The sequence below is a fragment of the Dipodomys merriami genome, unplaced genomic scaffold, assembly GCF_024711535.1.
Source record: "Dipodomys merriami isolate MVZ:Mamm:240054 unplaced genomic scaffold, mDipMer1.0.p SCAF_29, whole genome shotgun sequence".
NCBI lineage: Eukaryota > Metazoa > Chordata > Mammalia > Rodentia > Heteromyidae > Dipodomys > Dipodomys merriami.
In genome coordinates this window covers 14,313,792-14,385,880 of record NW_027204381.1, presented here as the reverse complement: position 1 = coordinate 14,385,880, position 72,089 = coordinate 14,313,792, and the positions used below count along the sequence as shown (strand labels likewise).

Here is a 72,089-nt window from a genome sequence, read left to right as displayed (position 1 = left end):
CCCACAGTGTGCCCCATGACTCCAGTACTCATTTTTATTCTTTTAGTCTGTCAGTGTGACTACAACAAAATACCAGAGGCTATACCATTTATTAATAAGAGACACTTGTGTTCCTGTCTCCCTGAAAATGGAGATGAATTCATGGCTGAGTGGTCAGAGGCTCAGTCATCAGATGATGCTACAGTTGGCGTCCAACATGGTGCAAGGAACACAGCACCTTCTGGAAGGGGAGAGACACAAGGGGTCAGACTCCCCTTATATCACTTTATGATAGCATTAATCTCTCCACAAGGACAGAGTCCTCCTGGCCTAAACACGTCTCTAAGTCACCACATTCCAACACAGAGAGAATGGGGATTAAGTGTATAGCATGTGAATGTGTGTGTGTGTGTGTGTGTGTGTGTGTATGCATGCATGCATACATGACCACAGCGATCTCACTTTCTGTATCTCTGATACTAAACATTCTGAGTGCTAAACAAGTAGATTAAGGACTATCCTGTGAAATCATATGAGGACCGTGAAACAGGCCAGGGACTTTAGATAGAGGGAGAAGAGATGATAGTAATTTTTTTAGGATTTTATTACATTTTCCTGAATAGAATTAAACACACTGTGAACAAAAGTATCAGCTTGTCCATTATTCAAGTCCTCTATATCTTGGCTATATTTGGTGATGTCCATTCAAACACCATAAGCTCATTCATATTTTCCTCAGGAATCACATGGAATCAACACCAGACAAAGGTGAGATATATGGAAATGAAATGGACAGAACTTGGCTCTTCAAAAGTCTGTTGGTCAGCTGGGCCCTGGTGGATCAGGCCTGTAATCCTAGCTACTCAGGGGGTTGAGATCTGAAGATTACAGTTCAAAGCCAGCCCATGAGACTCTTACCTCCAGTGAACCACCAGAAAACCAGAAGTGGTGCTCTGGCACAAAATGGTAGAGCACTAGCCTTGAGCAAAAAGAGCTCAGAGACAGCACCTAGGCCCTAGTTCAAGCCCCATGATCGAACAAATAGCAAATATAAAACAAAACCATGGATAGTAGCCAGGCCCTGAGTTCAAGCCTCAGGACAAGCACAAAATAATAATAAAATAAATGGATCAAGAAAATGTGGTATATATACACAATGGAATTCTATGCCTCCATCAGAAAGAATGGCATTGCCCCATTTGTTAGGAAATGGAAAGACTTGGAAAAAAATTATATTAAATGAAGTAAGCCAAGCCCAAAGAAACATAGGTCCCATGGTTTTCCTTATTTTCAATATCTAGTATATGTCTGAGTCAAGCAGAAAAGGTCAGATAAGGTGAAGTTAGGAAAATGAACCCTAAGATATGTATTTAAATTTTTTTTTCTTTCACACATTTGTTTCTAACGCATTTATAAGATTATTTCTTTGTTGCTTTGTATGTCCCACCACCACAATATAACCCCTGCTTTCACTGTATTTGATGTAGGTATAATTTGTGGGGGGGAGGGGAAAAACAAGTCATTTAAGGATAACTGTGGACCCGTTACAACAATGAGAAGTACAAGTTGTCAAGTAGAAAACGAACTTTACAACTTTGGTGGGGGTGGGGGGAGGATTGGGTGAGGGGGCAGGGGGAAGCTGGGAAGGGATGGGAAGGGGAAACAAAGGAGGAGGCTACAATGCTTGATAAGAAATGTACTCGTTATCTTTCCCATGTAATTGTAACCCCTCTGTACAGTATTTTCACAATAAAAAATAAAAAAATAATAAAATAGATGCAATTGAGGTTCTAATCTCTGATTTAGCTCTTACTTGTTGGAATTCTCTTTATGAAGGGATACTGAGAAGAGGAGAGGAGCACAAAAGTCAGGCCATTCTCAACCCAACACTCATAACCTTGATGGCTGAGCTGTGGGGTGGATTTTATAGTTCTTGCCTTCCCTCCCAAAGGTACAAAGCATTCACTGAGTTTTTCAGGTAAAGGTGTAGTGTGCGTGTTCTTAGGAGCTCTCCTTTTCTGTATCATCATGTGAAGTAGAAATGGGGTTTCCAAAGCCCTGCAAAACTACCTCCTTCAGCACACGACCCTATGGGAGGATAAAATATGGGCAGTAATAACACTCAGGCTGAGTCTGAAGCCACGAGTCAGAGGGCCTGCACCATGCACAGTTCCCCCAGGGTGGAAATCTAATTTCAATCTCCATCAGCAGAAGACATGATCCCCTACAGGGTCTTCTCATGAGGCAGACAGGGGGCGCTCCTGGCAGACTGTGGGGTCACAGATCAGCCCCACAATACTGATAGTTGTTTTACAGTGGATCTAGTAAAGGAAAGGAAACAAGGCACTCTCCTCCCTTTCTTCCCTTCCTCCCTCCCCCTTCATTGTTCCTTCCCTTCTTCTCTTGCTTTCTTCCTTTCCTCCCTCCTTCCCTTCCTTGCCTCTCTTCCTTCCTTCCTTTCCTCCTTTCTCTCTTCCTTCCTTCCTTATTTTCTTCCTTCTGTTTTTGCTCTTCCTCATTTTCTCTTCCTCCTCCACCTTCCTCTTCCTCTGTTTCCTTCCTCACTCTTCTTCTCTTCCTTCTCCTTCCTCCTCCCTCTTCCTCCTTCTTTCTCCTCCTTCTTCCTTCTGATGCCTCCTTCTCCTTCCTCTTCCCTCCTCCTCTCTCCTCCTCCTCCTCCTTTTCCTCCTTTTTCTTATTGTCCTTCTCTTCCTCCTCCTCTTTCTTTCTGTGTGCCAGTCCTGGGGTTTGAACTCAAAACCTGGGCACTGTCACTTCATTTTTTTTTTTCACTCAAGGCTAGTTTATGCCACAGCTCCACTTCTGGCCTTTTTGGTTGTTAATTGGAGATAAGCGAGTCTCACAAACTTTTCTGCCTGAACCAGCTTGGAACCGTGATTCTCAGATCTCAGTCTCCTGAGTAGCTAGGATTACAGGTGTGAGCCACCAGTGCCTAGCTCTGACACTAACTTTTAACCCACTTAAAAAAATCTGAATAAAGAATTTGGAATTCTCTCACATCTATTTTACCCCCTCTGTTTTTTCCCAATGAGAGACCAAAAATAAGTTTAGCAGTAATTTCAGACAAAACTAAAACATTTGTCATCTGTTACTGGAAAGTAAGTGTTAGATCCTGCACCAAGACAAGATAACAGAAGAATTATAAAGGGTCTGGCTGCCCTGACCAGTCCAGGAATTTGGGCAGTCTCTCCCTCAACTGTGTCAGGAAAACATTTAGGATGAGACATAATTCAGCATTCCTGTGGTTAGCCCCACTTATCCAACCAGTGATGTGTGATTTAACCTATCCTGTAACCGCTAAGCTAGAAAGTCCCTGCCCTTATTGGAAATGATCATACCCTTAACCAATAAGCTTGAGACATTCTTCTCCCTGATACATACTCAATTAAAAACCCTGCTGGAAAAAGGGTCGGGTCTCACAATTTCCAACCTGCTGCATCAGGGAAGATTTGTGAGTCCAGCTCGAGCTGTAATAAATGACTCTCGTGGATTTACATTAGCGACGGCTCCCTGGTGGTTTTGGGGGGATCTGCAGCTTGGCACATCACCAGCAGAGGCAGCAATGTGCTTCCTTAAATCAATGCCTTGTTACAGAGTCCTGGGAGAGGAAATGCAGCAGCCTCCTGCCTGCTTCCTTGCCTTCAGTCTCTGTTCACCTTCCAGTCATAAGCAGCAGTATGGTTGCCAGACTCCAGTTCCTACAGCTCCCTCCCTCCCTTCCTTCCTCCCTCTATCCCTGCCAAGTATTCAATCACTATTGTCAGAATGAAGAGTGAACTGCAAAGGAAGTATGTGCCTTTGACAGTCAGGTTCCAATGTCTATCTCTAATTTTCAATTTCTTTCTATCTATCTATCTATCTATCTATCTATCTATCTATCTATCTATCTATCTATCTATCTATCCATCTCTATCATCTTGTCTATGTATGTATGTATGTATGTATGTATGTATGTATGTATCTATCTATCTATCTATCTATCTATCTATCTATCTATCTATCTATCTATCTATCTATCTATCTATTTGTTCTGGTACTAGGAATTGAACTCAGGGCCTAGATACTATCCCTGAGTTTTCTTACTCAAGGTTAGCATTCTACCCCTCAAGCCACAGTTCAACTTCTGGCTCTTTTGGTGGTTCACTGGAGGTAAGAGTCTCACAGACTTTCCTGTCTGGTCTGGCTTTGAACTAGGATACTCAGATCTCATCTTTCTGAATAGCTAGGACAACAGGCATAAGCCATGATCCCCAACAGATAGTATTCATTTCTAGTCTTATCTAGAAATAGACTTATGGACCATAAGATGGGACATAGAACATTGTCTTTGGAGTGATGGCTTTGCTGAGATCTAAGAAATGATGGGAGCATGGCCTCTGCTAGTCAGACTCTGAAGAAAGCCCTTTCCCTGGCTTGCTTACACTAGAGATGAGAATAGAGGAGCTAGAAATGCTACTCCAGAAAAGGCTCCATCATGTTCCTCTGTGTAGGGAGAGATGTGGTCCTCCATTGGCTTGTGTCTTTCAGGGAGGTGAAGACTGTCTGGCCCAGAGATGGTCCCAAAGCCCAGGTGAACACCTACTTCTCCCATCGTGTAGCATTCTTTTTTTTTTATTGTGAAAATACCATACACAGGGGTTATAATTACATGAGCAAGATAATGAGTACATTTTTTATCAAAGATTGTTGCCTCCTCCTTTGTTTCCCCTTCCCATACCTTCCCATCTCTCCCCCCTCCCTCAATTCCCCTCCCCATCTCCTCACCTCCACCAAAGTTGTAAAGTTCATTTTTTCAACATAATGTCTTGTTTCAATATGTCCACCTGTATCCCTATTTAAACAATTAGTTTTTTCCCTTCCCTTCCACAAAGTATACTCAACATCAAATACAGTGAAAACAGGGGTTATACAGTGAAGAAGAGACATACAAAGCAACAAAGAAATATCTTATAAATATGTTAAAAACCATAGCAAGAAATAAAAAAATTGAGTATCTTAGGGTTCATTTTGCCTAACTTCAACTTATCTGACCATTTCTGCTTGTCTCAGACATATATACTAGTTATTGCAAATAAGAGAAACCACGGGACCTATGTTTCTTTGGACCTGGCTTATCTCACTTAATATAAATTTTTCCAAGTTTTTCCATTTCCTAACAAATGGGGCAATGTCATTCTTTCTGATGGAGGCATAGAATTCCATTGTGTATATATACCACATTTTCTTGGTCCATTCATCTACTGAGGGGCATCTGGGTTGGTTCCATATCTTAGCTATGGTAAATAATACTGCAGTAAACATAGCTGTGCTGGTAGCTGTAGTATGGTCTTGTTTGTGGTCATTTGGGTAAATGCCCAAAAGTGGGACTGCTGGGTCATAGGGGAGCTCTATGTGGAGTCTTTTGAGGAACCTCCATACTACTTTCCAAAGTGGTTAAATAAATTTATACTCCTTTCTGTGCACATCCCCTCCAGCATCTATTGTTATCAGTGTTCTTGATTATATCCATTCTAACTGTGATGGGGTGGTAACTCAGTGTTTTTTTGATTTTCAAGTGAGGACCTTTGGCCTTGTCTAGTCTAACCCCCATCCCCTTCTGATAGGGAAACTGAGTTCCTGAGAGGTGCCTTTGTTCTCTCATCTTCTCCTTTCTTAATCTGAGGCACTGAGGGGTTGAGATGACCTTGAAAAAGCAGAAGGCTGTGTTGACATTCTCAGCCAGGAGCAGAGATCACTCCAGAAGTACTCCTAAATCCAAGGAGAGCAGAGGCAGGGAATAGACATGTCTCTGGTTCAGAGAAATGAAATACAATAACAGAGCAATACAAGAACAGAAGAGACTCCAGAACTTATATAGAATCTTCTTTTCTTTCTTTTCCCCTTTTTTCCTTTCTCTCTTTTTCTTTCTTTCTTTTTTCCTTCCTTCCTTCCTTCCTGCCTTCCTGCCTTCCTTTCTCCTTCCTTCCTGCCTTCCTGCCTTCCTGCCTTCCTTCCTTCCTTCTTTCCCCCCTCTCTCTCTTTCTTCCTATCTTTTCCTTCTTTTTTTGGGTCAGTCATGGGGGTTGAACTCAAGGCCTGGGCTCTGTCCCTAAACTCTTTTGCTCAAGGCTAGCACTCTACCTCTTAGAGCCACAGCACCACTCCAGTTTTCTGGTGGTTCATTGGAGATAAGAGTCTCAAGACCTTTCTTACTGGCTTTGAACTGTGATCCTCAGATCTTAGCCTCCAGAGTAGCTAGAATGACAGGCATGAGCCAATAGCCAGCTTAGAATTTCTTATTATAAGAACAGAGTCAGGGGGCTGGGAAGGTGGCTCAGTGATAGAGCGCTTGCCTTGCATGCCTGAGGCCCTGGGTTCGATTCCTCAGCACCACATAAGCAAAAACAAAAAAGCCGGAAGTGGTGCTGTGGCTCAAGTGGTAGAGCGCTAGCCTTGAGCTGAAGAGCTGAGGGACAGCACCCAGGCCCAGAGTTCAGGCCCCAAGACCAACCCCCCCAAAAAAAAGAAGAGTCAGGCACCAGTAGCTCACACCTGTAATTCTAGCTATTCAGGAGTCTTGAGATTTGATGATCACAGTTCGAAGATATCACAAGCAAAAAAGTCTATGAGACTCTTTTCTCTAATGAACCAGCAAAAATCTGGATGTGGAGCTTTGGCTCAAGTGGCAGCATGCCAGCCTTGAGCAAAAAAAAGCTCAGGGACAGTGCTCAAGTCCCAAGTTTAAGCCTCAGTAGTGGCACACAAAAATTAAAAAGAAAAGCAATAAATTAAGAAGTGCTCATTGCTCTCTACCAAAAATCTGAAAGGGATGAAGAGGTAAACCTGTTAGGTCTGTGTACCAAAGCTGGAGGTGTGGCTCAAGTGATAGAACACCTGCCTGTCAAATGCAAGACCCTGAGATCAAATCTCAGTACTGCCAAAAAACACCTAAGCAATGCTCTGGGCAGTATTAAGTTGATCAGAGTATATCAAGGGGAGTGTTTGTCTGTGCCTTGAATCACAATTGGGAAAGGCAGTCTCAGTCATTAAAATTTGAAGGTAGATAAACAGCAAATATTGCTGGGGATAATTAGTGCAGTGTGGAAAGACATGGAAGTTCCAGCTTTGGCTGGTCTAGAGCCATAGTGCCAGGGGTATTTCTTTTGTGTGTGTGTGTGTGTGTGTGTGTGTGTGTGTGTGTGTGTGTGTGTGTGTGTCGTTCATGGGGCTTAAACTCTGGGTCTGAGTACTGTCCCTCAGCTTTTCAGCTCAAGGCTAGTGCTCTACCACTTGAGCTACAGCGCCACTTCCAGTTTTCTGGTCGTTTATTGGAGATAAGAGTTTCACGGACTTTCTTGTCCAGGCTGGCTTTGAACCGCGATCCTCAGATCTCAGCCTCCTGAATAGCTAGGATTACAGGTGTGAGCCACTGGTGCCCGGCTCTGTCAGGGGTATTTATCTAAAGCTTAGTCAAACCATCTGAGCTGCAGCGGTGAGGTACAGTTTGGCAGGAACTCTTTTTACACAGTCATGTTTGAGAGGTGTAATAATAACAGTTTGGCTGGATGCTGGTGGCTCATGTCTGTCATCCTAGTTACTCAGGAGGCTGAGATCTGATTATCACAGTTTGAAGCCAGCCCAGACAGGAAACTTCTTGAGACTCTTATCTCCAATGAACCGTCAGCAAAAGGAAGTGTATTTGTGGCTTAAAATGGTAGAGTGGGGGCTGGGGGTTTAACCCAGCAGAAGGGCGCCCTCCTGGCGCGCACAAGGCCCTGGGTTCGGTTCTCAGCCATGGAAAAAAAATGGTAGAGTGTTAGCCTTCAGCAAAAGAGCTCAGGAACAGCACATAGGGCCTTAGTTAAAGCCCCAGAACTTACAAAAGAAAAAGAGAAAAGAAAATGGGGGGAGGGAGAGAGAGAGGAAGGAAGGATGGAAGGAAAGAAGGAAGGGAGGAAGGAAGGAAGGAAGGAAGGAAGGAAGGAAGGAAGGAAGGAAGGAAGGAAGGAAGGAAGGAAGGAAGGAAGGAAGGAAAGAAGGAAGGAAGGAAACTATATGAAGGATCCTTTTAATTCATGGAGGAAAGCAGCTTGAATGGCAGAAGGATCATGTGATGCGGGCTCAGCCTATTGACTGGGAAGTTTACTTAATGTCTCTGACCTTGAACATCAGCACTATGGAGTTTGAATGAGACTGCTGCATAGTCATGATCACTGTGTAGATGGTCAGCACACAGCAGGCCTTCGATAGATGGCTATCCCTCCTCTCCAACTATCTGTTGTCCATAACCTTCCACTGGCACCTCTGTTTGAGATATCTGTCAGTCTGTCTGTGAGCTGGCAGAGAGGCTTCTCTGCCAATTTCAACTATGCTACATTATGTGATGGAGAAACTGCTTTAAGCCATTAAACCTCTGAGGAGTGAAGGCTTGCTCATTAGAACTGCTCAGTGTGACTTATCCAAAGGTCATCTCAGTCATTTCAGTTCTGCAACCCAATTTGGTAGGATCTTGACATCCACTTCCTTGTGCCTCTTGATGTATAGAAACAAAAACCTGCTACAAACATCTAAATCCAAATCTAAGCTGCAGGAGCAATTTTCCTTTCTAGATGGATGGAATAGTGCTAGCTCTCTTGCAGTTGCAAGAATGAATGGGAAGCAACAAGATTAATCAAGAATGGGGAACTTTTAAACCCACAGAAGTTAAAACCAGGGGATGGGAAACTGATTGATATATGTAACGATAAAATCTAACCACTGCTTGGTGCTGGTGACTCATACCTGTAATCCTAGCTACTCAGGAGGCTGAGATCTGAGGATAGTGGTTCAAAGCCAGCCCAGGGAAGGAAACTCCATAAGACTCTTATCTCCAATAAACCACTAGAAAACTAGAAGTGGCGTTGTGACTCAAGCAGTAGAGTGCTCGCCTTGAGCTGAAGAGCTGAGGGATAGTGCCCAAGCCAAGTCCAAGCCCCATGACTGACAAATGAATAAATAAATAAATAAAATCTAGACTATCTCGGCTTCAGGTATGGCTTGATCCAAGTGTCCAATGATATCAGGATTTCTTAGTATTAAATGTCTTATTGTACTTTTGATCACACAAGGTAAATACAAATACTGGAGTTGACCTGCGAGTTATTAGGCTGTTGAGATTCTTCTGTGACCACTTGCCTAGATGACCATTGTCTTCCTAATTGATGGCTTTGATGGGACAGCCTCCAAGTCTCATTAGAATTTTGGAGGAATCACACCATATAGAACCATAAAAGACTATGATACTAGGGTAGAAAAATGGCAGTGTACTAAACTCTCCTTCCCCAAACTCCAATGGTTTTGTAGAGGATTAAATCAAGACCTAAAGAAGTAGTGATTCCCTCTCACAACCCAAATATACAGAAATTCTATGACATATCTGATGTTGTAATGTAGATTTCTCAATCCCAATGGAATACACTTTTCTTCTATATTTTTTCTGCACCTGGGGTAGAAATAGGGTTGATAATAACAGCCTCTGGCTGATGAATCTAGTTGTCTTTTTTTTGCCAGTCCTGGGGCTTGAACTCAGGGCCTGGGAACTGTCCTTGAACCTGTTTGTGCTCAAGGCTAGTGCTCTACCACTTGAGCCACAGCTCTACTTTTTTTTCTGGAGTAGTTTATTGGAGTTAATCTCATGGGCTTTCCTTCCCGGAATTGGCTTCAAACTGAGATCTTCAGATCTCAGCTTCCATCTTGTTTTTTTTTTTTAGCATCAGGATTGAACCTCTTTTAGGGATCACTTGGTCCTTTAAAGGGATCATTTATTCAAGATCACCAAGCAAGAGAGACAGACTTTCCTGCCTGGGCTGGTTTTGAACTGTGATCTTCAGATCTAAGCCTTCTGAGTAGCTAGGATTACAGATGTGAGCCACTAGCACCTTGGCTTAACTAATTCTGAGGGGGATTGCTGGGAGAATGACTTCTCTTTGGCTCCATTGAGCCTCCTTGGGTCTGTCATCTTAGCTACTCAGGAGGCTGAGATGTGAGGATTGTGGTTCAAAGCCAACTCAGGGCAAGAAAGTCTGAGAGAATTTTTTTTAAATCTCTAATGAATGACTCAAAAAGCCAGAAGTAGAGTTGTGTGGCTAGTTGGGCACCAGCCTTGAGTGAAAAAGCTAAGATACAACATCCAGGTCCTGAGTTCAAGCCTCAGTACAGACACCAAAAAATAAAAAAAGGTGATTTTATCCTGATTTTTTTCCTCTTATTTTCCTCAAATGGAAGCATCTCTCTGAACACCTGTTTCCTTTTCTCCAGTGTCTCAGGGGAGGGGCTCTGCTGATGATTTACTTTTCCCAGATTGTCCCATTGTGATGATGCCACAAAGGCAGCCTTGGTGCCAGCCATCTTCTCAAGCATCTCACATCGAATAATTCACTTGTGGTATCTCAGGCCCAACTTCTAGCAAACAGGAGGTGGAGGAGCAGAGGCAGGAAGTTCCAGGGCTCTCCACTTCTGTGCATCAGTGTCATTGGTCGACAATAGACTGATTTGAGAGATCTCAAACATTTGAAGCAGGGGAAAATTTCAGCTTCATATATGACTGATAGCAGGGGCTCATTGAAATTTCTTATTCCTTCTAGGACTGGCCATGTGGATTCACTGGAAGGCATTGCCAGCGGTTCTGTCAAGAGTTCTAGAATAGACACTGTAGAACATCCAAAGTCTTCTAATTAAATATGGAAGCATGCCTTCCTTGGGGGAAAGGATTCTGGGTGCAAAAGTAGAGTATGCAGAGAGTTCATGGAAATGGTTTGAGTGACTGATGCTTAGGCTTCAAGCCACAGCACACAGGTGGCAAGGAGTCTAGAAAGCAAGCAGGAACTAGCAGGTGGGCAGCCTTCAGTGTAGAGGTGTAGCTGATTCCTGCATGCCTGAGGGGGCTCTGGCTGGTTCCATAATGAGGTCATTTTCTCCTCCCAGTTCCCTGCATCTCTTCTTTTTCTGTTCCTGGGATGCAAAGGCTAACAAGCTGTTCATAGCATGCGCGCACGCGCATGCACGCACGCACACACACACACACACACACACACACACACACACACACACACACAGACTAGTCTACAGTCAGGATTTTCAGTATTACAATCATCGTCATGAGGGAGCCCAATGTGGCTTGCAGCCCTGTCAAAAATGAAGAACGAGCCTAATTGTCATGGTTGGCTGAAGGAGGGGTGTGTGGCTTTTAAATTGAAGGTTGGAGTGGGGGAAATCACTTGAAAAGAAGTTCAGGATATTGGTATGGGGACCAAAAGGAGGTACCCATTGCCTGGACAGGGGGAATGGGAAAAGAAAGCTACCTGTCCACATCTGCTTTGTTTCAAAGAATTATCTTCTAAGGAGGGAAGGTTCTGTCCTTTCTGCTCCCTAAGGTAACACAAAGGCTCTAGCTGCCTTCCCTCTTCCTCCTTTGTGTGCACCAGTATTGGGGTGTGAATTCAGGGACTAGGTGCTGTCATTTAGCTATTCCTGTGCTCCAGGCTGCTGATGCTCTACCATTTGAGCCAAAGCTCCACTTTCAGATGTGTGTGTGTATGCATATATATTTAGCTGGCTAATTGGAGATAAGAGTACCATAGCAGGCTTTTTTCCTCTTTATGAAAGCTTTACTTTTTATTTTTAATATATATTTTTATTATAAAGGTACTGTACAGAGGGGTTACAGTTACATGAGTAAGGTAATAAGTACATTTCTTATCAAGCATTGATACCCCCTCCTTTGATTTTCCCCTATCATCCCTGCCCTCCCCACCTCCCCAACTCCTCCCTCCCCCACCCAAGTTGTAAAGTTTGTTTTCAACATAGTGTCTCCTATACCTCATTGTTACAATGGGCCAGCCTGTATCTTTATTTCAGCATTTTGTTATTTCCCTTCCCTCCCCAAATTAGAAAAATGTATATACAAGATGCTGGGCACAGGAATCATATTATAGTGAAAACAGGGGATATACCATGGGGGAAGAACATACAAAAGAAACAAAAAAAATCACGTAGTACCTTATAAGTACATTAAAAACAGTAACAAGAAAGATAAAACCTCTCATGTCCCTATCTTGGGGGAGGGGTTCATTTCACTTAGCATTATCTTTTTTTATTAATAAGTTTTTTATTGTGAAAATAACCATACAGAGTAGTTACAATTACATGAGCAAGGTAATGAGTATATTTCTTATCAAGCATTGTTGCCTCCTCCTCCTTTGTTTCCTCTTACCATCCCTGCCTTCCCTTCCCCCTGCCAAAGTTGTAAAGTTTGTTTTTCCACATAGCATCTTGTACATTTCAGTGTTGCAATGGGTCCACCTGTATCCCTATTTAAACAATTTGTTTCTTCCATTCCCCAACACAAATTATACCAACATCAAATACAGTGAAAACAAGCAGGCACTCTGAATACATTACAAGATGGAATAGGAGAAACCCTAGGTCTCCTTGGCACAGGCTGAAATTTTCTTAATAGAGACCCAGAAAAACAACAAATCAAAGAAATGTTGGACAAATGGTATTGCATGAAATTGCAGAGCTTCTGCATGGCAAAGGACATAGCTAGCAAGATCAATAGAAAGCCCACAGATTGGGAGAAGATCTTCACTAGCCATACAACGGACAACGGTCTCATATCTAATATATACCTGGAACTCAAAAAATTAAATCCCCCAACAACAAATCCTTAGGATCATCTTATATGGCCATATGACAGACCTTTTTTTTTAAACCTGGGCTGGCTTTGAAATATGATCCTCAGAACTCAGTCTCCTGAGTAACTTGGTTTACAGGTATGAGCCTGTAATCAGTGCCCAGCTTACAATGATTTTTTAGCTAAGTTTTTTCTGCCCGGGATGGCTTTGAAACATGATCCTCAGATCTCAGTCTCCTGAGTACCTAAGATTTCAGGCATGAGCCACTGGTGCCTGGCCTTAAAATGAGATTTTTTCACATAAAGTTCACATGTGTTTCTGGCTTCTCTGGGAAAACAGATTATTTGATAGTATTGGTCTTTTATGCCAGTCCTGGGGCTTGAACTCAGGGCCTACCTAGGCCCTGAGGTACTGTCCCTGAATTTCTTTTGTTCAAGGCTAATGCTCTACCACTTGGCCCACAGTGCCACTTCTGGTTTTTTCTGTTTATGTGGTATTGAGGAATTGAAACCAGGGCTTCATGCATGCCAGGCAAACACTCTTATCACTAAACCACATTCCCAGCCAACACTGGTCTTCACAGGTCCTCAATAGTATACTATGAGAAACTGGTGTGTGCATGCATGCATGTGTATGCATGTGTGTGTATACACATGTGTGGGTGTGTACACCTTACTTTCCACATGCCCAAAGATCTCTAGTTCCAGACCTCCTGATCTACCTAACCATTTTATGACACATGATCCAGGCAATCATTTTACCCTAGAAGTAAGTATGTAAAGCCGCCCAGTGAAGGTTTGTGAATTTGTCAGAGTCACACAGACTCCACCACAGAGAGATCAGATGTTGTTTACATAATATGATTTTTGAAAGATCCCCTGGAAGTGACACTGTGGCTCAAGTGGTAAGAGTGCCAGCTTTGAGCAAAAGAAACAAGCCAAGAGCAAGCGCTAGGTCCTGAGTTCAAATCCCAGTATTGGAACAAAGGACAAGGCTTTGTCTGTGTCTCTACATCACTGTGATCTCATTCACCCCAGAGATGGTGGCTGTTAAGATTCCTGAGTGCTTACTCAGACATTTTATTTGGATGAATTTCATAAAGATTTTTGCCCCTTGTATTTTAACACAAAAGTAATCAGGCCACTCATACTATTTGCAGGCCTCCATTTTTGATTAACATGCAGTTGATGATCTCCCTTCAATTCAGCACACAGGACTCTTTTATTTATTTTTTTGTTGGTCATGGGGCTTGAACTCTGGGCCTGGATGCTGTCCCTCAACTCTTCAGCTCAAGGCAAGGGCTCTATCACTTGAGCCACAGTGCCACTTCAGTTTTCTGGTGGTTTATTGGAGAAAAGAGTCTCATGGACCTTCCTGCCTAGACTGGTTTGAACCGTGATCCTCAGATCTCAAACTCCTGAGTAGCTAGGATTACAGGTGTGAGACACTGGCACCCGGCTTTATTTATCTTTGATGGCTGCTTATGACAGACAAACTTTAGGCTCTTACTCAGGACCAACAAAGTTATTCTGCCAAAAAGCCCAGACAGGAAACATCTTTGACTTTGTGGATCCTAGGATCTCTGTACCCACTCTTCTTCCTTCCTCTTCTTTTTACAATGGCTTTAACAATGCAAGGATTATCACTTGCTCACACCAACAGACTGATGGGGCTACGACCTCTGGCCTCAAATCACAGCTTATTTACTTAGGCCTAAACTAGACAAAACAAAATTTATCTGCCAGATAAATTTTGAGATACATTTCAAGCAAAAAATCTTGACCAGTCTTGCCTCAATCTTCGCATCTCTGAGTAAGAGAAGAAATCATGTGGAGAGAGTGATTCAGAGCCTCTGGGCAATTCAGTGAGTACAGTGGAGCTGCTGAAGTTCTTCAGGAATTCCTTCAGTGGAGCTCTGTCTGTTATCCTGAAGACTCATCCCCTGGTAGAGGCTTACGTGGAACTTGTCTTGGAATGCAGAATTGGAAAGACTCAGCTTTTTCTCAATTCAAGAGGGAGGCTCAGAGAATAGCTCCAGGCCCCAGACCCTCAAGGCTGCTTTATCTCTTTCCTATTTTTTATTATTTTTTTGGTCTCACTTCTGTTGTTCACAGTTTTTGGTGATAGCCCTGCTGCCCACAGTTTTAGGGCCGGTGTGTGGATCTGCGTGGTCAGGCGGGGAAAGGAGCTGTGTCATCACCATAGAGGCTTCTGGCTGCCATGAACAAAAACCCCTGGCACAAATGAATTTAAAGAAATAACATATATCACATCAGGTATATACCACAGACAGGTACAGAAGGAGGTACGTGTCAAGGTAACACACAGAGAGTAGCTGGGTGGGGATGCGTCATGGTTGACTTTGGCATATCTATCCACCATATTAGCTCCATCTTTAGAAATAAGATGGGTGGCCTGGCTCTAGCAGACATTGTCTGATTCTTTTTCACAGAGACAGGAAACTTCCCCCCTTGCCCGCCATGCCCTCAGCATGCATTCCCTCATTGGCCAGAACTGGGTCACATGGCAATTTGCTACGCCAATCACTGATAAGCAGGATTTAGAAAACCAGCACTGGCTGAGAAAAATTCTTTGGGGTTTAACAGATAGCTGTTGGGGCCACCACTGCCCTTTTTTTATTTGTGTATTTGTTTGTCCAGCAGATCACATCTGGGACATTGACAGAGAGGAAAGTGGGAAAGTGGGCAGAAGAACTTTTCTTCAGGGGAGAGATAGGGAGGGTTCTTCCTCTGCAAATCCTTTATCTGTACAAACCTAGGTTCTGGGGCAGGAATGGACTTGGAGGAGGGCATTGAGTGACAGGAGGAAAGAGGAAGAGGTGAAACTTCAGAGTGAAGCCTGCCTCCTACTTCCTTTTCCATCTTTCTTTGCTTTTCCCAAGCATCCAGAATAGAAGTTCCCAAATAGGCTTACCTACTCATCCTTCTTTGGGAACAATTGCTTTGTTATCATTGAAAAGATTCATTCACCCCATCTTGGCTTTCATCCCTGTGGGCTTTCTGCTTATTACTGGTTGGTTTTTGTTCGTTTGTTTTCTTGCTCTTTCTTTTTGTGCCAATCCTGGGGCTGGAATTCATAGTCTGGGCACTGTCCCTGAAGTATTTTTTGCTCAAGGCTGGCCCTTTACTACTTGAGCCACACCTCCACTTCTGGTGATTTCTTTTGGTAGTTAATTGAAGAGTCTCACAGGCTTTCCCACCCAGGCTAGCTTCGAACTGCTATCCTCAGATCTCAGCCTCCTGAGGTAGATAGGATAACAGGTGTGAGCTTCAGGCACCTGTCTCTGCTTAAAATGGAAAAGTTCTTTTAAATCTTTGCTTATGTGTTTTGAATGTCACTAGAGAGTTGGAACAAATTCACCACATATTTATCTCATTTCACTCATTCCCTAATGCATTTATTCACCATGAATTTCCTGATACTGTGCTGGTCTCTCAGCATGAGAGAGCAGACAGACATGGCCGCTAGCATGTGGAACTTGTAATCTGTACTATTGTGAGTACAAGCCCACGGCTGGCTGTTCTTACTTGCCATAGGGGGATTTGGGTATGCCCTTGAGGTCAGACTCCCAGGAGAGCCAAATGAAGAAATATTAAGGACTAAGGGAAGTACTGAGAAATGTAGTCCCCAAATTCCTTTCTTGGCATTTTGATCTAGGACCCATGCTGCCTGAATCCTGGAGTAGAGCACCTGCCTAATCTTGGTTCACAAAGTTGGCACAGGTCAGCAGATGCTTTCTGTTGATCTCTCATCCACATCTGCAGGAAGGAGGCCACCTGATAATATGACCACAAGATCATGTGACCATGTGACCACACGTCCAATTGGCTGCTCCAAAGATGGTGGACACATGGGATGAGGAACCACATTCATTTCTGTATTGGGCTGCTGCATTCCTTCTGTCTGTACTTCATTCTAGCATCACAACCCTTGAGATGTTTATTTGCCCATTCTTTAGTTTTCTGGCCTACCTAATGGGAATAAGGATAATGTTACCTCACAGGGAGATTGCAAGGATAACTCATGGAAAGTCTCTGGTCTAGGCCTGGCCTCTAACAGTGCTCAACACAATGTATTCATTGTGAAGATGTAATTTAGTCCCAAACAGGACTATTTTCATAGGCAAAGAAGCATGACCACATGCTGTTGCTATTTAGAAAGAGGTCATCAGCAGAATCTGAGTCTCTGTTCTGCCTGCAGGCTGGTGTTGTGCAGTTACCGCATGCCTGTCACTCCCTGGACTTGTAAGAATCGAGCTGAGTGTCTCACCTTGAACTATGATTACTGCCAGTAAAGACTCCGCAGAATGGGGCTAGGATGGTGGCTCAGTGGTAGAATGCTTGCATTGCATGCATGAGGCCCTGGGTTCGATTCCTCAGCACCACATGAGGAAAAAGAAAAAAGCCGGAAGTGGTGCTATGACTCAAGTGGTAGAGCACTAGCCTTGAGCTGAAGAGCTGAGGGACAGCGCCCAGGCCCAGAGTTCAAGCCCCATGATCGGACCCCACCCCCCCCAAAAAAAGACTCAATAGAAGACCCCATTGGAAATGGTTCTCTACGAGGTCAGCAGGACAGAAAATACACAAATGCAGAGAATAGGCAATTAGACTAGGAACCTTGACCATTGCCAAATGTATGGTAGCAAAGAGATCAGGGAGAAAACTCCATGATTATTTCAGCCTCAGAAGTACCAACTGGTTGTAGAACTTTAGGTACATGGCTTACCCTCTCTGCTCTTGCCTCTGTGTGTGTGTTTAAAAGAGACAATATTGAGCAGATTTTTTTTGTTGGTCATGGGGCTTGAACTTCTGGGCCTGGGCACTGTCCCTCAGCTCTTCAGCTCAAAGCTAGCACTCTACCACTTGAGCCACAACGCCACTTCCTAAAAGAGACAATATTATGATGGTATTATATTGTGTTAGAGATCCCCCAGATTGACCCACAGAGTATTTTGGCCTTTCAAATTAGTTTGTCAGGTCTGGTGCCTGTGGCTCATACCTGTCATCCCAGCTACTCACAAAGCTGAGATCTGAGGATCAAGGTTCGAAGCCAGCCTGAACAGACCAATCTGAGAGACTCTTATCTCCAATTAACTAGCAAAAAATGCCAGAGGAAGAGGTGTGGCTCAAGTTGGTAAAATACCAATCTTGATTTTTATAAAAGCTAAATCATAGCATGAAACCCTGAGTTCAAGTTCCATTGCCAACCACCACACACAGATTAGTTGACCACATTTAAAGCCCAGAAGGTTTCATTCTGCTGCTTTTGGAAAGTCAGAGCATCTGGAGGAACAGATAGCTGGAGTAGAAAATTACAACCATTAAAAATGTCATTATTAAGGGTAAACAAAGGAGGAGGCTGCAATGCTTGGTAAGAAATGTATGCATTATCCTGCCCATGTAATTGTAACCCCTCTGTACAGTATGTTCACAAATAAAATAAAATATAAAAAATGTCATTATTATAAAGATGATGTACAGAAGGGTTACAGTTACGTAAGTCAAGTAATGAGGACATTTCTTCTTGGCCAATGATCACCCCTTCTGTTGCTCTCTCACAGTGTTCCCCTTCCATCCCCATTAGTAAGTTGAATAGTTCATTTAAAAGTGTCCATGAGTACCACTGCAGCATTGGTTCACCCTTTGTCCCTCCATTTCTGTGCCTCCAACTTCCTACCATTTGAAAGGCAAGAAAGGTGATAGTTTTGGTGACAGTGGGGAGGGGGTGTTCCACTGCCCGGAACTTCATCTCCACTCACCCAGATGGCTCAATGGAGTTGGCTGCCTGCATCCCTGAGCAGATCATCTGCTTAGCATGATCCAGATCCTCCTGAGGGTTCTAACTATAGCAAGGCTAGCTACAATCTTTTAGCCAAAAGGAGAAATAAAGAGAGATCGATATTTTCCTGTCTGACATTTCACCCCCTCTCCCAGACAGAATGTGTGTCATTGACTTTATTGATCGTAACAGCCATTATTTAGGGAGCATTTAAGATGCCTTCTCTCTGTGGATTATTTTGAGTGATAGGTATTAATATCTCCCACTTGGTGGAAGAGGAGACAGAGATTCAGAGAAGCTATGGAATCTGCTGCAGATCTTCTGCTGCAGATCAGCTGACAAAACACAAGCTCCCTGCTCTGAACAGTTAGAATCATCCAACTGCAGAGAAAGGGCCAACTGCTTGTCCAATTAAATAACACCAATAAGGTGAGGTTTCAAAGCAGGAAGTTTCCATCTGGGATTGATTTCTCATTTCACATGTCATAGGCAGGAATCCTCAGAGCCCTCTGAATATACAAATCATTGGACATGATGCTCTTAGCCATTCGTGGACTTGCATGCAAACATTGCAGTTACAAAACTAGAAGACATTATAAAGGTCATCTGGACCCATAGCTATAGGGAAAGTTTGCTTATAAAAGCCCAGCAGTGTGAAGAGAAACTCAGCATAGCCGGATGCTAGCTATTCAGAAGGTTGTAATCTGAGGATAGAAGTTCAAAGCCAACCTGGGAAAGAAGGCCCATACACTGTTAACTTTAATCAACCTGCAAAAAAAACTCCACCTGTAGCCTGGCACTGGTGACTTGCACCTGTCATCCTAGATACTCAAGAGACAGAGATCTGAGGATCATGTTTGAAGCCAGCCTGGCAGGAAAGTCCATCATGAGACCATTATCTCCAACTAATCATTCCAGAAAACAGGAAGTGGAGCTGTGGCTCAAGTGTAAGAGTGGTAGCCCTGAGCAAAACAAATGAACAAACAAAAAAGATTCACAGACAATGCCCAGGCCATGAATTCAAGTCCCAGTACCAGCACACAAAGAACACAACAAAAAAATAAAGCAGTATACTAAAACACACATTTCTGCAAATTTGGTAGAGATGTGCTTGTCCTTAATTCAAATGAAGAGAATCCTTTAATTCTCTCTGCTTCGTGCTGTTCAGTGGGGCAGTGGGGAGCCTCTCCTTTCTCTGTAGGTGTCAGCCATTCATGTTGTACGGTGATGAATCTATTCCCACTAGGTTACCATTCCTCCGCCAAAAGCTCTCCTATATGATTGAGTTTTCAGCTCTCTCTAAATCCACTTTGATGCTCTTCTGACCAATTTCCTCCCCTGGGAGATTGGTCACTCTAGGACACTTCACCTGATGATTTTTGCTGGTTGGTGACACATGGAACAGGGCCAGTGAACTATTACACGTGGTTGTATTTTGTTGGCTGGGTCAGTGGGAGGTAGGAAGGAAGCCTAGGCCCTTCTCCAGTGCTTCTTGATTCAGTGTGACATTGGTGGTCATCATGTCTTCCATCTGTGTGGCCTCTGATGGACGGCCCCTAGTGCATAAATCTGACTCTCTGTGGACTCCGAAAACACTTCTGGGCTTTCATCTCCTTTGGCCTTGGGGTGTCCACAGCTCTTTTTCCTGCCAATCTCCTTGTGCCTCAGTGTCCTTTGTTTATCCTTTAACCTTATACCCCTCACTTCTTTCAGTTGATTCACTTGTATCACATGCTGAATTTGTGTGTGTGTGTGTGTGTGTGTGTGTGTGTGTGTGTGTGTATGTGTGTGTGAGTGTGCATGTATTGGGACTCTGGGCCTCACACTCTTGCTTGTTTCTTTTTTCCTCTCAAGACTGGTGCTCTACCGCTTGAGCCACAGCTCCACTTGCTGCTTTTTTCTTGTCAATTGGAGATAAGAGTCTCACAGACTTTTTTGCCCAGACTGGCTTCAAATCTTGATCTTCAAACCTCAGCCTCCTGAGTAGCTAGGATAACATGTGAGAGCTACAAGCACTGGGCTTTCCATGGTACATTTATTGCCTGCAAGGCATGGAGCAGATGCTACTGCTGAATGCGCTCCTATGTGTTACAAGATGTTTTTTGGTTATTTCTCAAATGATTAGGTCCAGCCCATCACCAAGATAATCACATTGGCTGCCAGCCCCTGGCACGCATCGTTGCCCCCCCCCCGGGTTCTTGGTCAGCTAGAATTGTGAGGTCATTATCATGAGGTCATTCTTTTTGGAACTTCATTTCAGAACTAGGTTACCCAGGCTACCAGCCTGCCACCATCTTGAGGACTGTTGATGAGTGAGCTACTGCATTCCTTCATTCTCAACTTTCTTCTCTGTCAAATGAGAGCATCACAGCATTCCTTTCAACATAGTTACTGCCAGGATGAAGTGAATTGACATATATGGCCAACTTCAGACATGACAGTGCTTAGTGCTTCATACAGGTGGCCTTTGTCTTCAAGGTAACTGTAGTTTACATACAAGAGCAAACATTTGATCTAAACACATCATTTGTCCTTTATAGGATGCCGATCGTCTCATGTTCAAGGCCACTGCAAACAGTGATGCTGTGGTGCTTTCTGGAGCCAGATATCTTGGGAAGGAAATGGTGACCCATTGTGTGTGTGTGTGTGTGTGTGTGTGTGTGTGTGTGTGTGTGTGTGCGTGCGCGCGTGCGCACACACGCGTGCACATGTCCTGGTCCAGGGGCTTAAACTCAGGGCCTGGGCATTGTTCCTGAATTTTTCTATTCAAGGCTAGCATTCTACCACTTGTGTCACAACTCTGCTTCTGGCTTTTTGTTGGTTCATTGAGATAAGAGTCTTATGGACATTCCTGCCTGGGCTGGCTTTGAACCGTGATCTTCAAATCTTAGTCTCCTGAGTAGCTAGGGTTACTGTTGTGAGTAATCAGTGCCTGGATTGTAATGGTCTTTTTTTCTTTTTTCTCCCAGCCTTGTTTGAGTTTTCTCAGGTATTCCCTAATGTGTGATGGGGTTATATGTGAGATGATTATAATTTTAAAAAATATTGTGTGTTGTAAAATGTGCTTAATTCGCCCTGGCTACTGAATATCTTTGCCTAGCAACAGCATGTTAGAGCAGTTGGTTATTAATCCTCAGGATTGCCAGGATGATCTGAAGCTGTAGATACCATCTCTATTCAACCTTGCAGGAGAAAATCCCACTCACCAGCCTGAGAAAAGATTCACATTCAAAATTCAAGGTATGAACCAAGTACTGGTGGCTCATGCCTGTCATCGTAGCTACTCAGGAGGTTGAGATGTAAGGATTGTGGTGCAAAGCCAGCCTGAGCAGAAAAGCCCATGAGACTCATCTCCAATGAACCACCAAAATGCCAGAAGTAAAGCTGTGACTCAAGTGGTAAAGTGCTAGCCTTGAGCAAAACATCAAGGGAGGACTGGGAAGGTGGCTCAGTGGTAGAGTGCTTGCCTCGCATACATGGGGCCCTAGGTTTGATTCCTCAGCACAACATAAGCAGAAAAAAGCTGGAAGTGGTGCCGTGGCTCAAGTGGCAGGGCACTAGCCTTAAGATGAAGCACTAAGGGACAGTGCCCAGGCCCAGAGCTCAGCCCCCATGACTGATCAAAAAATAAAATTAAAAAATAGTTAAAAACTAAATAAACACAAAACATCAAGGGATAGCACTCAGGTCTTGAGTTCAAGCCCCAGGACTGGCACACATGCTTGCCTCCAAACCCCCACCCACAAATTCAAGATATGATTTCTACTAAATGTTTGTCATTTTCTGCCATCTATTACAATTAAAAAGAAACCATAGTTAGGACAACATTGGCCAGGTAAGACAATAGGGAAATTAGAAAATATATTCCAAAAAATTAAGCTAGAGTTAAGAGTTAACGTATAACTGAGCTAAAAAATAATCAGGCTGCAATAAACATAGTTGTGCTGGTAGATTTAGTGTGGTCTTGTTTGTGATCATTTGGGTAAATGCCCAAAAGTGGGACTGCTGGGTCATAGGGGAGCTCTATGTGGAGTCTTTTGAGGAACCTCCATGCTACTTTCCAAAGTGGTTGAACAAGTTTACACTCCCACCAACAATGAAGTAAGGTTCCCTTCTGTCCACATCCCCTCCAACATCTGTTGTTTAATTAGAGTTCTTGATTAGAGCCATTCTAACTGAAGTAAGGTGGTAACTCTTTCTCCTCCTCCTTTTTAGGTAGGTTCTTACTAGATTTTGTCTTGGCTAGCCTTCAACTGTGGTTCTCCTATCTCTACCTCTAGAGGAGTGAGTCACCATAGCTGGAAAGGAAACAGAACTTTTTCCTGACTCACTGGGGTGACAATATCAGAAGGAATTCCTATAGTCTCAACCTTCTCTCAACCTTTTCTAATTCATTTCATCCTCCCTATAAACTTTGTGAATATATATGTATATATATATATGTATGCATGTATATATATACTTATATATATTTATATTTATATTGTACATTTATATTTGTGCTAGTACTAGGGCTTGAACTCAGGGCCTGGAACTCTCATTTGGCTTTTATTGCATGACTGGTATTTTACCACATCAGCAACAGCTCCATTTCCAACTCTTTTTTTGCCAATCCTGGGGCTTGAACTCAGGGCCTAGGCATTGCCTCTGAGTTTTTGTCATTGTTGTTCAAGGCTAATGCTCTACCACTTGAGCCACAGCACCACTTCTGGATTTTTCTGTGTATGTGGCACTGAGGAATTGAACCTAGGGCTTCATGCATGCTAGGCAAGCACTCTTCCCCTAAACAGCATTCCCAGCCCCTATGTCCAACTCTTTGCTGTTTAACTGGACATAAGGCTCTCACAGGGCTGGGAAGGTGGCTCAGTGGTAGAGCGCTTGCCTTGTTGCTGAAGAGCTGAGGGACAGCACCCAGGGCCAGAGTTCAGGCCTCATGACCGGACCTCTCCCCCCAAAAAAAAACAACCAAGACTCTCACAGACTTTCCTGCCTGGACTGGCTTCAAACCGAGATACTTAGATCTCAGCCTTCTGCCTAGCTAGGATTATAGGCATGAGCCACTGGCATCCAGATTCACCTCATGTACTTTTTTTTCTTCTGATCTAGATTGTAAACATGTTTTGGATGGATTTCTATCCTGTTTATGGCCATTGGCCCACACAGTACAAGGTAGAGTTTACATTCATATAAGGCAAATCCTCATGGGCATTTAGTGGTGAGGATTACGTAGTGAGGGCTATTATAGAACCCAGGCAGTATGTGATAAAATGGGAAAGTACACAGCAGAGACTGTGGTGTCTCTTTGATGGCCACAAAGGGAGAGTCTGGGTTTCCTCCTTCTTGACATAAGTTCCTTTTTGGATTCTCCGCATGTGAACTTCCTCTGAAGTGATCCTTCTTTGATCTCCAACAGAACGTGCTTCTTTGTGGATCTATCCCCATCCCTGACCCCCTGTGCCTATCCTTCCCACAATAGCCGGGGTGTTCTGCAGAGACAATTCTGTCTGCACAGTAGCTTTGTGTCTCCTTAGTGTCCCACAGAAAAGGGGAGCTTCAAACTTACAGGTGTACAGTGTCACTGAAGGGTCTTTCTCTCTTGTTTTTTCTTCAGATAAATGGGTGCCTGTGTCTCTGGGCAAAGGGGATCTAACCATGAACAGTGATCCTCAGATCTCAGGCTCCTGAGTAGGATTATAGGTATGCTTCACTAGCACCTGGCTGCATTCTTTAATTTTTGCCAGACCTGGGGCCTGAATTCAGGGCCTGGGCACTGTCCCTGGGCTTCTTTTGCTCAATGATAGCACTCTACCACTTGAGCCACAGCCCCATGTCCCACTTTTTCAGTTTAAGTGGTACTGAGGAATTGAACCCAGGGCTCCATGCATACTAGGCAAGCACTCTACCACTAAGCCACATTCCCAGCCCTGTATTCTTTTTTTTTTCTTTTTGGTCATCATGGGCTTGAATTCTGAGCCTGGATGCTGTCTCTCAACTCCTCAGCTCAAAGCTAGTGCTCTACTACAGCACCACATCTGGCTTCTGTTTATATGGTGCTGAGGAATTGAACCCAGGGCCTCATGCATGCAAAGCAAGCACTCTATCACTGAGCCACCTTCCCAGCCCTCCTGCATTCATTTTTGAGGAAGTTTTCTTTTCCCTTGTCACCCCTCTTTCCTTCTTGTGGTTTCCTTTCTCCTAAACACCACCAGTTTCTCCTCCAGGTGCAAAAGAGATGAAAAGGATTCAGAGTTTCGTGATGCTTTGTGTTGGTTGCATTTTTCTTCTATTATTTTTTTAATGAAAAAGGCCAGTAGGTCATAGAAATGTGAGAGAAATGGTAGATTACTTAAAGTTTGACACCTGACCAAGCCAATGATTCCCCCTTGAGAAAGACAGAAGTGATCCTAATAGACGAGGTGGATGGAATATAGTGAACAATGGTGAAAGTGTGTGGTTGTAGGGAACATGGGCGGACTGAAGAGCCAGACAGAGTGACACTAATCTTAAGGTAGTCCTTAAGTCTCAGAAAAGCGTGGAGCTTGCTGATAGCCACAGTATGAGTCAGCCGATCAGCAGGGAAATGGGAATAGCTGGAAAGAACCTGAGATAAACAGAACAAAGACCCCTTGCATTTCAAACCTGAAGCAAGACCAGCCAGATTGCACCAACAAAATGCTGTATCTGCAGTTGCTATGTCTGCAGTATCGAGTATCAACCAATCATGCGTAGGCCTAAATGAAATTTCCAAGCTTGCTGACTTTTTATTATAAAAGCTGTGAAAAACCAGGGGTCATTGCCTTCCTGCGTAACCAGCAGTAACTGTGTACAGAGGTCCAGGCTGGAGCTTGCAATAACGCGTGACTCTCGTGTGCTTGCACTGGAATTGGCTCCTTGTGGTCTTTGGGGGTCCCTATCTGGGCACTTCACTGACAATCATTTGTTCACGCTGAGTTTGGGGGTATGGGGATCCCAAAGCACCAGTGGGGAGGGGGCTTGAGTGGCCTGTGGAATTTTTGTGGGCAGGGCTCTCAGCAAACAGTGCCCCAGGTGGGCAAATCCAGTGTAGCAGCAATGTTACTTTGGGAGGCAAAGAATTGTCTGGCCTTGGGCTCCCCACTCACCATGCAGAGACAGGAGAAATGAATACACCCAGGGACATTTTTTAAGAAGCATCCACAGAATTCTTACGTCTCTCTAGAGAAGCAGCCTCTGTGGGCAGTTTGTGGTTTAGCTCAGAAGTGCAGGGTTGGAGGAGAAAGGAGGGAGAATCTTGGTTGGTGAGTTCTTGTTTTTAGCTCTGTTAGCATCTTCTGTTCCCTTTGCTAAGCAAGCTGTTGACAAGTGACTCCTTCAAAAGTGCCTGGTACTCAGAGACTCACAGACAAGCATCTTCTTCAGTCTTCTCTTCAATAGTTTTCCTGCTGACACATAAAACTACACATCATCTCTGGGCATACTTTTATTATTATTATTACTTGGTGCCACTTCTGGGGCTTGAACTTATGGCCTGAGTGTTGTCTCAGAGTGCTATCACTTGAGTCACAGCTCTACTTCTGGGATTGTGTGTTTGTGTGTGTGTGTGTGTGTGTGTGTGTGTGTGTGTGTGTGTGTGTGTGTGTGTGTTTGGTGCTTAATTGGCTATAAGAGTCTCATGCACTTTAATGCCCAGGCTGACCTCGAATGAATGATCTTCAGATCTCAGCCTCCTGAATAGCTAGGATTACAGGCATGTGCCTCTGGTGCCTGACACTATACATTTACCTCTTCTTCCTTCCTTCCTATTTCTGTGGTTCCTTTCCATCTCCCCTGGCTGCCTCCATCTGAAGAATCTTTTGTCCATCGTCTTCTGAATCCCCCACCCTTTCAAGAAGCCATGTGTGATATGATCACCAGATGCAATCTTTTATCATAAACAGGATCCCCATTTTACTTCCTGAACAGCCTGCTACACGTTATGAAATCTTCAACAAATGGCTTATCTCTCTCCATTTTTACAACCAAGCCTATGATTGAACCATTTGTCTTTCATAAAAATTTCCAAACTGTAGGCCAGTGGTTTATACTTATAATTCTATCTGAGATCTGATGATCATGGTTTGAAGCCAGCTTGGGTAAACAAATCTGAGAGCCTCTTATCTCTAATTAACCATCAAAAGAAAAGCTTTAAGTACACCACCAACCTTGAGCTTCAAAAAAAGCTCAGGGTATTTGCCTAGGCCCTGAGTTCAAGTTCTAAGACTGTCTCACACACACATACACACACACACACACACACACACACACACTTACTTGCTATTTTATAGTCAAGAAATGGAGACACAGGTTAAGCAGCTTGTCCAAGATTAACTCATTGACAGGCAGCAAAACCATGAGACTGATGTCTCATGGACTCTTATTAGTCATACTTGTGCATTGTTCTACCTGGGCCACCATATCAGCCACAGTGACCTGCCTGATTGTTGGGGACATGAATTATGGCATCTTCAGATGGGTGGCAAATCCCTGCATGTCACTGTCAAGGCTGGACCTGGTGAAGCTATCTGGGTCACCCATGTGGACATTGCAACAACAGCGTTATATTCATGTCCCATGAGAGAGAGAGAGATACCAGGGCCTCTTCCTTCTGCTTTGGTGCAGGAAGAGCTGCAGCTTCAAAGAGAGTGAGAATTTTATTTTATTTTTTATGTTTATTTTATTTTATTTTTTGTTGGTTGTGGGGCTTGAACTCTGGGCCTGGGCACTTCCCTCAGCTCTCCAGCTCAAGGTGAGTACTCTACCAATTGAGCTACTTCTGGTTTTCTGGTGTTTTATTGGATAAGAGTCTCACAGACTTTCCTGCCCAGTCGGGCTTTGAACAGTCATCCTCAGATCTCAGCCTCCTGAGTAGTGAGGATTACAGGCATGAGCCACTGGTGGCCAGCCTGAGAGAAAATTTAGTGCTGATCTCTGGGCTACTGCAGAACTAGCCTTGTAGAGGCCGCTTCTGCTTAGGAATGTCATACATTGCTGGGCTCCGCACCTGACAGCCATCCAGCCACACGGTATGGTCAGAAAGCCAATAGAAGCCACTGCAGAAGCCTTCCATTTATGTTATGATCCTCCTCTTCCATCATGCCAGACAAAGGAGTCAGTGCGAGAGTCACCTTCTTCCTAAATGAGGATTCAGGGGTAAGGGATCATGTCTCAGGGGGACAAAGAGCCTTAGCTCCCTTGGAGGAGGGGCATCACCTCCTCCTGGAACATTTAGCTGCATGACCTCACTCAACTCCCATTCGTTGCTGCATGTGTTCAGCAAGTTTTTGGTTCTGAGCTACTAGTAGCAGTCATTAGGCCCTGGCATCTTCTTAAAGATAAGAAAAAAATGCTCCCATTTCTCCTGCTGAGAAGCTCCTCCAGGGAAGTCAGCAAGAGTCTGAAAAGTTTAGTTCTGAGATTGCTGCTAACCTTGTGTGTGAGCACACAAATTACCAGCTCCTCTGGGACACAGGAAAGGCAGTACTCAGAGGCAAGTTTATAGCTCTGAGCTCCTACATCAAGAAATTGGAGAGATCTGAAACCAACAATTTAATGACACATCTAACCTCCTTGAAAAAGAGCAGCAAGATAAACCCCAATACAGTAGATGGAAAGAAATAATTAAAATTAAATCAGAATTAAATGAATTAGAATCCAAAAAACTATAGAAAGAATCAACAAAACAAAGAGTTGGTTTTTCAAAAAAATTAACAAAATTGACAGACCCTTAGCAAATCTTATCAGAAAAAGAAGAGAACACACCCAAATAAATAAACTTAGAGATGAGAATGGAAACATTACCATGGAAACAACCAAGATTCAGAACATTATAAGGGAATACTTCTCAAAACTTTATGCTAATAAGTTTGAGAACTTGGCAGAAATGGACCTTTTCCTAGCAAACATTGACATGCTAAAACTAAACCAAGATGAGTTAAACCAGCTTAACAGGCCCATATCAAGCATTGAAATAGAAACAGCAATAAGAGACCTCCCACCTAAGAAAAGTCCAGGACCAGATGGTTTTACAGCGGAATTCTACAAGGCCTTCAAAGCAGAGCTGACAGCAATACTCCTCAAACTCTTCATTGAAATTGAAAGGGAAAGTTCACTATCGAACACATTCTATGAAGCCATCATAACCCTCATCCCAAAATCAGGCAGGGACTCATCAAAGAAAGAGAACCACAGACCCAATTCTTTAATGAACATTGATTCAAAACTTCTCAACAAAGTTTTGGCCAATCGACTTCAACAATTCATCCAAAAAATCATACACCACGATCAAACAGGATTCATTTCAGGGATGCAAAGCTGGCTCAATATATGCAAATCAATTAATATTATTCATCACATCAACAGGAACAAGGATAAGAACCACATGGTTATCTCAATAGATGCAGAAAAAGCATTCGACAAGATCCAACACCCCTTCATGATGAAGATTTTGGAAAAATTAGGAATCCATGGAACATTCTTCAATACAACAAAGGCTGTATATGAGAAACCTACAGCCAGCATTATACTTAATGGTGAAAAACTAAAGCCATTTCCTCTTAACTCAGGAACAAGACAAGGATGCCCACTCTCTCCACTTCTCTTCAATCTAGTATTAGAATGCCTAGCTACAGCAATAAGACAAGATGCAGACATAAAGGGGATCCAAATAGGGAAAGAAGAAATAAAACTCTCCCTCTTTGCAGATGACATGATCTTGTATTTAAAGAATCCTATAGACTCCACTCTCAAATTACTCAAGCTGATTCAAAATTTTGGCAAAGTAGCAGGTTATAAAATTAACCCCCAAAAATCAATGGCTTTTCTGTATGTCAACAATGAGAAAAGTGTGGCTAAAATTAGGAAAGCAACTCCATTTGTAATAGCCCCAGAAAAAAATAAAATACCTAGGAATTAACTTAACCAAAGAAGTGAAGGACCTCTATGATGAAAACTTTAAAAACTTGAAAAAGGAAATCAAAACAGAACTTAGAAAATGGCAAAACCTCCCATGCTCCTGGATTGGCAAGATTAACATCGTGAAAATGGCAATACTTCCCAAGGCTATCTACAAATTCAATGCGATACCTAGCTTAGCTGCATCAATGTCAATAACTTCTATATCTTCATCAATTTCCTTTTCTTTTCATTGCTTTTACTCTGATTTCTTGGAGTCACACAGCATGACTATGAAAGGGTCGAGCTAAGCTGAGAGTTTGTGTAGAGGCTGCAGGTGCCTGGGAGCACTGTGCTCACAGCACAGAAGCAAGTGGCAGAGTCTGTGCTCTGGGCAGAGGAGGTGCACAGCAAACTGCAGAATTCCTTGATGAGTTTCCTGGCAGTAAGTCTTCCATTGTTCTTTGTTCCTAAAAGAAAGTAAAATAGTTTGGTGAGACATCTGCTGGATTTTGACAAAACCACTGCACACTGGTTCCAGTGCTGCTAAAAAAGAAAAAAGAAAGGAAGAAACGAAAGAACAAGGAAGAAAAGAAAGTGAAAGAAAGAGAGGGAGGGAGGGAGGGAGGGAGGGAGAAGGGAAAGAAGGGAGGGAGGGAGGGAGGGAGGGAGGGAGGGAGGGAGGGAGGGAGGGAAGAATTGTACTGCAGTATGGAGTTCTCTCCCACCTGAAAAGCAAGACTGGAGGACTCTGCTCCACCTAAATCCTCTCCTACCTGAGTAAAAGAGAAATGATCACATGTGTCGTACCCACTACCACACCTGCGAAGCTAAAAGTCTTCCCATAGATTATGAGAAGAATAGAAATTTGGAGCCTTCTGAGCATGTCTTTGACCGTCGCCTCCATGGGCTACAGCTGAGAAACATGCTGTGGTGCCTGAATGTGGGACAGCCCAATTCATATAAAACCTTTGTGCATAGAAGTCCCAGCAGAGAGCCCAGCAGCCCCTCCTGGCTGCCTATCTGGCTATTTGAGATAAGTGTATGTAATTAAACCCTTGACTCTGGAATGTTCCTGCTACTGACTCCAGGGAGGGGGTTGAAGGTGGAAGGGAGAGGGTGATTCAGATGTCTTCTTCTTAGGACACTGAAAGCACTGTTAGGAAAAGACAATATCTTGAAAAATCTGTGTATTTCTGACATCTGAGATTATTTATGAAACTGAATTTTTTTTATAAAGTTCAGTGAGAACTCAAACTATAAAGAAGGAATGTTCATTTTAATCTAGAAAAAAAATTATTTTGTAGTCAACAGTGCCCTCTCATGGCCAATAAATAAATCATATAGATACATTTCAATGAATTTATAATACCCTGTTCTCCCAGAGTTAATCATTAGGTTTCATAATCTAAAGAGGAAGGTTTAAGCCAGGTGCCGATGGCTCACGCCTGTAAACCTAGCTAATCAGGAGGCTGAGATCTGAGGATCTCGGTTCAAAGTCAACCCAGGCAGGAAAGTCTGTGAGACTCTTATCTCCAATAAACCACTAGGAAACTGGAAGTGGCACTGTGGCTCAAGCAGTAGAGCGCTCGCCTTGAGCTGAAGAGTGCAGGAACAGTTCCCAAGCCCAGAGTTCAAGCCCCACAACCGACAAAAAAAAGAGGAAGATTTATGTTTTGTGGACAAAAGTTATCACTTTTTATTAAACAATGAAACAATATTATGAATAGAATGAACACAATATCAGGTCCAGCTTGGCTTTGAACCGTGACCCTCAGCTTCATGGTTATTCTATACTTAGGTTTCTGATCCAAGTTAATTTATTGGGTTCACTTCATTCTTGTGTGGATATGCAAGACAATCAATTTATTATCAACCTAATGAATACGTGAAGCCACATATTTATGCACTTGGGAGAAGGCTTGAACTCAGTGCCTAGAGTTTGTTAGGCAAGCATTCTTTCACTTAAATCATTTCTCCTGCTCTTTTTACTTTAGATTGTTGTCAGATATTTAGGGCATATGAAATTTACTCATGCAAGCTTCAGATTATGATCCGTCTTACGCTTCTAGCATAATTGATGACAGAACTAAACCACCACATCTGGATCATTTTATGAGATGAAGGCTCACTAATTTTGTCCATGCTAGTTTCAATCCATGATCCTTCCAATATATACCTGCCAAGTAGCAGGAATTACAAGTCTAACTCTAGGTACCAGACTCTCAAACACATTTAGGCCCTCATATGCCTTCTGTTCTTTGGACAAAACAAAGATGAGAAGGAACTACAGAATTTTGACACTAAAATGAAGGCAAGAGATTTTCTTTCAATCTATGTTCTTACTTTACTAAACATGGGATTTGGCAAAAAAGCATATATGAGAAATATTGTTAATGAATGATTTCAGAACATGCCTCCTGACCTAAAAATCTTTCATGTGTGTGTCATGTCTAGCAAGAGCACTGGAGAAAAACATTCATGTTTGTGTTTGACATGACATGTGCAAAAGTTCAGAAGGTTCTGCATAGTGCCTGGTACAGGTTTCTCAGTTAAGATCCAACTCATATATCAAGAAAAGTCTCCTGGCACTTTCAGAATACCCACACAAACTATGGTGGACTTTAGGAAAGTAAGAAAGCCAAAACAAATCATTTGTAACCAGAGCACTAGCAAAGACAATATAAACCCTATTAAACTACCAGTAGAAGCCAAGCATAGCAAACACTTATTATCCCCACACTCAGATAGAAGCAGAAAGGCCAGAAGTTTTAGAGCAGCCTCGACTACATCCTGAAACCCTGTCCAAGAAAAATATAGCAGTAAGATTTAAGCTCTATTGAAATGTCTCTGTAAACATAAATCTTTGTAATCTTAATAAAATTTGAATAACCCTTCCATATACACATCCACAAGGGATTTTGCATTCACACTAAAACCAGGTGCTTCCACGTTTTGAAATATTGTTCCTCATAAAATCAATATTTAAGACAAGGAACAGATATGTCCTGACATTTATTTTTCTGTGGATTATATGTTTTAGAGCAACATTAGTCTCCTAGTGAGTGATTCTGCAGAGGTTATAGAATTTTCCCTCAAATTCCCTTCCTCACACATGCTTGGCCTCCCCTATTATCAAGTTGCTGCGCCAGGGATGTACTTGTGATTACTGGTGAATCCATATGGACATGCCATTGTTAGAACCCATAGGCCACATTAAGGTGCAATCTTGGTGTTGTACCCTCTTTGCTTTTTTTTAAATTTAAATTTATTTTATTTGTGAACATATTGTACAGAGGAGTTACAATTACATGGGCAGGATAATGCGTACATACCCTCTTTGGGTGTAGAAAAATCTCTGTGAGAAGCATTTACCCTTACAGTATCACAAAGCAGTTTTATTCTCCTGATGTTCTGGAATTAGATAATAATGATGATTATACGTTTAAATAGGGATACAGGCGGACCCATTGCAACAATGAGATGTACAAGTCATTATGTCGAAAACGAACTTTACAACTTTGGTGAGGGGGGGAGGAGGATTGGGAGGATGGGAAGGGATGGGAAGGGGAAACAAAGGAGGAGGCTACAATGCTTGATAAGAAATGTACTCATCTTGTCCATGTAATTGTAACCCCTCTGTACAGTATTTTCACAATAAAAAAAGTGATGATGATTGTACCCTTCTGTCATTATATATAGGAGTGAATTTTATGTTTGTAAATTGTGTCTCTGTAAAACTATTAAAATTAAAATGATGAAAATACTCATAAATGATAGCTGAAGTGGTTTGAGGGCTGAAGGAACTAGGATGTAGGAAACCTACTAATATCTGAGAAAACCGAGGCTCTAACAATCTGTTTGTCAGTCAAAAAAGGCAGTTGGTTCCTATGGGGCCCTAGACAGCGTTACCAGAAAGGTATACCAAGCATTTATTTCAGGACCTCTTGAGATTCTAGACCCCAGTGACTTTGGAGGTTAGCTTCCTTCCTCTTAAGGAGAACTTCAGGAATTAGAGCAGAGTCCAGCTGGCAAAATCTATTTCAGCATATTCCAAGAGAGAACGAAGGCTCCCAGACCTCCAGAAAGTATAGGAAGCTTCTTGGGTGAGCTGCATCCCTGGGGCTTCAGTGAGATCATGTAGCACTGTGTGGGTGCCATGTGTGGAGAAACACAGCAGAATTTCACCCATCTGGAGCCAGGGCACTGGAGTCTATGGGCCCCCTTCCCCTTACATCAGAGTTATTCCTTTGATACTGGATTGGACACACTGTAAAAGAGTCATGGATATAATACAAGGTAAGAAAACCATATTAGGCTCCATTGTTGTAGTATGTCTACAATTCAGAACTTCTGACAGCTTTGATCCTCAGAATCATGTGCAGGTCATTCTTTTCCATTATTGTAATGACCTGTGAGACCAAGTGCAAGGACAGAAGGAGGTGTATGTCAGTGTGAACAAGATATACCATGTTATCAGCCTGTACTGACTGAGCTGTAGTCCACATGCAGTTCCCTGAACAACTGGGGAACGTGTTGTCTGTAGACAAGATAAGGAGAATGGCAGAGAATACCAATCATTTTAGCAGACCTCAAAGAAGTGCCTGAGGCCCAAACAATGGGGTTTTTCTCTTTCATTTTCTTCAATTACTGGACAATATGGCTTTCTGAATTCACCACAGGCCTGCATCTAATGTACAATTATACCAAGGATTAAAATAATTTGAGGCACTGTACAGTATACTGTGAGTATAACAGCAAGTTCTGCATACTTTTCCTGAGGTATTCAAGAATAGATGATCTTCTGGAACCAGGAGATGACTTCTCTGCTTAGAGATTCCCTATTCTCTCCTCTGCCTTGTCCCTGGATAATTCTTAGTCACTGTTAAATCACCAATGGGTGATTCTCTCATCCTGATGGGAGTACTCATTGATTTCTTGTCTGAGTATCATCTCTTTTCCCAACACACATGTGTGCATCTGTTCCTATTCTTACAACACCCTACCCAGATTCTGTGTGCTCTGTTCTTGAGCTCTGCTTGGTTCTCTTGGGTTCATAAACTTAATCCCAGGTCCATTTCCCTGAATATGTAAGCTGTTCTCTCATAAATATTGCTCAGAAATACATGGCTAGTGACTATAAACCTATGAGTGATAATGATTCCTTTGTCATAGGGACAATGTAGATGAGATGACATTCTCAGGCCTTAGGGTGACCAGCCTCTTCCAGAGCAGACTTTGTTCAGACCTGGATAACAGGTGAATCAATGTTTCTCAAAACTGACAAAGGTTTAAAAAACAGAAAAAGGAAAAAAAGGAAAAGTGAGTGAAAGGGGACGAAAATATTGAAGGAGTGATACAGATCAAGATGCATTGTATTCATATATTGCTTTGTTAAAGACAAAACTTAAATATCCTACAAAACTAAGAAAAGTGAGGGAAAAGGGTGGGTTGGGAGGGATAGGTGAGAATGTTGAAAGGGGTGATATTGATCAACATACACTGTATTCATAAACTGCTTTGTTGAATGGCAACTCCTTTGTACAACTACTTAAAAACAATAAAAAAAATTTTTTAATTTAGAAAAAACTAACAAAGATGTAAATCCTCTTGGAATACTCCTCAAATGGATCATTTTATAGATTGTGTATGCTCAACAACACGCTGATTACTAAATTCAAATGGCAAAATATAATAAATTTCAGTGTGAAGTCTTAGCATGAAGGACGTTTTGTGAAGAGGCAGGACATTTATAAGAAGAGAGCTATGGATGCAGAAGTGAATGACTGACCAAGTATTTTGGAGTTTTGTTGATATATTATTATCTCAGTCCATCAATTCCTCTACAATGAAAGGTTCACATTTTAGCTTAGCTGTTTATGAGAAATTCAAAGAGAATGGCAGTATGAAGGGCAATGTTTATGTTTATATAATTAATTTTGCTTTTGTTTTTGTTTTTTTGCCCATCCTGGGGCTTGAACTCTGGCCAGGGCACTGTGCCCAAGCTTCTTTTGCTCAAGGCCAGCACTCTACTACTTGAACCACAGCACTACTACTAGCTTTTTCTGTGTATGTGGTGCTGAGGAATCCAGGCCTTCATGCATGTGAGGCAAGCACTCTACCACTAAGCCACATTCCCAGCCCCTATACAATTCTTTATAGTAACAGTTTTATGGATTTTTTAAAACTTCACCTAAAATGTAGACATCACCAGTGTGTATCTTTTGGTTCATAGCTCAACAAAAATTACAAGTTGCTGGGCACTGGTGGCTCATGTGCATACCTAGCTACTCAGATGTCTGAGATTTGAGTAAAGTGGTTCGAAACCAACTTGAGCAGCAAAATCCATGGGTCTTATCTCCAATTAACCACCAAAAAGCCAGAAGTGGAGCTATGGTTTGAGTGGTAGAGCATTAGCTTTAAGTACAAAGCCCTGAGTTTAAGCTCCAGGACTAGCACAAAAGAAAAAAAAAGTAAATTAGAATTAAAAGATAAAATGGTAAAATATGTTAAATGGACCAATATTGTGTTTTTAATTTATCTTAAGGGAATTTTTTAATTAATGAAACTTTCACTGCTATTGCTTTTAACTCCTGGACAATCAGAGCACAGCAGAATTGGTTGGCCCTGAAGTCTGTGCTCCAGCTCAGGTTTTTCAGGGCCTCAGTAGGTTTGGGTGCCGGCTACAGGTGTCTGGAAAGTACTGTGGGCTCACTACACAGAGATAGGAGGCTGAGTCAGTGGGCTGGCAGCTTCTGATGGTCAGGGAAACAAAAAGCCTGGCTCTATTGAGATGCACTAAGTGTTCATCTCCATCAGCTTAGGACCCTTCCCAGAATACTATCTGTAGTTCTTGAATTGCTGAGATGTGCTGGCTCTGTAACTGCAGTTAAGAGAGATGGAGGCTTCCCTGCAACGTGGAAGGACTCAGGATGCCGCTCCATCTCCTTTGTTGGCTGCCCAGCCCTTTCTTTGCAGAAAGACAAAGGTCAGATAAAGGACAGTGACTGGATAGTGGATGCTTCCTCTACAGAATGTAAACTACCTTTCCATGCCCCCCCCCTCACTCTCCTAGTGAGAAGGTGAGGACTTTCATGTTTCTCCTTACATTCATTAGACAGAAAACAACTGCAAGCACTATATTCCAAACCTCATGTTCCCATGCAAATGTCAAACTCTTGAGCTCATGTGAAGCTACAAGATCACTAGTAAACCAATCAAGGATCTCATCATGATTTCTTTGCCCATAGTTCACTGATGACTCAAATAAAAAATCATGTGCTTGCTTTGAACCACAATCCTCAGATCTCATCCTCCTGAGTAGCTAGGATTATAAAGTGTAAGCCATTGGCGCCTGGCATTTTTGTTGTTGTTTTGATTTTGTCATTTGGCTCTGTAAACACACAGTCGGAATCTGGGTCTAACAATTAGCAAAAAAGAGGGTCTTTCTTCATACAATTCTCTCTTCACCCTCGTCCCCTTCTCTTTCATACTCAGAAGTACTGAACAGCTTTCCTCAATGTCCCTGAATAGACACTGCCATCTTGTGGTCTCCCAATTGTGTTCAAAGAAATACTCAACTTGAATATACTTTGTGAATGGAAGTAAAAATTGGACATAAAGTTAAATTAAAATTTCAGAGACATTTTCTCCAAATATGAAGGTTGTTTCTATGTGCGTGCATTTTTCTGAGTTAGAGCCATGATTTTCAAAAGCCACTTTTCTGACCTGAAAATCATTCATAACACTTCTACTGTAGGAATCTAGGTGAGTTTTATGCAATCCATGAGCTTTTCACATGTCAGCTTAAGCATCCCCAAGATATCCTCATAGTCTCACCTGAAAAAAATCATGAAATTTTTATCCATTTCCTGGAGTTGATTTCAATAAATATTATTTTATCTGAGCAGAGGCGCATAGACATTTCACCTTTTTGTTCAACTCCTATGAGTATCCTCCATTGGTTCCATTGTATGTGAATGCCTTTTCCTCTATAATTATAATTTTATAATATAATTTAGACTTATAATTAGAGTTAATTATATGTATAATTTATCATGTCCCAGTCTATTTTAGAGCTAGCTTCCACATAGGAGAGAAAACATGCACAGTTTGTTTCTCTGAGCTTGGCTTACCTCATGTAACTTGATTTGTTCTAGGTCCATCAATTTCCCTGCAGATGACATAATAATATTATTTCTAATGGCTGTGTAAAATTCCATTGTGTATAAGTACATTTTAAAATTCATGTAATTTAAAAGAATCTTTTTCAAAACAGAATGTCTTTTTTTTTTAATTGTATTTTATTTTATTTGAGAACATACTGTACAGGGGGGCTACAATTACATGGGCAGGATAATGCATACATTTCTTACCAAGCATTGCAGCCTCCTCCTTTGTTTACCCTTCACTTCCCTTCCCCGCCTCCCCCCTCCCCCCACCCAATTTTACCCCCCTCCCCCCACCCAATTATGCCCCCCTCCCCCCCCCACACCGACATTGTAAAGCTGGTTTTGACATGACATTTTGTACTTCTCATTGTTGCAACAGGTCCACCTGAATCCTTAAACGACTTGTTTGTCCCCATCTCCTCCACATGTTATATTGACATCAAATATAGTGAAAGCGGGGGTTACACTGTGGGGGAGGGACATACAAAGCAACAAAGAAATAATCTTATAAATGTGTTAGAAACACATGCATGAAAGAAACGAAAACATTAAAATACATATTTAAGGGTTCATTTTCCTAACATCACATTATCTCACCTTTTCCGCTTGACTCATACCTATACTAGATATTGCAAATAAGGGAAACCATGGGACCTATGCTTCTTTGGGCCTGGCTTACTTCACTTAATATAATTTTTTCCAAACCTTTCCATTTCCTAACAAATGGGGAAATGTCATTCTTTCTGATGGAGGCATAGAATTCCATTGGGTATATATACCACATTTTCTTGATCCATTCATCTACTGAGGGGCATCTGGGTTGGTTCCATATCTTAGCTATGGTAAATAATGCTGCAATAAACATAGTTGTGCTGGTAGCTTTAGTGTGGTCTTGTTTGTAAACATTTGGGTAAATGCCCAAAAGTGGGATTGCTGGATCATAGGGGAGATCTATGTGAAGTCTTCTGAGGAAGCTCCATACTGCTTTCCAAAGTGGTTGAACAAGTTTACATTCCCACCAACAATGAAGTAAGGTTCCTTTCTGTCCACATCCCCTCCAACATCTGTTGTTGTTAGAGTTCTTGATTTTTGCTGTTCTAACTGGAGTGAGGTGATATCTCAATGTTGTTTTGATTTGCATTTCTTTTATGTCTAGGGATGTTGAACATTTCTTCATGTGTCTATTGGCCATCCTTGTTTCTTCTTCAGAGAAGCTTCTCTTTAAGTCTTTCGCCCACTTATTTATTGGGCAGTTGATTCTTTGAGGATTTGTTGTTGGGTGGTTTAATTTTTTGAGTTCCAAGTATATTTTAGATATGAGACCCTTGTCCGTTGTATGGCTAGTAAAGATCTTCTCCCAATCTGTGGGCTTTCTATTGATCTTGACAGCTATGTCATTTGCCCTGCAGAAGCTCTGCAATCTTATGCAATCCCATTTGTCCAACCTTTCTTTGATTTGTTGTGCTTCCGGGTCTCTATTCAGAAAATTTCGACCTGAGCCAAGGAGACCTAGGGTTTCTCCTATTCCATCCTGTAATGTTTTCAGAGTGTCTGCTTTGACTTCAAGGTCTTTGATCCATTTGGAGTTGATTCTGGTACAGGGTGATATATAAGGATCTAGCTTTAGTTTTCTACATGTAGTTAACCAATTTTGCCAGCACCATTTACTGAAGAGGCTGTCTTTCTTCCATTCTATTGTTTTAGCTTCCTTATCAAAGATTAGATGGCTATAGGTCTGTAGGTTCATTTCTGGGTTTTCAATTGTATTCCATTGGTCCTGAGGTCTGTTCTATGCCAATACCAAGCTGTTTTGATTACTATGGCTTTATAGTAGAGTTTGAAGTTTGGTATTGATATTCCTCCAGCAGTGTTCTTTCCGTTGAGGAGCGTTTTTGCTATTCGTGGTCTTTTATTGTTCCATATGAATTTTTGGATTGCCTCTTCTATTTCCTTGAAGAATGAGGGTGGAATTTTGATAGGTATCGCGTTGAATTTGTAGATAGCCTTGGGAAGTATTGCCATTTTCACGATGTTAATCTTGCCAATCCAGGAGCATGGGAGGTTTTGCCATTTTTTAAGTTCTGTGTTGATTTCCTTTTTCAAGATTTTAAAGTTTTCATCATAGAGGTCCTTCACTTCTTTGGTTAAGTTAATTCCTAGGTATTTTATTTTTTGTGGGGCTATTACAAATGGAGTTGCTTTCCTAATTTTAGCCACACTTTTCTCATTGTTGGCATATAGAAAAGCCATTGATTTTTGGGGGTTAATTTTATAACCTGCTACTTTGCCAAAGTTTTGAATCAGCTTGAGTAATTTGGGAGTGGAGTCTATGGGATTCTTTAAATACAAGATCATGTCATCTGCAAAGAGGGAGAGTTTTATTTCTTCTTTCCCTATTTGGATCCACTTTATGTCTGCATCTTGTCTTATTGCTGTAGCTAGGCATTCTAATACTAGATTGAAGAGAAGTGGAGAGAGTGGGCATCCTTGTCTTGTTCCTGAGTTAAGAGGAAATGGCTTTAGTTTTTCACCATTGAGTATAATGCTGGCTGTAGGTTTGTCATATACAGCCTTTATTGTATTGAGGAATGTTCCATGGATTCCTAATTTTTCCGGAACCTTCATCATAAAGGGGTGTTGGATCTTGTCAAATGCTTTTTCTGCATCTACTGAGATAACCATGTGGTTCTTATTCTTGCTCCTGTTGATGTGATGAATAATATTAATTGATTTGCGTATATTGAACCAGCTTTGCATCCCTGAAATGAATCCTGTTTGATCGTGGTGTATGATTTTTTGGATGAATTGTTGAAGTCAATTGGCCAAAATTTTGTTGAGAAGTTTTGCATCAATGTTCATCAAAGAAATGGGTCTATAGTTCTCTTTCTTTGATGAGTCCCTGCCTGGTTTTGGGATGAGGGTTATGATGGCTTCATAGAATGTGTTCGGTAGTGAGCTCTCTCTTTCAATTTCATTGAAGATTTGGAGGAGTATTGGTGTGAGCTCTGCTTTGAAGGCCTTGTAAAATTCCGCTGTAAAACCATCTGGTCCTGGACTTTTCTTAGCTGGGAGGTCTCTTATTACTGTTTCTATTTCAATGCTTGATATGGGCCTGTTAAGCTGGTTTAACTCATCTTGGTTTAGTTTTGGCATGTCAATATTTGCTAGGAAAAGGTCCATTTCTGTCAAGTTCTCAAACTTATTAGCATAAAGTTTTGAGAAGTATCCCCTAATAATGTTCTGAATCTTGGTTGTTTCCGTGGTGATGTTTCCATTCTCATCTCTGAGTTTATTAATTTGGGTGTGTTCTCTCCTTTTTCTGATAAGGTTTGCTAAGGGTCTGTCAATTTTGTTAAGTTTTTCGAAGAACCAACTCTTTGTTTTGTTGATTCTTTCTATAGTTTTTTTGGATTCTAATTCATTTAATTCTGATTTAATTTTGATTATTTCTTTCCGTCTACTGGATTGGGGTTTATCTTGCTGCTCTTTTTCAAGGAGGTTTAGATGTGTCATTAAATTGTTAGTTTCCGATCTCTCCAATTTGTTGATGTAAAGCTCAGAGCTATAAACTTGCCTCTGAGTACTGCCTTTGCTGTGTCCCAGAGGAGCTGGTAATTTGTGTGTTCATTTTTGTTGAATAGCATGAACATTTGAATTTCCTTTCTAATCTCTTCCATGACCCACTCATGATTCAGCAGTGTGTTGTTCAGCCTCCATGTGATACCGGACTTTCTTTGGTGGCTTTTGGTGTTGAGATCTAATTTTATTCCCTTGTGGTCAGAGAGAATGCAAGGTATAATTTCAATGTTTCTGAATTTAGACAAGTTTGCTTTGTGGCCTAAAATGTGGTCTATTTTAGAAAACGTTCCATGTGCTGCTGAGAAGAACGTGTATTCTGTTGCTGCTGGGTGAAATGTTCGGTAAATGTCTGTTAAGTCTAGTTGATCTATGCAGCTGTTTAGATCTGCGGTTTCTCTGTTGAGTTTTTGCCGAGTTGATCTATCTAGTGGGGAGAGTGGTGTGTTAAAATCCCCAACAATTAATGTCTTTGGATCTATATGGGATTTGAGGGAAAGTAGTGTTTCTTTGATAAATTTGTGTGCTCCATTGTTTGGCGAATAGATATTTAGAATTGTAATATCCTCCTGAAGGAGAGATCCTTTAATTAGTATGTAGCGACCTTCTTTATCTCTTCTCACGAATTTTAATTTGAAGTCTATTTTATCTGATATTAGGATTGCAACTCCCGCCTGTTTATGAGGGCCGTTTGCTTGGTAGATTTTGTTCCAGCCTTTAACTTTGAAAATATGTTTGTTTTTACAGGCAAGATGTGACTCCTGCAGGCAGCAGATAGAGGGGTCTTGTTTTTTAATCCAACTAGACAGTCTATGTTGCTTAATTGGAGAGTTCAGTCCGTTAACGTTAAGAGATAGGACTGAGAGGTATTTGGGGGTTCCTGCCATGTTATCCACCTTCTTGGGGGCTGTGAAAACTGGGTTCTTCCTAAGGTTCTTGGATTCTCAGTTTGGGTGCAGTTTCTTGGCCTTTGTTGCGTTCTTGTTGGTTTTCTATGTGTAGGACATCTTTAAGAATCTTTTGCAGGGCTGGTTTGGTGGAGATGTATTGTTTCAATTTTTCTTTGCTATGGAAGGTTTTTATTTGGCCTTCAGTTATGAAGGAGAGTTTAGCTGGGTACAGTATTCTTGGTTGATAGTTGTTTGTTTTTAGGGCATGGCATACGTCATTCCAGGTTCTTCTTGCTTTGATTGTCTCTGCTGAGAAATCTGAGGTAATTCTAATTGGTTTCCCTTTATAGGTGATTAACCTTTTCTCCTTGACAGCTTTAAGGATCTTTTCCTTGGTCTGGGTTGATCCTGTGTGGATTATAATGTGATGGTGGGATGTCCTATTCTGGTCTGGTCTATTTGGGGTTCTAAAAGCTTCTTGTATCTGAATAGGCCTATCTTTTTGTATGTTTGGGAAGTTCTCTGCTAGGATCCTGTTAAACAAATTTCCTAGACCATTAACTTCTGTTTCTAGGTGCTCCTCTACACCCATTATCCTTAGATTGGGCCTTCTGATGGTGTCTTCCAGGTGTTGGATAGACCTATCATATTTCTTGGACTTGTCTTGGATGGTTGTATGTTCTTTCTCTATAATATCTAGGCTGTCTTCAATCCCTGAGATTCGATCTTCTGCATGGTCTAACCTGCTGTCAAGACTCTCTACTTTGTTTTTATCTCTTTTCCTTCTAATTGGTCAGCTTTGATGGCTTCAAGTTCTTTGTTGAAGCTCTGTTTTAGGTCTTGTATGATTTTCTTTACTTCCTTAATTTGGTGTTCAGTGTTTGTTCTCAAATCACTTAGTTGATTGGTTATGGTTTCTTTGGACTCCCATTCCTTCTGTTGGGTTCCATTCAGCTTTCCCTTTGTGGTCTCCCTGACTTCCTTCAGCTCTTTGTTAATGGATTCCATGAATGTCTTTAGTGATCTTTGTGTATTCTCTACCTGGTCTCTTAATTCGTGAATTACTCTTTGATTAGTTTCCTCCCTTCTGTGGGATTCCTGCAGTTCTCTTTGAGTGTTCTCTGCCTGCTCACGCCATTCCTCCCTTTCTCTTTGAGTATTCTCAAGTTGTTCACGCAAATCCTGTATCAGTTTTTGAGAAGCTTCCTCACGCTTATGATATTCCTGTATAAACTTCTGGGATGCCTCCTCTCTCTCCCTATCACGCTCATACAGAGTCCTTTGTACATTGTCAAACTTCTCATTTATCATGTTTGCTATTAGTGTTTGTAGAGCTATTTGGGAACTCTCCTCTGGATTATTCTTTATCTGTTCTAATCCCTGATTATCAAGGTTGGGAATTGAGATACCCGAATTTGCCATTTTTCTTGTGTTTTTCCGGCTTACTCGGCCCATTTGAGATAAAGATTGCACCAGTTTTGTGCTAGAACACTATCTTAAGGCAACCATCAACCAAAGTTTGCATTTGTACAGTCAGTAGTCTACAGATACAATCTAGTTCAACAGATACATCTATTCAACATCAAACGACTATATGTTAAAGGATTTCGAACCGCAGAAAAGAATTTGGAAAACCAGAAATTATTAGGATTAGGGGGAGATGTGGGTAAAAAATAGGAATAGATTGGTGTGGGGAGGCACAGGGAGAGTTAACTATGTCCTAATCACAGTGCAGGAAATGAGTTGGGTAGGATGCAAGTAGAGAGAGAGAGAAAAAGAAGAGACGGAAAGGGGAATAAAGAGAGACCAGAAAAAGAATAGAAACGTAAAAATTAATGTTATTATAGAGGTTAAAAGACCGTCTATTTAGAGAGGAATGTGAATATGTTCAGAGAAGGGGAGGGACATAGAGGAGATGTGAAAAGCTTTAAGGATGGGAACGGGAGAAGAAAAGATCAGAAGTTCAGTAGAGCTAGATAAAAAACAAAAAGATAATTAAGAAAGAAAGAAAAAGAGAAAGAAGACAAGAAAAGAAAGGAAAACTCTTATTCACGTATTCCTAAAATAAAAATTATAAGATGAGAAAAAAAAAAAGGTTACTGGAAAACAATTATTTTTTCAGAAGAGGCAAAAATTAAAGATTAATAAAAGTTTTAGAAGGGAAAAAAATTTATATATATATATATATATATATATATATATAAGGTAACAAAAAACAAAAAACAAGCAAAAAAAAAGAAAAGAAGAAGAAAAAAAAAAAAGAAAAAGAAAAAAAAGTCTTTTGATTTTTTTTTTTGGGGGGGGGGAGGAGTGGGAAGAATCCTGTATCTCCCTTTTGTCTGCAACCAGTCTCTTGTTGGAGTCTCTGGTCAGCTTGAGGTCCTGTGGCTTGATTGGTTTCTTAAGTCGGTTGGTTGGAAGAGGCAGAAAAATGCTCTGCTTTACCCAAGATTTTGAGATCCCCCTCCCAGGTTAGTTTTCTGGGAGGGTGGTCTGCTTTGAGAGTCACAAAAGAGGGGGATGTGGTGATGAGGCTAGGTTCTGGGTAGAGTTGAGGCCTTTCAATAAACAGTAGCTTTTCCCTGGGGCTATTTTGTGATAAAGCTCACAGCGCCCAGCCTGGAGCCATTCTCAGGGTTTCTGTTTTTCAATTGATTGTCGAGGCTGCTAGAGGGAGGGGCAGCCTCTGGCTCTGGTTACCCAGTGAAGCAAGGCACTCCGATGGCTGGCGCCTGAGCTGGGTGACTTTTCCCTGGATGGAGCTGAGTCTGGCAGGTCACTTCGCCGTTAAGTTCTTGTGACCTGCTAAATGACTCATTTTATTCCAAGGCCTGAGCTGGAGCTAGCAGCTCCTCCGAACTTTGTCGGTATCCAAGATGGAGATCACCGGTGCTGGGGGGGAGGGGTGGCCTTCCCTCCTCTGCTCCCTGAGGAGTGAGGATGTCGGGCTTGTATTCACGCCGAGTCTTGGATCCTGGGTCGTCTCTGGTCTGCAAACAGCAGGATGAAGATGTTCGCTCCTTGTCGGTTCTTGTTGGTGTTGAGTAGAATCCGCTCGTCCGCTGCGTCTGGCTCCTTCGTCCCTGACTCTCTGTGTCTCAGGTATGTCTCCGCGGCGGTGGTCGCCGCCGCCGCGGCCCCGCCGCCGGAGTGGCAGCTGCTGCGTTTCCTTGGCTTCCCCTCTCTTGTCTAACTCTTTGTCCTGTGATGACTCACTTGGTGTGATTCTCTGGCTTAGGACTGTTCACTGGAACTCTAAAACTCCTTTCTATGCGAGAGCTTGTTCAGATTCCAGCTTCTCCTCCGCCATCTTCCTCCAAGATCTCAAAACAGAATGTCTTACAATTTGGCTTACCCTACACTTCTTCTCACAGTCTGAGCAACATTTATTTTTAATTTAATGTTAATTTTTAAAAATAATAGACTTGTTTGGCTCCAGTGGCTCACACCTGTAATCCTAGCTACTCAGGAGGCTGAGATCTGAGGATCGTGGTTCAAAGCCAGCCTGGGCAGGAAAGTCAATAAGGCTTTCATCTCCAATTAACTACCTGAAAACAGGAAGTGGTGCTGTGGCCCAAAGTGGTAGAGCACTAGCCTTGAGCTGAAGAACTTAAGGAGAGTGCCTAGGCCCATAGTTCAAGCCCCATGACTGACTAATAATAATAATAATGATAATAGACTTATTGAGACTTTTTTCATAATGAATTTAATGTATTTTTGGTTATTATTGCATTAATATTTCACAACATTCTTTAATCTTCCCCCTCCCCGTGATTGTCTTCCATCCTAGTAGACCTCCTTCTGCTTCCATATCTTTTTTTTCTCTAGAATCCACATGAAGAAAACATGTGACACTTGTCTGTCTGAGTGTGGATTCTTTTGTTTTCCTGCCTGAATGTTATACAAATGTATATTTCCTGTATTCATTTGCCCATTGAGAACCAAGGCTGATTTCACAACATGGTCATTGTGAATCATGTAACAATAAGTGCATGTTCACATACATCGATTGTCTGCTTACTTTCATTCCTTTAGGCAGGTTCCGAAGAGAAGCATAACTTGCTCATATAATATATCTACTTTTAATTGTGTGAGAAATGTCCGTATAATTAAGCTGAATTAATTTACATTTCCACCAACAGCAAATCAGGATTCCTTTCCCCTAAATATCCACCAGCATTTATTGCTTTTTTTTTTTCCTTCATAGCCATTAACGAGGGTGTGATGGAATCTCAATGTAGTTTTGATTTGAGCAACATTTTAAAAATAAGTCTAGGACTTAAAAATTGCTTGGAATTCCATTTTCCAACAATGACATTTCTATTGAAAGAGGACTGACTTAGGTTGATGCAGTAGTACTACAGCTGGCTCCAATTCCTAGTCTTTAAATATAACTATATAACGTGAATCTTTCTAATTATCTTATTCCTTTCTTTCTCTTGAGTATAATCATAATATCTGGGAGTTGATCTGTCGGAAGCCAAAAGGGAGTCTCTCAACATGATAGGCTTGACTATCTCACTGGAACATCTTGTGGCTGAGTTTACAGAACCACTCTCAGGAATCCGACCCTCATCCTGCCTTACACAAACATCCTGCAGCTGCTAACGACCACCCTTTCACCCTGCCCTATGCAAACATCCTGCACTGCTATGGCCAATGAAAAAGCTTCCTTAATGGCCAATGAAAAAGCTTGCTTATTCTAAGCATATAAATACCCCTGTGTGAAAAATAAAAATTTGCAGCTTGGTCAGAATCCCTGTCTTGCTGTCATTCTTCATGTCTCTTGTCCCTTCATTCCTTAGGTTCATTGCCCTCATTGACATCCTGCGGGTCGGGACAACTGGTGCCCAATGTGGGGCACGAGCCTCTGACTAAGGAAGGATCTCCGTCCTCCGGGAAAACTTGGCCAAGTACAGTCCGCGATTGCCTCGACAGACCCCACTGAGAGACAGATCCAGGAGGAGAGTGAGGACGACGCACAGTGAGTGACCTACCATGGGACAAGCAATATTGTCACATGATCTATTTCTGTCAGACCTCATGGAGGCCCTCAAGACATGGGGAACACGGGTTAAGAAAAAGGATTTAGAATTTTTCTCGTACATAGAGGACTTGTGTCCTTGGTTCCCCCTTGAAGGAACCATAGACGCAAAAAGATGGCAAAGAGTAGGAGATTGTTTAAAAGATTATTATGAAACCTTTGATCCAGAAAAGGTTCCTGCTACCGCCTTTTCCTATTGGAATTTGATTAATGAAATTTTTAAATGTTCTCTATTTGACAATGGAATTTTAAAACTTGTAAAAACGGGAGAGGAGATTCTCCAACATGCCTCTCGGCTCCCCTCTGCTTGCCCATTGGTTGTATTAGATATGCCTTCTGGTCAATTTACTGAAAATCCTGTTCAAGAATCTAAAACCTCCCTAAAATCTCTTGAAACTACCTCTCAAAAGGTAGATAAACATTTTTATCCTGTACTCCAGGCTGCCCGTTCCCCTCAGGATAATTTAAGTCCCGAGGAGGAGGCCACCCTGGAAGAGGAGGTGGCCTAATATCGTCATCCTGATTGGCCCCCCTTACTCAGTCACCCCCTACCTCAGACTAAATCCTCTACCCCAAATATTCCGCATCCCTCCTATGCACCCCCTTCCTTTTGTGGCCCGGCCCTTCAAGGGCCCACTACCCCTCCAGATGTTTTTCCTCTCCCCCCTTTACCTAATCTGGCCCCTTTACATGAGTCCCTTCAACATAAGGCGAGAACACCTTCAACTTTTAAAAGAACTGCGGTCCCTTAATTATGAACTCCGCACACTGGCCTTGGCCGACACGCCAAAACTGCCTAATAAAATTAAGGTTAGATCACATCATCAACCAGTTCTCGCCTTTCCAGTAACTCAGAGCCAGACAGATAGAACCTCAGAGGGTGAGGAGGACGAATCAGAAGAGGAAGAAAAGGAGGATGAGGAACAGGATACTGGGGATGAAGAGGAACAACCCACCCAGGGAAAAGGCCAACAAGAGAATAAGAGGCTTAGCCTTCAGTTTGTTGAAAAACTTAAAAATGCATGTGCCCAATATGGCCCGACTGCCCCTTATACATTAGCCTTGTTAGAAAACCAAAGTGCATGCTGGCTCACTCCTAATGATAGGAAGTTCCTGGCCCCTGCCATCCTTAGTGGGGGTGATTTTGTTTTATGGAATGCGGACTTTAAGGAACAATGTAGAGAGACCGCGCAAAAAAATTTGGCTAAAACATCTTCAAAAACCTGGACCTATACTAAACTTTTGGGTAATGTGCCCTTTGATACCAATGTTAAACAGGCGTGCTTTCCTACCAGACTTTTGGCACAAATTCAAAACGCTGGCCTTTATGCTTGGAAGCGTCTCCCTCAAAAGGGATCGGCTACTACTTCCCTGGCAAAAGTTAGACAGGGGCCAGATGAACCCTACAGTGACTTTGTCTCGCAGCTTAACTTGGCTGCGGAAAGGCTTCTTGGGCCTAGTGAAAGTGAAAGTGCCTTTGTTAAACATCTTGCCTTTGAAAATGCTAATCTGGCATGTCAAGATGTCCTCTGGCCACATAAAAACAAGGGTGACCTCTCTGAGTTCGTCAGGCTTTGTGCGGGAGTAGGGACTGCTCACACCATGGGGCTCGCCATAGGTGCTGCCTTTACCAAGGCATTTCAAAGTTGAGTCCTCGGCTCACGTACTTGCTTTAATTGTAAACAACCTGGTCACTTTGCGCGTGAATGTCCCCTTGGCAAACAAAGCCAAGGGGTGATACCCTCCCAAGGTACAGGTAGACCACTCCCTGCCACTCTTTGTCCCAAATGTGGTGAGGGCTGTCATTGGGCCAACGAATGTAGATCAAAACAAATGCCCTTGGGCAACCCATTCTCTCTCATGTTTCGGGAAACTTTGGCCCCGACTATCCCCAAGAGACTCTATACAAGGACCTCAAATAATATGCACTGGGACCCTGGGACCCCCTCTGTCTCATATGTGTGCCCTTATTCTTGGAAGAGCCTCTGCTACCTTACAAGGTATCCAAATTTTTCCTGGTATTATTGATAATGATTATACAGGAGAAATAAAAATTTTGGCCACAGAATTTAATGGAATTGCAGTAATTCCAGCTGGAACTAGGCTTGCACAATTGGTACTGCTCCCATTAAATTTAGGGGTTCTTCCACTGCTCAGACCACACCACAAGGAACTGCTTCTTTGGGGTCTTCTGATGCATATTGGGTTCAGCCTATCACTCAAAAAAGACCCACCCTCATCCTGCGAATTGAAGGAAGGGAGTTTCAGGGAATTTTGGATACTGGTGCAGATGCCACGGTTATTTCCCCAAAATATTGGCCACCAAGTTGGCCCCTTACCTCATCCCTAACTGACCTTAAAGGCATAGGGCAGTCAAAAAACCCTTTGGTCAGCTCCAAGGTTCTTAATTGGACTGACAAAGAGGGCAACAAGGGAACTGTTACTCCTTTTGTTGTTCCTGACCTCCCTGTTAACCTATGGGGCCGGGATATCTTGACCCAGATGGAAGTTATCCTTGCTAGTCCCAATTCTGTGGTTACACATCAAATGCTCTGTATGGATTTTGTCCCTGGTACGGGTCTTGGAAAATCAGGACAAGGAATCGTTGAGCCCACCCAAGCTACCCAAAAAACAGATAAACATGGGCTTGGGTATTCGGATTTTTAGTATCAGCCCCAACTGCCAGACGCTTGATAAAACAGGTTAATGGCTTACCACAACCCAGGGTTGGAAACCTTCCCCCTGAGGATGATTCCTTTTCTCTTACAGATGCAGCTAGAACTCCGTGGACCCTCCTGTTTGAAGTGTTTCTTTCAAAGGGGTTTTGTATATGGTGGTCTTGGCCCTCCAGCTACAAAAAATCTCATGACCACTTATTTTGGTGTCCCCTGCGAATGCAAAGGGGGATTTTATTCAACCCCTGGTAGCTGGAGCCAAATGGTTGACTGTGGAAACAAAGTGGCTTACCTCCGAGCAACAGACCAACATTGGAGGATTACTTTAAATAGGCGGGTAACTTTTATTAAACAACAGATTGATCTCTTGGCTTCTAAGCCCATACAGGTTCATTACCATCGTCTTGATATGGCAGACCACGGCATTGAGATCTAGGATTTACCCCATGCTTTTAATTAGTGTTTTGCCATGAGCTTGTTCCAGTGGGGGAACCCCCTTTTGTCTTATTTAGAAAGCCCTTCTCCTTATTCATAACTCCTGACCATTCAATGAGCAAGACCTATTGTGCCCTTGCCATAAGGGATAGGTTTGCCCCTCGTCCTATAGGCCTCTCCGCTTGGGGGAGGATGCACCTATGGGAGGAAGAAAAAATGCTCAAATCAAGGGTGCAGGTAAGACTGCAGGGGGATGGATCTGCGAGATCCCCAAACCCAAGACCCCTGAGTGGCAAGCTCTGGTGCATGATGGTTGGCATGCATACCCACAAGCCGTCTCCTCAAAAAACATGCCAAGGCCTGTAAAATTCCCCTCCCCGAGTGGGAGGAACAGAGCCTCTGTCACCCCCTTAAAAAGAGCAGCCAACAATTGATGGTCAATTTTCTAAATAAGAAAGGGGGAGATGTCGGGAGCCAAAAGGGAGTCTCTCAACATGATAGGCTTGACTATCTCACTGGAACATCTTGTGGCTGAGTTTACAGAACCACTCTCAGGAATCTGACCCTCTTCCTGCCTTACACAAACATCTTGCAGCTGCTAACGACCACCCTTTCACCCTGCCCTATGCAAACATCCTGCACTGCTATGGCCAATGAAAAAGCTTCCTTAACAGCCAATGAAAAAGCTTGCTTATTCTAAGCATATAAATACCCCTGTGTGAAAAATAAAAATTTGCAGCTTGGTCAGAATCCCTGTCTTGCTGTCATTCTTCGTGTCTCTTGTCCCTTCATTCCTTCTCGCTTAGGTTCATTGCCCTCATTGACATCCTGCAGGTTGGGACAACTATTCCTTTCTTTCTCTTGAGTATAATCATAATATCTAGGAGTTGATCTCTAAGAGTTATGGTGGATCTGTGTGCTTGCTCTCTCTTCCCCCTTTAAGCTGGATAGTATGAATTTACCTATCACCAGGTTTGAACATTATTTCTTTTGAATGTTTAAAATATGCTGCTAAATTATTCCTGTATAATTCTTTTTTTATTATATTTTATTTTTTATTGTGAAAATACTGTACAGAGGGGTTACAATTACATGAGCATTTCTTATCAAGCATTGTAGCCTCCTTCTTTGTTTCCCCTTCCCATCCCTTCCCATCCTCCTCCCACCTTTCCCCCCAATCTTCCCCTCCCCCAAAGTTGTAAAGTTCTTTTTCCACATAATAACTTGTACATCTCATTGTTGCAATGGATCCACCTGTATCCTGTATAATTCTTACAAAGAAATTTCCCCTTCACAGCCCCTTGTGGGTTCTGGGTTCTACCCTTTGCATTAGTCCTTCAAGAAACTCCTCATGAATCAAAGCAGCCAAGCACTGCGCTGTGCTTATAAGCCCATTTTATTCCCATCAGCAGTGAAAATACACAGCTGTCTTTGAGCCACTGATAAGGAGATGCACAGAATTAAATTAAAATAACATATTAAAGTTTTGCACCAGTACCTCATATTTGTAATCCTAGTTGCTCAGGAGACTGAAAAGTTGACAAAACTGTTATTGCCAATTAATGACCAAAAATCTGGAAGTGGACCTGTGGCACAAGTGGTAGAGTACTAGCTGTGAAAAAGAAAAAAACCTCAAGGACAGTACCTAGGCCCTTAGTTCAAGTGGCTGGACTACCTCCCTCTCCTCTATCCCCAAATATGGCATTAATTACTATTCACTTACTTTTCTATTCTCTTGGGTGCTTTCTCAATTGTTTTAACGATTACATGCTATTAGGGTTGAGTAGACTAGTTTCTGTCTTAATATGTTTTTGTCTTACTAGGCTATCACTTTCATGGGACTTTAGCTGGAGACCAAAGACTTGTGGGAGGAAGGTGGTGTTTGCTTCTGAAATAATTGATACTTTCATATTACTTGCTCCTGTAAGATCCACCAAGGTTATGTGAAGCAATGAAAAATACAGAGAAATCACTAGCCTATTATTCCTCTGGTGACAAGTTAAGATTATCTTGTGTTAGGGGAAGGGAGCCTATCAAATAATCAGATCTATTCAGGGCCTCAAACTACTTTTCACACTCGTTTTATCTCATCACCTGGAATCAGAAGCACTGAGCAACCCTAAGGCTTACAACACTGGGAAATGTCAAAAAGAAAACAAATCATAACTACAAGACATGTGAGAGTATAAATGTAAATTCTCAAGTTATCAATTAAGAGCACCAGCCAAATTTCTATTTCAAACTACTGCAAGGTAAAAAGAAATTAAATTTATTATCATGAGGATCCCAGAATCTTAAGTCTGAGGGAAAGGACTGGACAGAGCTATGGTTTACCAGACAGAGAAGCAGTGACCACTCAGTAAGCCAGAACTGCTAAATTGGAAGGAGAGTGGAGGGAGAGAAGCCAGCAAGGAAACATCCTCTTTTGGGCTGTAGAGATTCATATCTGCTGCTGTGCTAAGGCTTCCTCTCCTCAGTCTGTGTGATTTCCTTGGCATGGAACAGGCAAGCCTCCTCAGCATTAAGTGCTTTTTTAAAATGTTTTTTTGTCAGTTGTGGCCCTGACTCTGGGCCTGGGCACTGGCCCTCTGCTCTTTAGCTCAAGGCTAGCCCTCTACCACTTGAGCCACAGCACCACTTCTGGCTTTTTCTGCTTATGTGGTGCTGAGGAATTGAACCCAGGCCTCATGCATACGAGGCAAGCACTCTACCACTGAGCCACCTTCCCAGCCCCCATTCAGTGTTTCTTTAAAAAAAAAATTCATGTTTCTTCTCTTCCTCATCACTGTCAGAACTGAACTGTTCTTTTGGTGTCACTGCTGCTGCTTCTTTCTTCTTTCTCCTTCTTTCTTCGTTTCTTCCCTTAGTTTTTCTTGCTGCATCTCCAGAGTATCTATGGTTTCTTCACAGACTCTTCTCCAGTTTCATCACTTATTACAGGCTCCTTGGACTGAGCTTTCTCTTTCTTGGCTTCTCCAGGACAAAAGGAATACTTGAAAAAAGAGTGATAGCATTTGTGTCCCTATCAACCTTCTTCCCAGTAAGATCTCCTGATGTGGGTGTGCTTGTGGATCGTCCCATCCTCCTCGTACTTGATGCCTCTTGATAATGTAGTTTACTGTCTAGGCTAAGAGCAAGTTGGCTGCAGGAGCATTCAGGGGTTCTTGGCCACCATACTTTCCAGGATGATTTCTTTTCACTGTTCTTTGAAGTCTTCTTGTTTGACTTTGAAGGACTTAAATAACGGTTCTAGTTTTGTGGATCTGCCTGCTAATGAACTTCTGAGCCCTTGTTGTTGGCTTTGCATGCAAACATCTGTGTCTGAGCCATTGAAATGGTATCTCCTGTGTATCTGATGAAGTTATCTCCTGCTTAACCCACTTCAACTGGATTTACCTGAACAGAAAGCTTTTGGGCATTTGGAGGCTTCATATAAACATTTTTTATCCACAAATCTATCTATTTACCTCCCTCCCATGATATAGACTTGTGATATGCAGGTCGTGAGTCTATGGTGGTGTCCCATTTTTAGCTGTTTATATCTTCTAATTTTTGCAAAATAGTATAAGTAAATAATGAAGTTATAAGACACAATTCTTTATTTCAAGCTCTTAATCCAGTTTTAGATTTTTTAATGGAAATATCAACTGTGTTTTTGAGGGCAGAGCATGCGAGATAGAACCTAGGGCTTCACATACGCTGGGCCAGTGCTCTGCTATGGAACTACACTCCCTTCAAACCAATCAATTACCAGAGAGTAAGAGTTACTGAGCTCCACTCCTAGTTTTTAGTCTGTCAGTGAAAGGCCTTAAGTAAGTGATGGCAATCCCTCTGATCTTGATTGTTTCAACCCAGTGAGGACATGGGCTATGTCAGTGCTTCCAAAAGTAGGACTGATACAAGTGGTTATGTCAAGTGGTATTGATATGAGTTTTTTATTGTTACACAGATAATGCTATTACCATTTGTGTTAGGAATAAGCACCTAGTACTCAGATATATTTCACAGATAATGCCAGTTTTAAAAGGATAATTTTATATAGTTATTTTGACCTCAATTTATGATAAATAAGGAAACTCAGGCAGGAATAGCTGGTACACAGACACAAATGTTTTGAAGATTAGGAATAAATAGCTTAAGTGCTTCTGGCAAGGGCCAGATGATAAAACTTGTTTCCTCATCTCTGGCCTGAGCCACAAAAGGGCTGCTGTATTAGAGAAAGAAGAGAGAGTCGACAAGGTCTGGGTCAAATAGGACCAGGGCCACAGCTATCTACACCAAGGAGTGAAATAGTAGAAAGGGACATAATTTCAACGTCCTCACATGAACTAGTTGATTTATTATATCACATTGTTTGGAGACAGATTATAAATGAAAAACTCTCCCTAAAGGTAAACCTTTACACAATTACCCCCAAGACAAGGCCTGGATCAGGGATGTGGCCCAGATACAGAGATGTGGTTCAGGCTTCAGGTGTTTGGAGAGCACTGAGATGCAAAGCACAGGATCTGCACAAGGGGAGGCTAGGGTATTCAAAACACTTTTCTTTCTTTCTTTCTTTCTTTCTTCCTTTCTTCCTTCCTTCCTTCCTTCCCTTCCTCCCTTCCTTCCTTGCTTCTTCTAGACATCTGAAGTTAAGATCAAAGATAGGAGTTCTTCCCAGGATCCTGGTTAATCAACAGTTAAGGACTGAATGTTTAAGGACTGAATAGCAGGCACTCCCTCTAAATCCTCATGAATGAAGGTCTCTGCAGCACATAGATGAATGCTCACCCTGTTTAAATGGAAACCCTAATTCATTGATGCAGAGAAGCCACAGACACTCAGCAGCCAGGCCTCTGCTACAGTCCAGTTAGTGCTCAATTCTTCCTGAGGTTTATTCCACTGTGTCACTCAGAGCACAGTAATACCTAGCCCAGTCTCACTCAAAAACAGTGGCTTTCAAGTGAAAGGAGGTCGTTTCTTTGTTGTCCAAAGCTTTAAATCTTTTGTGGCTTCCTTTGTCACTGGCTATCATGGCTTTAGAAGGTCTGTGGACCTTTTCCAGAAGGGCACCATGAGTTCAGTGTATGGAGAGTTAAGGAAACCCCTTTCAACATTGTCATTTGACTTTGTATGTGGGTCACCGAATTATCTGGGAGAAAAGATGTATGTCAGTTTGGGAATAAAGCTTTTAAATAAACTTAAGGCTAAAGATGTTGCTAGAAACTTAGAAGGAAGAGCTCAAAATGTAAAAGGCATTTACCATTTACTTACTAAGTGGTAAGAGGATCAGAGTCATATGCCTAGAATAGGACTCTCATTTCAGAGTATCGCATTAATAATCTTCTCATGAAAAATGTTGAAATGATAGAGAATGATTGAGTTTTAAGGTTTAATCATTTCTCTATCAGGAAAAGAGCTAGTGCTAAGAAGCTGTTCCCTCTGGTGGACAGGGACTGAGCTGTGGTGAATGCTTTTCTGGATTCCTTCAAAGTCAGAAATACATTTTCCACCTGGCCTTATTTAGAAGGCACATGTCAGTCTTCAACTGACCCCTGTGTAAAGTCTGATATTACTGTTAAGTCTCATCCTCTCTGGGATTTTCTCTTTTTCTTGTTCTGAAGACTACATGACATGAAAACCCTTTGACAAACCATTACTAGGGGTCTCTGTAGCTGAGAAACTTGCATTACTTTGTATATTTTAACACTTTTAAATGTCATTATATTTTTATGTAACTACTGTGGGCCAGTCTACAATACATTGAGATGTAAGAGAAGTGTTTTGTGTTGAACTCGCAGGAAGTAATAGGGTGGAGTCAGTAGTGAGTGGTTCTGTTTTATAGCACTGCTTCCCAACACGTAGAGCAGTGATTGATATCTACTGGGTTTTCAACTCGTATTTGTCAAATGAAACTGAAATATACACAGGCAGTCTTTAGTGGATTACTTGAAAGTCCATATGTTCTAAGGGAATGCCAGATTCTAAGGAATCCCAAATTTTTCACAGACGCTTTTCAAGAAGGAAATTCAGTCTGTAATTAGTAGTCAAATACAGCTGGATTTCATAATCAGGTTAACTCCTAGTCAAAAGAACACCATAATTTAAATTACTGACTTCCAATACCATAGTCTCAGATCTATGTCTTCTTCTTCCATAATTTCAGTAGCTCCAGAATAGATGATCTTATTGTCTTCCAGCTGAGCTTGCAGCTGTCCAGTCAGTCAGGGTTTCCAGCTGCTAGGCCTCTGCCTGCAGCTGCTTTCTGTCTTTGATGGCTCTGCTAGAGGCTGTGATAGTGGCAGCTCTTCCAGCTGTTTCCCATGTTCTGTCAAGGCTGTCTCCACTCCAGTACTTGATTACAGAATGCTCTTATCCTCCTTCAATTCATGATTCTCCTCTAGGCTTGCTCATTTTTTGTGTGTGTGCCTGTCTTACACTCTGGTTCTACATATTCAAGACACATTTATCTCTCTCACTTTGCACTTTTAGTACTTCTCTGTGTCCCTACTTGAGTCTCTAGCTGTGCCTTTGCCCTAGCCTGGTCATCACTGTCTGGGGTTTCAGACGGGCTGGAGAACTGTAACTGGAATATGCCAGACAGCTCCAGCTTCTTTTGGAGCTCCTCCATTCCTTCTTTCATGGTTGCTATCTCCAGCAGGAAAAATCCTAGATGTTCTTCCAGTTCAGTTGTACTTTTGTAGTTCTGCTGTACTTTTATTTTTTCCAGCTCCAAGTACAGGCTATCTCTTTCTCTAGTCAGCTGCTGATTGCACTGCTCAACCTGCTTCCGGTGTATGGATACTGCAGAGGAGGATTTCTAGCTCTGACACAAGCAGTGGTAAGAGGTGGGTGGCAAGACTCTGCAGCTTTCCTGTGTGCTGGTGGTGGCCTGCTGCATGGAAACCATGGCTGTGTATAAGTAAATTTTCAGCACTAATATTGCAATGCTTTGCTTATGGAGCAAAGAACAGTTCACCCCGTTCTTGCTGGTATCCCTTTCCTTTTTGTAATTCATCTGGATTGTCTTGGTTTAGTTTGGTCAATATATCTACCTTTGTGGCAAGTTGTTGGTTTGATAGCAGGGCAACCCTTTGTATTGCTTTTTGAGACCATTATAGACTCAGAACATGGGGGAATCTCCCTGTCTTGATTGGGTAGAGTCAGACAAAAGACTATCAAGCTTCTCAGAAAGGTGTTGTAGGCCCTTCCTTTGGGCCTTCATATTGGGCCCATTGTCATTATCATGGTCAATACGATGCTGTGAGGGGAGGGGACAAGGAGAGGGAACCAAGAGTCATTTGCAGAGGATGGTACAGGAGCATTGCCCTCTTTGGGAACTTCTTCAGGTGACTTAACAACAGTTGTGGTCTCAGGGTTTCCATGAGTTTTAGTTTTCTTGTTGCTTCTGTAAGGCTGCTTTATGTTGATACTGCCTGATTTTTTTTTCTTGGTGGCAGCCAATTATTCTTTTCTTGTTTCTTCTGGCATGTCAGGGGTGGTAAGGGGCTACATTACAAGGATTCCAACAAATAGGGTCTTCAATCAACCACTACTCACTACTCCCTCTTATATCTCCTCCCTGTGTTGTGAGCCAGAGACAGAATTCCAGCTCTATAGGAGGCACTGTGGAATGTGGATGTGGCTTAGATCTTGCACCCCATTGGTCAGTGAGGAAAAAGAAATGAGGGAGTGGTCACTTCCCCTGGAACCCAGAAAAACTGCTCTACTCACAAAGATAAATTGGGTAAGATTGACCCAACCCTGCTCACTGGGAGGCATGGGGGTAGTTCTACCAGCATGGTAGCTTTACACTCAATGTGTAATTTTCCATTCATCACAGAATTACAATTATCTCCAGACCTAAGAGGCTGTTCTCTAGAGGGTGCCCTTGACGTTGACGCCTACCCACTTGTCCTAGAAGGCTTTATACCACTGGGCTGAGGAGATAGGTACGGAATGGGCAGTAAGGAACAACTTGTTTTTGCCCTGCAATTTCATGTATTAGAAACCACATGCAGGTATCTCATATCTAATTTCTATGTAGTCTTTTTAGTGTAATTTCCAATCTTTTCTTTCCCCAGAGCCCTGGTAGCTCTTCTAACACTCTCCTAGATGGATATGGTTCCAACCTGTGCCCTCTAACTCTGAAGCTGCTTCTCCTCCACTAGCCCCCAAAGCAGTAATTCCTCCATCCTCAGGGTACCCTTTCTTCTTATTCCTGCTCTAGGTCTAGTCAGCCTGCTGACTACAGCTCTCTACAGCTGAATGAAAATTGCCTTTGGGCCTTCTGATCCTTGATGGGTATGTCTGTGCCCATCTCTCTCCATCCCACCCAACTCAGTCCTCTTCACAGCAGACCAGTCCTGAGAAACTCCACATCATTTGTAAACCTTGAGCTTCCATTGGCCCTTCTTCCTGCCATTCCTCCATCCCATTCTTCAAAGAAATGTTGCTCTCTCCTCAGGCTCCTGCCCGTAGGAATTCTTCACCTCTATCCTGTTTCAGCCTCGAGTTTCCCTCTCATTCATCTTTAATGTTATGTTGTTTCTTTTGGTTAGCTTGGCTAAGGGATTTTCAATCTTGTTTATGTTTTCAAAGAAGCAAGGTTTTGTTTTATTGGTTATATAGCTTTGTTTTCATTTCTTTTCTATTCTGATACTTTTTATTTCTACTTTTAGTTTGCCTTTGTTTTTTCTTTTCTGGTGCTGGACCTGGGGCTGGAACTCAGGGTCTGGGGGCTATCCCTGAGCTTTTTAATTTACTCAAGGCCAGTGCTTTACTGCTTGAGACACAGATCCATTTCCAGGGTTTTGGGGGTATGGTTAATTGGAGATGAGTCTCATGGACTTTCCTGCCTGGGCTGGATTGGAACCACAATCCTCAGATCTCAAACTTCTGAGTAGCTAGGATTATGGCTGTGAACATCTAGTGCCAGACTTGGCTTGTTCTTATTTATCTAAATTTCTCAATTTTATTAATTGGATTGTTATTTCTATTACAGTGAAAAATGTTAATATATTGCCAAATGTACAGTTGTTAGAATTATCTGGTTTTGAACTATAAAAATTGGTATGTTGCATTAGAAAATTCTATAAAATAAAAAATCACACATTGACAATAATCCCTAAAGTCCAACTGTTCTCTCCATCAATAATGCAAATTACATAATATAAAGACAAAATGTTAATAAACATTTAAACACAAGTCACTAACTAAATATGTTGATTTATCAAGTTCAGGAAATTTAGCACTACTGATCAAAGTCACTAATAACACAATTTTAGGTGCAATTTTACATGCCTTCATAAAACTTCCAGAACAGTCTCATAGCAAAATGTCTATATGTTCTCCATTTTTATTTTTCAGCAGGTTCATTACACATTATACTTAAGACCATTCCAGCTTATAATTAAACAAATTGTCTTGTAAGTAAACACCAGACCAACATTTAACCCAAATGTTGACAACATTTAAAGAACATTTGATAATAGATACCAACTTATTTCACTTTGAGTACTATTTCATGGTGGAGAATAGCAAAACAAGCAATAAGATCTTGAATGCTAACATATAAAAAGATGTTGGCTCCAACCTTCATAAAATATTAACAAACATTTTGTGTTATAGTATAATTACTCTAGTTAAAATGTAATTTCATATCCATTGCCAAGTTTAAAATATCAGATATTTGAAGCTAGTATTAAGGCCTAAAATATTTGTGTTAAGTAGTAAAATAAATTTTAAGCTGTGTAGTTATTTTGCTTGTGAATGTATAATAGGATGTTTTTTCACAGTAATGGCAAACACTACTGTGGAGGTGTAATGGAAGTAAATGTACCTTTAAGGCTTTATTATGCTATGTATCTGCTACTCCAATTCAAGCATCAAACTGAGGTTACAGTTCTAACTTTGAAAGATTGTTTCTAACATTGCCTCATCCTTAGTCAAGTTTTATGATTTAACTTTAACATTTAAGTGTACATCTCTCTACCTATTTCAAATAAGTCCCCAATCTCCTTTACCTAGATGAGTTGCTGGAAATGATATATCGGCTCAGTTTCACCACTGTCTGCTGGAGGTAGAGGTGAAGATAAAGATTCTTGGCCAGTGGTAGAAAACCACCAGGAAGCATGGACTCCAAGGCAGACATACTTGCTTTCCAAAAGGATTTCTAGGCGATTGTTACCTCATCAAATAACAACTTTAAAAAATAAATTGTTTCTTGAGCTATTAAACATGGCAAGATGTCACAGACAGAATAATTGATATTACAAACACAAAACTCAGGTTAAAGGCACTGGATAAGTTCAATAATCACAAAACAGTGAGCAATTTGTAAAGCAAAGCAAGATTTAAATGTTAACCTTTAAAAGAAAATGACAATAAAAGGAATGACAATAAAACAGTGGCCACAATTTCTGCAGTTTTACAATAAAATAGTTATTATTCAACAGTTGTCATTCATTCTACAATATCTAAATCCTACATTATAAATCCTACAATATTTGAATCATTAAAATTGTGTTACTTCCACTTTATAAAAGTTATAAAATCAATTTTTTTTGGTGTGTGTGTGTGTGTTTATGTGTACATGTCTGTATTGGGGGCATGAGAACTTATAGGGTAGCTTGAGCTCAGGGCCTTAAGCTTAGCATATTACTCATATCTGGTATGCCACCACTTGAGCCATGCCTCCAGTCTGAATTTTGCTGGATAATTGGAAATAAACGTTTGTGGAATTTTCTGCCTGGGCTTTATCTATCTATCTATCTGTCTATCTATCTATCTATCTATCTATCTATCTATCTATCTATCTATCTATCTATCTATCTATCCATTTATTTTTGTCAATTGTGGGGCTTGAACTCTGGGCCTGGGCGCTGTCCTTCAGCTCTTCAGCTCCAGGCTAACACTCTACCACTTGAGCCATAGCACCACTTCTGGTTTTCTGAGTGGTTTATTGGAGATAAGAGTCTCATGTACTTTCCTGACCAGGCTGGCTTTGAATGAGATCCTCAGATCTCAGCCTCCTGAGTAGTTAGGATTACAGGCATGAGCTACCAGCACCCAGCCTGGGCTGGCTTTGTACTGCTATCCTCCTAAGTAGCTGTGACCAAAGATGAGAGTCACTGGCACTTGACAAAATTTATATATGTTGTGGAATCCCATCAGATGTTTTCAATCTTATATGTATTATATATTCTTATATTTCACATATATGTATATTCCTTTCAATATTTAGTGTTTATTTTTATATGTTCACCAACCTGTCAACTTTTGTATAGTGTACCATTATTTATGGTTATCATTAGTCATTCTACTGTAAAATAGAACTACATAAATTCTTTCTCTCATCTAACCATGTTATATCAATTATCCAATCTCCTTTCTTCTCTGTGTAGTACTTACTTACCACTATTTTATTCTCTACTTGTACAAATTGATTTCTTTGAGCTCCTACATATCACTGAGTAAGACACATATTGAAAAGTTATGTTTTATTTTCAGTATCTAAGATTGTATCCCAAACCTTGGTAATTTAGTATTTTTAATTCCTTGGTTTCTTCAAAAAAACTTTTTTGTGTGGAAGTTGAAATATTCTGAATTGCTTTATTCCTAAAGAATAATATTCCCCTTATTAAAGTGATAAATGAGAGTGGAACAAGGGACTTAAAGTATCAGGCCCAAAATCCTGGAGTCTCACATATCAGGCTGAGCCTGAGATATGGTGAAGGTCAGAGAAAAAGGATTTATTTCAGGGTAACCACAAAAGACATCATTCAAGTACAGCTTCAGCCATCTTCTGTTTATGTTAAAAAGGTAAAATTGGGTCAAGGGATTTGAAAAGTATGTATAGTTTATACAGTCTGAATTTAAAGACCAATACAAAGGTAGACAGAGGTAGCAGCATTGGTCTGCCATTTATTTTTTAGATTGGTCAGATAGGTCCTTGTTATTATAAGAGCTGTTGACATTTGGCAGGTGGTACAGCCTTTCCTGGTTCCCAAGAGGTCTATAAAGTGCTACAAAGAAAATGGCCCAGGTGAAAGAATTTAGATACAAAATGAAAGAGTTCAGGAGGCCAAGTCCTCATTTTTCACCTAATGTGGACCTTATGGTAATTTTTTTATAAATTTATAATTTACTTTGATCATATTTTCAAAACTTCATGTGAAAAAGTGTGAGGGACATTTTGATTGCTTGGGAAGCAAGAAATAGGTTATCTATAGAATCAGGAACAATTGGAACTAGCTGTTGAATTACATATTATAATATGTGTATAATGAATGGGGCTAAAAAGAAATCAGTAACCTATGTAATCTTTAGTATAGTTCCTTCTCATTTAGACTTTTGAATTATTTTCTCTACATAGCTTTGTATGAACTCAAACTTCATAGTAGATGAGGACTTGTTTTGTACCTACAATTTTTTCATAAGGCCTTATCCTCTTGACACTACGTTTTTTAGGATGACAGACAGGATCTACAAACAGGCTTGCAGGTTACATTATATAAACAGTGTTACAGTGTGGAATTGGAAGTTATTCATTTTGTATTCAATATTTAGAGAAAGTAGAAGTTAGTGATACAATTCAGTGGGTAGAGAAGGTGAACAAAGTTCACCAAATACTTTTCTATATAAATTAATTTTATATTTAGGTTGACTCATTTGTCATTTTGAGAATCATAATGCCAATGTCTCAAATAATTTTGAGCTTTTTTTTTTGTCAGTCGTGGGGCTTAAACTCTGGGCCTGGGTACTGTCCCTCAGCTCTTCAGCTCAAGGCTAACATTCTACCACTTGAGCCACAGCGCCACTTCCAGTTTACTGGTGGCTAATTGGAGATAAGAATCTCATGGACTTTCCTGACCGGGCTGTCTTTGAACCGTGATCCTCAGATCTCAGCCTCTTGAGTAGCTAGGCTTACGGGCATGAGTCACCGGCACTCGGCTTGAGCCATAGTTTTAAGAGTCCATTTTGCTTTTATATATGTTACTTGATGTGAATGCTATCTACTGTCCTCAACTTTCTCATCTGAATAGACCTACAAGAATCAGTTTCCTATGAGAATGAAATGCTGTGCATCCTACTTTTTATATTGACGGTTGATTGTTCCTATGAATTATATTTACTATGTTTACTTGTGTACCCAAAGATTGATAATTGGAGGTAAAAGTCTCATGGAATTTTGGGCCCAGGCCTAGCTACTCAGTCTCCTGAGTAGCTAGGAATATAGGTAGTAGCCTACAGCACTCAGCTGATAGCGGTCTTTTTGAAATAGTGGTACTGGGTTGCTGAGTTTGTGTCCAGTAGTCAACAATTAATGATCCGAGACTCAGAGAAAGTAGGTTCAAGTAATAGTTTATGGAGAGGATAGAAGAAAGCACCTGCGCAGGAGGAAAAAGATGGAAAGCTCGAGCTAACTAGGGTGAGTCTGGAGTTTATATTTAATTTTGATAGTGTGGATCTTAATTTTGTATTTAAAAATTCTTGTCATAGATTGATCAGTAACTGTGGTAAGGTAGAGGTCAGGTTTCAGCTAACATTTTACTTTATTATTTTCTGAGGGATAAAAATCTGCTTCATTCTCATAATTAAGTATTGTGCTCATGGGCCCACTGGTTACCCTTCCCCCAGAGGTTCTTCCTTAAATTCCTCAGTCCAGCCTCCAGCCCAGAATCTTAATCTAATTGTGAAATTCTACTTCCTTTCTCCTCCACCCACCCCCAACCTTCCAGGTGATAGACAGACACCTGACTTCCTAGAAGCATATGGGCAGGGGACTTAAACAAAAGGTTCCTGGATCTGACAGACCTGTGTCAGAAACTTTGAACCCTCAGCTACCTGTGACCTTGCCCCCAACTCTTTGAACCCTCTAACTCCCTGTTACACTTCCTCCTAATGATTACCTTATTTAAGCCCCTCCACCTCTGCCACCATTACCCCATGCCTCTTGACTCTCCTCAGTTCACCATGGCATCTGTCTTTCATTCTCAATTGAAATTGATCTGATTTGTTGAGACTGTTTTCTGTTCCTTCCTTCTAATAATTTCCTCTTAACTCAGTTTCCTAACACTGAGGTTCCTGTATTTTCCAAAAACAAACATTTAAAATGTAGCACTTTCCAAAGCAGGATGTGGAGGAAAGGTAATCTTGCAAAATGTAGCCTCCTGAAAAAGATGGTCCTGTTTTTCTTGGGAAACATCTAGTGTTTCAAGACCCATGATTTAGAGAAAGAGTAATTCTTTGCTCTTATACTTTTCCTGGCTAGCACTTTGCTATTCACAATGGATATTATTTGGTCTGGTTTTACCAGGCCTTTCCATTTTCTTTGTATTCTACTCCACTACTGATGACTGGGAAAGAACATAGAAGACTTGAGAGTTAATTACCATGATTTTGAGCCACAGACTCAAAGTCTAGGAGTTATAATTTATATGTGGTCACTTACCCTCATATGCCAGATTAAGAAATATGATGAAGTACAGAGAAAATACCCAACAGTATAGAACTGAAGCAAGGAACAGTGACAAAGTTGAAGAGAGTGTATTGCAAAGCTAAAGAGAAAGACCTCTCAGAAGAGTGGGCTATGGGACTTAAAAGTTGATAGTTTATTTGGGCTTCTTGGACTCCCCTGAGTCAGTCTGCCCCAGGCTTATTGGTCAGTTTGATTTAAGGACAAGAGCTCAGAATAGCTCTGGATTTTATTACCATGGCAAATCTGGCATAACTAACCCTGCCCTTCAGCAATGTATAGTGTGTAGCCAGGCATTCCACAGGCTAGTCCTTCAAATCAGGTTTTACATAAGCACCTCTTCACAGGACTGTCGCGAGTTCTCTCCTCCTCAGGCAACAGGGAAGCAGAATTTAAATTTGGACATGTCCTCAAAATAATTTCTTATACTTTCAAATTCTGGACTTAGTATATCAGTAGGTGGCTGTCATTTGACCACAGTCCTACATTAGTCTTGGGGAATATACACAGATAAAGTCCCACCAAAATTAAGCTTTGGGGGCTCCTGTATTAGTACAGATATCCAGGCCATCATTTGGCTTCCTGGTCAAATTTTTTTCTTAGCCCACAGGTTGTGGGTTGGGCCTCTATGATAGGTTATTACCTATAGTACCAATCCAACTGAAATCTATGTTAAGTGGGGAGCCTTAAGGCAGAGGCTCAAGTTAGAGCCCTTTTTATTCAAAAGCCTTAGAAGACTTAGGATGGGAATGTCTGACCATCTCTGATGGTCTAACAGAATGGCTGAGCTATATCAGTCCATTCTGGAGCCCAGATTCTACCATAACCTGTCAATTTTATGAAGGCCATTAAGTGATTGAGTGTTCAGAAGAGGGAAGAGTTTAAAATAAGACAAATCTCATCCTCCCCAATTGTTCTTGTTTCTCTTTTCAAAACAAGCTTCAAGTTGGTGGGCTTTTTTTCTGATGTCCAGGAAGTTATAAAGGGATTCAATAGCACTCAAAATGGTAGTCGAGGGGGTGCCTTCAAGCCTTAGTGTACCCTCAAAGGTAACTTCCTAACATCTGATAGGAAGAATAATTTATCATTTGTAGAGAGATAGATGGACCTGGAAAAAATTATGGAAATTAAAGTCAGGCTCAGAGACACAAAGAGTGCATGTTTCCTCTCATAGATTAAAGTTAAATATAAGTTATAGACATAGATGAAAACATATGCCAAATTTTATGCATATAAACACAAACAAATTGACTAATGTATGGTATACACGGGGGTGGGGGTGGATTCCAACATTGTAACTCTTGGAATAATTAACTTACAGTTTAATATAATTAATTCCAGGAAGCTGGATCCTATTTTGTCAAGAGGGAGGTGTGGTCAAGAGGAAGAATAGATAAATGGAAAGAGGAAGCAAGGGCAAATGCAATCATAATACTCAATGTACTTATGTGAAAATGAAGCAGGTAACTGGAGGGGAGAGATAGGGGAGAATAGAATAGGAGACACTGATCAAAAAATAATCCTTTGTACATCTTATAATTTAAAAAGGAAAAGAAACAGATGGGTGCTTTAACATCCGAGCTAGCTGCTGAATCTTTAAGTAGACCCACCATGTCTGAAGACCACTGCTTTGTCTATGCCTTCTGTTCCTCCAGCTCAGCTACTTGAATGGCATTGACTCTCTGGGATATGGGGTTTAACACCAGGTGAAATGAACAATGGCCACAGTCCTCTCTTCTAGTAAGCCCAGAAACAAGCCTTAAGAAAAGACTTTGACATCCCATCTTTCGAGGAGGTACACAAAGGAACTTATTGGTGATTACTGAGCAAGGGAGAATCTTCAGGTTGGCTTTCCTCCCATGATGTCTTTTATTCCAAGGTCATTAAGATAATATTGTTATAGTTTTCATGTTGGATGAACCCTTCCTTCATTTGTACTGATAGCTCCTCTACTTTTGTACTAACAGATGTCTGAGTGTACATTGTTAGGTTTTATTTAGTAACTGAGAAGAGAACACCATGCCGTAGTCTGAACTGCTGCCCCGCCTTGCATGGTAGATATGCACGTGGTGGAAGGGGTGCAGAGATGCTTGGTCCAGGCTCATCTAGGGAAGGGGCAGGGAGAAGGTGTGGCCAGATGAGAGAAGGTATGGCCACACCAGATGTGGATGTGACCTCAGAGAAGGGGGAAGTAACTGCCTCCAAGCATGCCAGTTACCTAGGTAACCCAGGTGCTGGGCAGAGACTTAGACAGGAGGGAGAATATGCCTGCATGGCCTTCCCAGGCAGACCTTACATTTCAGTTTTTTAATAATTATGAATAAGGACCTCAAATACATAACAGTTTGAAAGGAGTTAGCAACAAATAAAACAAACCACTTACCAGAATTGGACCCAGACCCATTTTATTCCTTCCATTTCTTATACATGCTTTCCTTTCAGGTGACAGATATTTCAGAGACAAATATCTTTCCTGAAACCACCATGCCTGAGACATCTGCCCAGGGCAAGTTGCTTCTGCAGAGTACTCCTGTCTACCGTTGAAACTGACGTGTTTTACTGAGTGCAGGAAGACACTCACTTAATATAAGAGCTACAATTCTCAGATCATGGTCTCTGTATAATTGTTAAAAATGCAAACTCTGAGATCCCACATTAGATCTTTGGGATCAGAAGCCACTGGAGTGAATTTCTGCAATTTATTTTCACAAGCCATCTCAATGATTCTGATGTATATTGAGATTTTTTAAGCCACTGGAATAAAAGAATGACAGTAATGCAAAGACTTGGAGCAGATGAATGTCGGTAATGCAAAGACCTAGAGCAGAAGAGTGACAGTAATGCCAAGATTTACAAAACAGTTCATGGCTAAGGAACAAGGACCTCGGGGATGCCTGTGTAGCTCATTTGTAAAAAGATGAATTTAGAGACAAGTTTCAAACATAACTCTAAATCTCCTTTCTGTCCCTCTCATGGTAGTTGCTCTTGGTAAATACTATACAAACTCAACTGTAATGTTTCAGAATGAGTGTTTCTGAATTGCCTTTTGTTGTTTTATTAAGTTGATTAAGGGATTAAAGGATAGGGTTCAAGTTAAAAAGCTTTACAAATGACAGTGTGATGAACATGTCATTGTAAAGATGCGGTCAAGGTTTGTTGCCTTTAGCATAAACTTTGAAACTGATATGTCTGAGTTAATTAAGCTTTTGTGGACAAATTTCTTCATCTGTAAAAGGCATATTGATTTGTACCAATCAATGTGAGGATTAAATGAATTAATACAAGTACTTAGAACCATTAATAACAAGTATGTGTTATGGAAAGATTTGCTATTTATTGCAATTACGTTTCCAACTGAGTTTTGGTGAGATATTTACACATATTCCCTTTTCCTTGCTGAAGCCAGTAACTATTATTATTAGAGACAAAGGATTTCATGTGGGTCCTTATTGGTTTCATTAAAACCACCAGACATGCAACTTGGCAAGGCTGTATCTGCTTCTGATATGGTGGTGGAAGTAAGGATGGAATATAATATTTGACTTGGATTGTATAAAATGGATAATGAATGATTTTAAGATATAAATGTAACTGTGCTTTCTGTGGATGAGACTTCCCTGGTAACTAACTAGCTAAAATAGCTCCTGTAACTTTGCTTCTGCTGTTTTCTGAAGAATGCATGCCCTAACCCAGCTGAGCCATCACCACCTTTGTTCTATTTCCCAACCTCCTTCCAGCAAAACCTTGGTGGGAAATTTGAACATAAGGTGCTAATTTCTTGTAACAAGCATTGGCTAAAACCAACACCCAACCTCCCCCTTTCCCTACCCTAGCCAATAAATGCTTAAAAAACCAATGCAGACTGGCCCATGGGGCCATTCCCTGGGATCCTGACTTCAGGTACCATCCTGGCATGTCAGTATTTTTTGCTCCATAAAATCTTTTACATTTTCACTGCTAACTGAGTGGTCTCACTGCCCATACACCCTAGAACACTTCTTGTATCTATTGGTCACTGAGGAAAAACTGGGATACAGACTCATATCAGTCTGGCCCTTACACTGTGAAGCTTAACCAAAATATAGCAATTTTAGGTTTGGATTCTATTTTGTCCGGGAAATGTGTCAGCAACTCCCCTTGATCCCTTTGAGCCCAAATTCCAGGAACAACCCTCTTTATGGTAAATTCCACTAACTACAGCTAATCAGCAGATAACAGGAAAAACCCAAAGTTCCAGATGTTCCTGCAAGTGAAAGACCACTCGGTCATGCCTCAGACCATCTGCTTTAGCCAATCATTTTGAAGAGCATCAACCCCATGAACCAGCCAATCCCCAGTACCTGGTCAGTTCCCACCACTGGTTATGCTAATCATCTTTTAGAATTATTTTATGATTTTCCTGTGGTGTGATATGATTTGTTAATTGTTGCAAAGGCAATAGAAGTCCCTAAAAACCCTACTAGAGGAAGGATCAGGGCTTTCAACTCTGACTCACTGTGTCAGTAACAGTTGTGAGTCCAGGCTCAAGCTTTCAATAAACAACTCTCATGTGCTTGCATTGGAATTGGCTCCTTGGTGGTCTTTGGGGAGGCAGGCTGGATTTTCTTACTCATAACCAAAGCTGAATGACCAGGTGAGATGCTACTGTTGAATCTTGAACCTGTTGGCACTTGCAGAAGCACACAAAATGACTTAAAAAAAATAGCCATTGTGGTGGAGATGGCGGAGGAGAAGCTGGAGGCAAAACAAGCTCTCACGTAGAAAGCAGTTTTAGAGTTCCAGTGAACAGTCCTAAGCCAGAGTGTGCCATCACAGGAAAGAGAGTTAGGCCAGAGAGGGAAAATCCAGGCCAGGAGACAGATCTGAGCTCTTGCCAGCTGCTGCCGCTGTGGCAGCAGCGGCGGCCACAGATGCCATACCTGAAACAGAGAGAGTCCGGGATGAAAGAGCCAGATGCGGTGGGCGAGCGGATTCTACTCAATACCAGCAAGAACCGACAAGGAGCAGACATCTTCATCCTGCAGTTCACAGACAAGAGACGACCCAGGAACCAAAACTTGGCGTGAGTAGAAGCCTGGTGTCCTCACTCCTTCTCAGGGAGCAGAGGAGGGAAGGCCCCCCCCCCCCCCCCAGTACCAGAGATCTCCATCTTGGATACCAACAAAGCTCGGCGCAGCTGCTAGCTCCAACTCAAAAGAACTTAATGGCGTGACCTGCCAGACTCAGCTCCACCCAGGGAAAAGTCACCCAGTTCCGGCGCCAGCCCTAGGAGTGGCTTTCTTCATCGAGTAATCAGAGCCAGAGGCTGCCCCTCCCTTTAGCAGCCTCAACATCAGTAAACATAAACCCTGAGAGTGGCTCCAGGCTGGGCTCTGTGAGTTTCTCACAAACTAGCCCCCCGGGAAAAGCTACTGTTTCCAGAAAGGCCTCAACTCTACCCAGAACCTCGCCTCATCACAGCACCTCCAAACTTGAGGAAAAAGCCATCTCCCTCTTTTGTGATACTCAAAGCACACCCCCTCCCATTGAACTAACTTGGGAGGAGGATCAAAAAATCCTGGGTAAAGCAGAGCATTTTTCTGCCTGTCCAAACAAACTGACTTAAGAAACCAACCAAGCCACAGGACCACAAGCAGACCAGAGACTCCAACCAGAGGCTGATTACAGACACAAGGGAGATACAGGATTTTTCCCAACCCTCCCCAAAAAAATCAAAGAACATTTTTTTTCCTCTTCTTCTTTTTTTATACCTTTTTAAAAAAGTTTTTTTTCTTTTCTAAAACTTTTTCTAATTTTTAATTTCTACATTTTTTGAAAAAAAAATTGTTTTCTAGTAACTTTTTTTTTCCCCTTATAATCTTTATTTTAGGGATACATGCGTGTGTGCGTTTTTCTTTCTTTTTTTTTTCTTCTTTAAAATTTTTTTGTTTTTTGCTTAGCTCGACAACTTCTGATCTTTTTTTTCTTTCTTCCTTATCCTTCTCACCTTTTCCTCTTTTTTGTTCCTCTTTATGGGACTAAATTGTTGTTCTGCACATCCTCAGATAAACCCGTAGCTGACTATTAGACTCTATCCCCCATTGTGTACACACTTAATCCACAAATTTATTACTCAATTCAAAACTTCTGAGACTTAAATTCCTTAATAGCAGTACTACCTCTTTATACCTATATAATATTTTAAGTATTTTTATTTTTAAGTTTTTCAAATCTCCTTTATATCCCTCCCCTTCTCTTTCTTCTTTCTTTCTCTTTCTTCTTGTTTTTTCTCTCTCTCTACTTTCATCTTATCCAACCTATTTCCTGCTTTGAGACTAAGACTTAGTTAAGTTATCTCTCCCTGTACCTTCCCACCTCACTCTATTCCTATTTTTTACCCACATCTCTCCCTAACCCTAACAACTTCTGGTTTACCAAATTCTTCTTTGTGGTTCATAGCCCATTAATATATAGTTGTTTGATGTTGAATAGAGGTATCTGTTGAACTAGATTGTATCTGCAGATTATTGACTGTGCAAATTCAGACTTTGGTTGATGCTTGACTTAAGTTAGTGTTCTAGCACAAAACTGGTGTTATTTTCATCCCAAATGGGCAGAGTAAGCCGGAAAACCACAAGAAAAATGGCAAGTCTGGGTATCTCCACTCCCACTCATGATAATCAGGGGACAGAACAGATAACGAATAATCCAGAGGAGAGTTCCCAAAGAGCTCTACAAACACTGCTGGCAAACATGATAAATGAAAAGATTGAAAACATACAAAGAACCACATGGTTATCTCAATAGATGCAGAAAAAGCATTCAACAAGATCCAACACCCCTTTATGATGAAGGTTTTGGAAAAATTAGGAATCCATGGAACATTCCTCAATACAATAAAGGTTGTATATGACAAACCTACAGCCAGCATTATACTCAATAGTGAAAATCTAAAGCCATTTCCTCTTAACTCAGGAACAAGACAAGGATGCCCACTCTCTCCACTTCTCTTCAATCTAGTATTAGAATGCCTAGCTACAGCAATAAGACAAGATGCAGACATAAAGGGGATCCAAATAGGGAAAGAAGAAATAAAACTCTCCCTCTTTGCAGATGACATGATCTTGTATTTAAAGAATCCCATAGACTCCACTCCCAAATTACTCAAGCTGATTCAAAACTTTGGCAAAGAAGCAGGTTATAAAATTAACCCCCAAAAATCAATGCCTTTTCTGTATGCCAACAATGAGAACAGTGTGGCTGAAATTAGGAAAGCAACTCCATTTGTAATAGCCCCACAAAAAATAAAATACCTAGGAATTAACTTAAGTAAAGAAGTGAAGGACCTCTATGATGAAAACTTTAAAATCTTGAAAAAGGAAATCAACACAGAACTTAAAAAATGGCAAAACCTCCCATGCTCCTGGATTGGAAAGATTAACATCATGAAAATGGTAATATTTCCCAAGGCTATCTACAAATTCAACGCAATACCTAT

General features: G+C 41.5%; 1 long non-coding RNA gene across 1 annotated transcript; it reads left to right on the top strand.

The window, feature by feature from the left end:
• Positions 1–20,753: 20,753 nt before the first annotated feature.
• LOC138838772 (uncharacterized) lies at positions 20,754–60,456 on the top strand. Its single transcript, XR_011375747.1, has 4 exons — positions 20,754–20,930; positions 46,803–46,981; positions 49,811–50,049; positions 60,163–60,456. It is a non-coding gene; the product is annotated as an uncharacterized lncRNA (long non-coding RNA).
• Positions 60,457–72,089: the final 11,633 nt, after the last annotated feature.